Here is a 72,089-nt window from a genome sequence, read left to right on the forward strand (position 1 = left end):
CTCGCCGCTCCCTTCAAGGTGGATGGGAAGACCCGGCATAGAATGGCGTCGGGCGCGCCATGAAGCAGCATCATTGTCCGGAAGGCCTCCAGGTGGTCAACTGGGTTCGAAGTCCCGTCGTAGCTTTCAAATTGAGGGAGTTTGAAGTTCGGCGGGATTGGTTCCTGCATGATCATTAGAAAAAAGGGAGGGTCAGTGCAAATGTCCTCACCATAAGCGGGGGGAGCATGGCGGAGCTCTTCAATCCGCCTGTTCATCTCCTAGAGCCTCCGGTCCAGAAAATCCTCTCGACTATGGGTCTCGAGGGTCTTCTAGCAGAATAGAAGTAGAGATCTTCCAGGGATGGAATCATGGTCTGATTGAGGGCTCTCCACCCTTGGATTCATCTTTTCGGGAAAGATGGGGTGGCTGGCCCAAGTGGCCCGTCCCACCATCGGATTTTGGGGTTCCGATGATGCTCTTTTCAGTCGCACTGATGCCTGCGGCTGCTGCTGCTGTTGCATGGCCTGCACAGCTTCAGTGAGGCTTCTGACCTGCTGCACCAGTCGGGCGAATTGCTCTGCGCCAACCGCCATTGCCGGAGGAGGAGGGGGAGGCTGGAAAACTGGAGGTGAGGTCGGAGCCTGAGATCTGGCCGCAGAGGCCGTGGATCGCCGCGTGGATGCTTTGCGGGGAGGCATCGGGCAAAGACCTAGCGGGGAAAGGAGGAGTGAATGTCGGAAAAGATGATCGGAGGCTGTCCCGTTGAGCGCTCCTTTAAGAACAAGGGTGCTGCGAAGACACAGCCCTTCCTCTAACGCCAATCCTGTTGGTGCAAAAATCTACCTGCGTCGGAGAAGCTGGAGTCGAGGGAGTCGCGGTCGCCACCGGGACCTACAAAAAAAGTTTAAATCGGAGTTGGGGTTGCTCCGGCAAGATCCTCCGACGCTCAAGTCAGTTCTCTGCCTCAACAAGAATGGAGTGCTCGAACAGAAATTTTAGCAGAGTTTTGGGATAGAAATTAGAGTTTAGAGAATAACGTATCTGGGGTCTCCCTTTTATAGGCGGAGGGGGCAACAGACTGATAGCGATGTCTGTAACCATCTGGCAGTGGGCTGCCCAGGGTCAGGAGGAGTTTGTTGCGAAGAGTAGTGGAGTGGGATCGTGGCCATCCCCGGGACATGCCACGTGGAGTCTGTTGCGGGGAGTGGAGCGGCGTCCGTTGTCACGACTTGCCAGAGGATGGAGGAATCGCGTGGTATCCGTCGCAGGAAGTGGAGCAGAATCGTGGCCATTATTGTGGTCTGTCAGGGAGTGATGGAGCCGCGTAGAATCCATCGCAGGAAGTGGAGCAGAGTCGTGGCCGTTACTGCGGCCTGCCAGGGAGTGATGGAGCCGTGCGAGATCTGTTGCAGGAAGTGGAGCAGAGTCGTCACCGTTACTGCGGCCTGCCAGGAGGTCCAGGTCTTGGTTGGAGTTCGATCCCCGCAGAAGCCCGGATGGGGATCATTCGTCGAGAAGTCTCGGCCAAGGCCGCTCGCGATAGAAATTTGAAGTAGATCGTTTGCAGCGAGAACTCGGAGTAAGTTGTTTGCGGTAGGAGCTCGGAGTCTAGCTCCCATAGGAGTCCGGATAAAGTCTTCCTGCAGTCGAAGTCGGGGACGAGGTCCGGCTCTCGTAGGAGTCCGGGCGAAGTCTACCTGCAATTAAAGTTGGGGGCGGAGTCCGGCTCCTGTAGGAGTCCGGACGAAGTCTACCTGTAATTGAAGTCGTGGGCAAAGTCCGGCTCCCGTAGGAGTCTGGACGAAGTCTATCTACAGCCGGAGTCGGAGATGAAGTCCGGCTCCCGTAGGAGTTCGGACGAAGTCCTCTTGCGGTTGAAGTCGGGGACGAAGTTCGGCTCCCGTAGGAGTCCGAACGAAGTCTACCTGTAATTGAAGTTGGGGGCAGAGTCCGGCTCCCGTAAGAGTCCGGACGAAGTCTACCTGTAATTGAAGTAGGGGACAGAGTCCGATTCCCATAGGAGTCCGGATGAAGTCTACCTGCAAGTGAAGTCGTGGGCGAAGTCTGGCTCCCGTCGGAGTCCGGACGAAGTCTACCTGCAGCCAGAGTCGGGGACGAAGTCCGACTCCCGTAGGAGTCCGGACGAAGTCCTCTTGCGGTTGAAGTCGGGGACGAAGTCCGGCTCCCGTAGGAGTCCGGACGAAGTCTACCTGCAATTGAAGTTGGGAGCGAAGTCCAGCTCCCGTAGGAGTCTGGACGAAGTCTACCTGTAATTGAAGTAGGGGGCGGAGTCCGGTTCCCGTAGGAGTCTGGATGAAGTCTACCTGTAAGTGAAGTCGTGGGCGGAGTCCGGACGAAGTCTACCTGCAGCCGGAGTCGGGGACGAAGTCTGGCTCCCGTAGGAGTCTGGACGAAGTCCTCTTGCGGTTGAAGTCGGGGACGAAGTCCGGCTGCCGTAAGAGTCCGGACGAAGTCTACCTGCAATTGAAGTTGGGGGCGGAGTCCGGTTCCCGTAGGAGTCCGGATGAAGTCTACCTGTAATTGAAGTAGTGGGCGGAGTCTGGTTCCCGTAGGAGTCCGGATGAAGTCTACCTGCGAGTGAAGTCGTGGGCGGAGTCTGGCTCTCGTGGGAGTCCGGACGAAGTCTACCTGCAGCCAGAGTCGGGGACGAAGTCCGGCTCCCGTAGGAGTCCGGACGAAGTCCTCTTGCGGTTGAAGTCGGGGATGAAGTCCGGCTCCCATAGGAGTCCGGATGAAGTCTACCTGCAATTGTAGTTGGGGGCGGAGTCCGGTTCCCATAGGAGTCCGGATGAAGTCTACCTGTAATTGAAGTAGGGGGCGGAGTCCGGTTCCCGTAGGAGTCTGGATGAAATCTACTTGCAAGTGAAGTCGTGGGCGGAGTCCGGCTCCCGTAGGAGTCCGGACGAAATCTACCTGCAGTCGGAGTCGGGGACGAAGTCCGGCTCCCGTAGGAGTCCGGACGAAGTCCTCTTACGGTTGAAGTCGGGGACGAAGTCCGGCTTCCGTTGGAGTCCGGACGAAGTCCGGCTTCCGTTGGAGTCCGGACGAAGTCTACCTGCAATTGAAGTTGGGGGCGGTGTCCGGCTCTCGTAGGAATCCGGACGAAGTCTACCTGTAATTGAAGTAGGAGGCGGAGTCCGGTTCCCGTAGGAGTCTGGATGAAGTCTACCTGCAAGTGAAGTCGTGGGCGGAGTCCGGCTCCCGTAGGAGTCCGGACGAAGTCTACCTGCAGCCAGAGTCGGGGACGAAGTCCAGCTCCCGTAGGAGTCCGGACGAAGTCCTCTTGCGGTTGAAGTCGGGGATGAAGTCCGGCTCCCGTCGGAGTCCGGACGAAGTCTACCTGCAATTGAAGTTGGGGGCGGAGTCCGGCTCCCGTAGGAGTCCGGGCGAAATCTTCTTGCGGTTGAAGTCAGGGATGAAGTTCGGCTCCCGTAGGAGTCCGGACGAAGTCTACCTGCAATCAAAGTCGGGGGCGAAGTCCGGCTCCCGTAGGAGTCCGGGCGAAATCTTCTTGCGATTGAAGTCGGGGATGAAGTCCGGCTCCCGTAGGAGTCCGGGCGAAGTCCTGAAGATGGTCGATCACCGTGGAAACTTGGGTGGAGTCCGTCCGTCGCGAAGAATCCGATCGACGTTGGTGGGGGTTTATCCATCGGCAAAACTTGGAAATGTTGCGGAGGCCCGGCCGCCAGAGAGGTTCGACGAGATGTCGTCGGAGGCGGACGTCAGTAGAATCCCTGGAGGGTCGCTCCTATCACGGACTTCGGCTGGGAGGTATTTTATACCCAACAATCACCAAGGAGGCAGCATCTATATTTATTTAACACACGAGCACCAATGCTAAAAGCTGATTCGCTAGCCATTGTAGTGATTGATATGCTTAGTATATCATAGGCTATTCTTGATAGATTAGGAAATCGATGTTTATTATCTTTCCAATATTGTAGCACATTCAATTTTGAAAAATATTTAGATTCAAGTTTTGGCTCCTCCAAGTATAGATCCAATTGTGACTTTCCAATTGTAGAATTGTTTTGGCTCACATATGTTACATACTCCTGCATCATTTTAAACATATTGGCAACAAAGAATTATTAATCAAAGGAACAATTAAGAAAAATTATCATGCAATTGAATTTTTTAAAAAGAATATCAAATACATTCAACTTACATCAAATGCATCCAAGCCTTCTAATTGTATTTCCTCATCTTGTCCTCCTCCAACGGACGCATATGTAGATTGTAGACTAGAAGAATGAATCTGGGAATCACTTGATGCACTTGGATCACTAGAGGATTTATCTTTTTTATATTCCTCAAAAAGCATATACAACTTACATTTGATGGTTTGTAACTTCTTTTGGCAAGTAGTGGGCTCAAGTTGTGAGTAACAAAAATTTAGCAAATCAAACTTCATGCGTGGATTAAAAATAGCCTCAAGTGCAAGAACAATACTATAATCACTCCAATACTTATCAAACTTTTCTTTCATCTTAATAGCCATGTCTTTAATAATTGGATCTTCACTATTCACATTATCTTTCAATAAACACTCAATTTTTCAAACTTCCATAAAATACAAGTTTGAGGTTGGCTAAGATGAGTCGGAAACCAAGTTGGTCATCACATAGAATGGGCGCAAGAACTGAAACATTTTTTCTCCTCTTCTCCACTCTTCATTTGATGGATAAACTTAAAATTTCTATCATTCAATTGAAGACTAGCAAAAGCAAGTTGATACTTAATTGCACTTTCAAGCATAGTATAAGTAGAATTCCATCTAGTAGACACATCCAGACGCAAACCAACTGAAATATCAATACCACCAACTTGTTGAACACATTCTTGAAAATATATTTTCCTTGCCTCCGATGCCTTTACATATTTGATGCTCTCTAATTTTGTGCAAAGCCACACTAGTCACTTTCAAATACTCTTAAACTATAAGATTCAAGATATGTGCACAACATCTCATATGAAAGAATTGACCATCACATAGCAAGCTATTTTGCAAAGCAAGTTGTTCCTTCAAAATATCTTGCATATTATCATTAGCAGAGGCATTGTCCAAAGTAAGAGAGAATATTTTTCTATCTATTTTTCAATCTTTCAAACAATCAAATACCTTTCTTGCCAATTCAACCCCAGAGTGCGGAGGCTCCATTTTACAAAAAGATAAAATTTTACTATTTAGCTTCCAATTTTCATCAACAAAATGTGCAGTCAAACAAATATACCCCTCACTAGTATAAGCAGTCCAACAATCAGAGGTCAAACATATTCTACTAGGACTCTTATGCATGACTTGTTTCAATTTCTCCTTCTGAGTCATATAAAATTTCATCACATCAGACACAACAGTATTTCTACTATAATGTTTTGCATCTGAATTAAGTAAAGAGTGAAGTTCTCTAATCTGTTTATATTCAACAAATAAAAATGGAAGATCATTCTCAATGATAGCCATAGATATGACTTCACGTATACGTTTATGATCAAGTTTTCTAGATTTTAACTTTCCAGTGTGATCTAATATCATCTCACCCACATCAAAAAATTTAGGTAGAAGCTTACAACTCGACATGTGACGAGATATATAAGAAGTCCCATTAGCACCACCCGCAACAAACTCTTTTCCACACCCATTACATGTTGCCTTTTCTTTACCATTTTTCCCACCTATTTTAGTGAAACAATTCCATACCTGTGAGTTGGTAGATCTAGCTCTTTTACTTGATTTCTTTTCAAAATTATTATTTGTGCCTTCTTGTTGACTAGGAGGAATTTTAGGGGCATCCAACATTTCTAATTCATCATCATCAATATTTTTACTATGATCAATATTTCCAGAATCCATACTGCAAAATCAAATTAAAGTATCATATAATCAATCATCCAATGATTAACCCATCAATATTTTAGCATGTTTATTTTTGAATAAATCAAGAAAAAATAAAAACGTGTAGCTTGGAGATAGTACTGAGTATGGTAAAATAGTAGATAGTGAATATATATAGGAGCAACTTGAAATAAGATAGCATCATCAGCATAGGGATATTATAATTTGTAAAATAAGTATTGACTCCCTCTCTGAGTTGGTAGAAAAGGTATGAAGTAGTCGTGAAGAAACATTAAGATAATAAGCTCCATGGCAAGAATAAAAAGTGAAATCCTATGTCTAGTTTTATAATTTCTTCTGTCAGATTCTTATCAATCATGAAATAAAAAATAAAAAGAACATAATCCATCAATTTCTTTTTGCTTCCCACTATATTCCATGTCCAGATGTGTCCTTAGGAGCCAACCACGATGCATCCATATGCTCCTCTCTCCGGAAATCAGAAAGAGCTAGCAATAAAATTTAAACTTTGACAGCGATGGGTGGGTGGCACTGTGGGTGAGAGGCAACAGTGGGTCATTCCATTAGATTTGATGCTATATCTATTTGTTTGTTTAGTAATGAAACTAAAAAAAGAGATAGATGGGAAGCAAAAAGTTCTAGCAATAAAATAGTCTCTCCCTCGTGTCTTGTCCTCTCTCTCCCCTAGCATCCGCATCATCCTCTCTCTCCCCTGCTCTTTTTTTTTTTTGCATCCACATCCTCCCTTTCCTCCGATGTCCGCATTCGTGTGTGCATCCATGGTGAATCCGAAAAAAATATGAAGATAGAAAAAAAAAACCGCATTCTTCCTGTGATTCGTATGTGCATCCATAGTGAGTTCAGAAAAAATATAAAGATAGAAAAAAAAATTATATCCTTCCTGTGATTTATGTGTGCATCTATGGTGGTCCAGAAAAAAATATGAAAATCGAAAAAAAATTGCATCCTTCGCATGACTTCATTCCATGAAATCATTATAAATATTAATAAATTAAAAAAAAAAAAGATTGACAAGATTATAAGACATACCTTTGAGGGCTTAAAGAAGCAGAAATACAGAATCACAACGGATATTTGAATAAAAGAGAGAGTAATAATGATCAGATGGGTAGTGGAAAGATGAACAGGGACTAAGGCTTGGAAAAAGTGATTTGAGTTATTAGACATTAACGATGGAAGTAATGACTAATGAGGCATAGAAATGAGAAAAAAGATATTTTAGAAATAATTGATTATTTACTGATTACTTTAAGTGGTTAAGTTATTTTAAAATAATTTTTTTTAAAAAAATAGACTGGCCCGCGGGCTAGACGGGCCAGCCCTTCATGGGCCGGACCATAAACGGGTCGGGCTAAAAAGCTCTTTTGTTAAATGAGCTGCTAAAACACTGGCCCAGCCCTACTATTTTAAGGGCCTAAACGGGCCAGCCCGCGGGCCAAGGCCCATTTTGACGGCTCTAAACGGAGGTGTGCCCACGTGGTGGACGAAGGTATCTGTGTAGAGATGCCTCATTTTAATATATATATATAGAGAGAGCGCATGATTCTAGCATTGTTTATATCTTTTCTTTCATATGTGTATATATCTTTAATATTTAATTAATTTTTATGTGTAAGATTTTTGAATCATGAACAATTCAAGGTTACATGTAAATACCCTCAAAACTCAATCTATTGTATCATATAGTCTCAATTATGATTACATAAAATGAATCATAATCATATGTTCACAGTCTAAAGTTACCTCAAATTGCAGTGTACTCTACTAGAATTAATTTGAGAAAAAAAAAAGCAACACCCAATTAAGGCACTGGAGAAGAGTTTTCAATCTCTTATTTCTGCCTACATACCTCAGAGTCATATCTTTATAATCAGATGAGATAACCACCACAAGTGGTGCCCCTCTCCATGTAAATATGAAGTTCAAAAAAATAACTTTCACTACGTGAGCAATTTTTTGCTCTATAAAACTGCAAATCACATGCCTCTCTTTTTGAGGCTTGAAGTGGCAACATGGGCTTGGATACGGGCCTGATTCTTTGAGTCAATCATAGATAGCTCATTTGCTTCATCTCCTACTCACACATGATGGGATTAATTTTTATTCTCAATCACTGCAACATTCATACTAAATAAATAGATTGTGTGACCAGTGCATACTTCGAGAGCTCAAGTGCTGTACATCTGTTAAGATAATATAGCTCCTTGATTGGTGGAGTTAGAGTAGATGTAGTATGCTGTACCCTAGATTATTTATCACATTCACGTATCTTCTGATCTCATTAAATAAATTTGAGTTTATAATTATGTCATATCACTTAGATAAACATAATTGACTAGTCAATGAACACAACTAATGTGATAATACTCAATGATCTTCCTCTTCTCTCGATTCTCTTGGCCTTAATTTAACTCGCTTTTCTAGGAATGCCCCGCTAGACCATATCTAACATAGTGCTTTGGCAACACCTTAAGATAGCAAACATTAAACTAAATCTTAAGTAACAGATTGGAGTCATGAGGATACAGGTAAAGATTACTTATAATCTTTAGGGTCTCACACAATAACAAATAGAGATCTTAACTTATATTCCCCTTATTAGATACAAGTACATGTGGTATGAATCACGTGCTACGATATCATCTCCTTTCCCATGGAGCATATATCTCTATATCAGATACCGTACAGACAATGGTTCACACACACTCAATGCCTAACTTTGAGTTCCCTAGTCTACTCTATCTTTACACATCGAAACTCATATCTGATATTCAAGACAGATAATGTGACTCAATCACATAATGTGACTCTTTATTCTCGTTTCACTTGAGACGATTTTTCGTGTTACAAGTTTGAGCTCTTAATATTATCGTCTAGATAATAAAACTTATAACAGTCTCATCTTCATTTCCACTTAGGCCATGGAGGTGATTGCCTGTGTGAGAAGGCCAATCTTCTTATCTGTCCGATATACTTCTCATAATAATTGGTTTATGTACTAAACATAAATGTGTATGTATGTTTTGCAAGAAATTGCAATTAAGCGTCAATAACATTACCACAAATAATGTTATTTACATGAACATGTTGGGAAATAAATTCAAGTACAAGTACATCAATATCTACGCAAACCTAGTGACTTTACATGCCTATGGAAAACATCTTTTGTAATAGGCTTTATGAATGGATCTGCTATCTTCTTGTGCGTAGAAATGTACTTCATGTTCACTTCTTTATGTGCAATCATGTCCCTAACAAAATTATGTTTAATGTCTATGTGTTTGGTTTTTCCATGATACTTGGGGTCCTTCGTATAAGCTATTGCTGCTTGACTATCACAATTCACAATCACCAGGTCAACAGCACTGTCAGACACTCACAAGTGTATCAAAAACTGCTTTAACCAAACAACCTCTTGCACAGCAGCTGAAAACGCTACGAACTCAGCTTCCATTGTAGATAGGGCTATACATGATTGTTTCTTACTGCTCCATGATATGGCGCCATCATTCAGTAAGAAGATATATCTAGAGATAGATTTTCTCTCATCCAGATCTCCTCCCCAGTCAGCATCCGTATAACCTTTCAATTGCAGATCACCTCCTTGATAACATAATAAGTAATCAACTGTGCTCTTGAGATACCTTAGTATCCTCTTCACTGCTTTCCAATGTGCTTGCCCAGGGTCAGATTGATATCTACTTACTATGCCAACTGCATAGCAAATATCAAGTCTAGTACACATTATAGCATGCATAAGACTTCCGACTGCATTGGCATAAGGAACATTTCTCATCTGATCCTTTTCTTATGGAGTCTTAGGATATAACCTTCGGCTTAAAGCTACACCTTTGGAAATGGAAGTATCTATGGGTTTACAATCTTGCATATTGAATCGCTTTAGAACCTTGTACAACTCTTGTGAAAGAGACAATAACTTCTTTGAGCGATCCCTTGAAATCTTAACTCCAAGGATATATGCAACTTCGCCCATATCATTCATCTCAAAATTAGATGATAACCATCCTTTGATAGTGTTAATATATCCCTTATCATTTTCGGCTATCAGAATGTCATCTACATATAAAAATAAGATTACAAATTTATCTTGGGACCTTTTGATATATACGCAATGATCCTCATTGATCATAGTGAAATCATATGACATGATTGCATTATGAAATCTTATATACCATTATTTAGAAGACTGTTTGAGATCATAGATTGACTTCAAAAATGTACACACTTTGTGCTCTTGACCTTCTGTAATGAAACCTATGGGCTGTTCCACATAGATTTTTTCCTCTAATTTTTTATTGAGAAAAGCAGTCTTCACATCCATTTGATATAGTTTAAGATCCAAATTAGCTACCATAGCCAAAATTAATCTTATCAAGGTGAACTTTACAATAGGTGAAAAAGTTTCCTCATAATCTCTTCCTTTCTGTTGTATGTATTCCTTAGCCACTAAATGAGCTTTGGATCTCTCAATACTACCATCAACCTGACACTTTATTTTAAGGACCCACTTGTTTCTAATTGCTTTATGTCCAAAAGACAAATCGACCAGTTTCCAAATTTGGTTCGATTTCATAGACTCCATTTTCTCTTCCATTGCCTTATATCCATTTTTTCTTAGCAGGATATGAAAGAGTCTCATTAACGTTTCTTGGCTCCTCTTCATCAGGAGTAACAATAAATGCTTCCCTTTTGATCTCAAAACACTGACAGAGAACACTTTTACGACTCGTTCATCATAGTGACATTGACTCTTCAATGATTTGGTTACTCTCACTTAGACCAGGTATCCCAGTTTGACTCACTTCAGGGTGCAATTACGACTTCGAAGAAATAAATTTATCATTATTCAAATTACTCCCATCTCGAAAGTGTATTTGGTTAAATTTCTACCATGAAAACATCCTGGTCAAGAGTTTCGTACAGAGATAAATCTTGACCTATCTCACTCTGCCACAGGAAATCGTTCTCCAAAAATGTGACATCTCATGATTCAAATTCTGTTATACTTCCATTGTCTTGCTCACCGATGAACACATATCTTTTTGACTATTCTGAGTATTTTATAAATATACATTTCTTTCCCTTTGGACCTAATTTTTCAAAATTATGGGAAGGTTCGTGAGCAAATGCAGCATAACCCCAAGGTTTCATGAAACCTAAGTCTGGTTTGCATGTCGTCCATAACTCATATGGCGTGGAAGTAACAGATTTGGTAGGCACTCGGTTAAGTATAAATGTGGCTGTTAATAGTGCATCACCTCAATAGGTAATTGGCAAATTAGCTTGTGCCATCATTGACCTAACCATTTCTAACAAGGTTCTATTTCATCTTTTTGCAACACCATTTTGTTGCGGTATACCTGAAATAGTCAACTGTCGTTCTATTTCTCTTTCATGACATAATTCTCTGAATTGATCAGATAAGTAATCTCATCCTCAATTGATTCTTAAAATTTTTACTTTTCTATCTAATTGATTCTCAACTAAATTTAAATATGTTATGAAGCAACTTAAAGCCTTAGATTTATGAGATATCAAATAAATGTAACCGAATCAGGTAAAGTCATTTAAATGTGATGAAATAAACAGCCCCATGCCTAGCCCTTATATTCATTGGACCACATATGTCGGAATGAATTAATTGTAATGGAAATTCAGCTCTTGTTCTCTTTCCAAATGGTTTTCTACATGTTTTTCCAATTAGGCAATATTCACAAGTAGACAATTCTACCTTATTAATACTACCTAGTAAGCCCTCTTTGGCTAGTCTTTGCATACGTTGTTGACCTATATGGCCAAGTCTAGCATGCCATATATTCACATCATTCAAAGACTCATCAGAAGATATAAAAAAGAAAAAATATACATTACTGAAATCATTAACAATATCCAACACAATGAAACTATCTAGAAAATATCCAGAATCATAAAATCTTGAATCTAAAAACAAATTCATAACACATCCATAGAATTATACAGTGAAACCATATTTTAATAGTATTAAATTAGAAACCAAATTTTGATGACTTTCTGGAGCAAACAAAACATCATACAGGATTAGAGTCCGACCGCCATGCATGACTAACTTGCATGTGCTAATCTCCTTCACCTCCACTCTGAAGTTGTTTTCGACTGATAAGTCGCATATTTTTATATTTATTTTAGATATTTTTGATAATTTATGATGCTAACATCTTCTAAAAAATCTAATTTCATAAATAAATTAAATTCTTTATAAAAATAAATAATTTTAAAAAATATGAAATTAGAGCATATTTATAAAAAATAGATGTCAAGCTAATTAAGTAATTTAAGTATCAAAATAATAAAAAATTAATGAATAATTTAATGCATATTTTTTTTTATTTTCAGACATAAAATTAGAGCAAAAATCAAGCAAAATATCTCAAAAATTTATTTAAAATAGCCTTCGATGCACGGTAGATCGACCGCTCTATCCACAGATTCAAAGACGCGGTCCACAGAAACTCTCACGATCTTTGATGCAGTCTACGGGTGGGCGGATGAGCTTTGTGGGATCGAATGGTGGAGATCAATCCACGATCGAATAGTTGAGAACGCGTTATCCCATATCCAGTGGTGGTGGCCCACTTCAAATGTGCGATCTGATGGTCCAAAGTGATTTAAATCAAGATCGAATGGCTACTATTGGTTGATGATTGAAAACTAAAATGAAGAAGAAAATCTGATGTGCCATCCGATGGCTAAAAATCGATATGAAGCTTGATCCAATGGCTGATATTCATCCCGACTGAGAATAAGAGAAATAATGCATTGATCAACAGCCCAAATTCCATCCGATGATCAATCCAACGGCTGATAGCATTTTCAATCAAGAGAAAGATTTAAATGATGATTTTTGATCTGATCTGGGCAGTCCAAATGAGATCCAACAGCCAAAATTCAAGAACACGGGTTTAACATGAATTCTAGGGGTTTTAGGACTCCTTTTGCTATCAGAAAAAGATAAAAAATTCATCTATAAATAAGAAGTTCAAAAATAAGAGAAAAAAGATAAAAAAATTAATAAAAAATAAAAAAATAAAAAAAATTAGAAAAATTTAGGGATCCAAGGAGAAGAAGAAGAGAAGTCAGTTCACTCCATGAAGTATGAAAGAAAGAGAGGTCGTCAACAATCCTTTCGACGAGACTGCATTGATCAACTTCAGATCTTTGTTACAGTTTTATTTTATTTTATTATTTTTTTAAAATTTTATAATTAAATTTTAATTTTAATTAATATAAAATTTATTTTTTTATACTTTAAATTTTTATCTTTTATTTTTATTACAAGTAGATGCTAGGATCTAGTTAGTAGATCTTAGTACCAATTTATTTTATACTCTTTAAATTTTTATTATTTATTTTTATTACAAGTATAAGGCATAATCTAAATAGTAGATCTTAGTACCTGATTTATTTTTTGTACTTTTAATTTTTATTTTTTGACTTAAATTATTTTTTTTAATTTTTTTTATAAAATCAAAGATTTCAAATTAAAGTACTGTCTTCTCTATAGATTCGATTCGACTTACTATTTTTTACGTATTTTTAATATTTTTAAAATTAAAATTAATTTGATAATCACGATGTCTTAACGACAACATTGTGATCCTATTAATTTTTGGCACCGTTGTCGTAGAAAGTACCAATTTTAATATTTAATTTTTTTTATTTTCTTGTGAATATAGCTTACTAATTTTTTGATTTTTTTATCTTTTTGTAGAAAAAAAGAAGAAGAGAAGAAGGGTGAAACGCTCCAATTTGGTGAGATCAATACTAATCCTAATCCTAAACTATTTTTTTAGTATTAATTACTATTTTTTTCAAATTAATCTAAAATTCATCCACATAAATCTAACAAAAATCGTATGACAAGAGTAGAAACTTAATTGTTTAGAAGCATTCATCATCTTAGATTTACTTTTGATGATCGCTGGAGACAATGTAAGCTTTCAAGTTTGATCAATTTCATGTATCTACTATAGTTACATAAAATTTTTTGTTTGAAATTGGTTGTACATATTCATCTCAAATCAATAAAAAAGCAACACCCATAATAAGTTAAGATGGAGATTTTATCATCCTTTCTTAGTCCAAAAATAACCAACCAGCATCTCGCATTAATCCAAGTCTAATTAAAATTAAGTAGATGTTGGCTCCTAGGATCAATTGAGTTCAATTTGAGTATTGTAGTGAAGTCAAGTGCAAAGTAAGTTTGGACTCACCTCCGAAACTGGTGTTTAAGGTAAGAGGTTACAAAAGCTAAGTCTAAGTGGACTCGTGGTTATTTAATTAGTTCCATTAGCTTACCTGGTCAATCCAATTGATGTCTAAGATAAGTAATGGGGGAACCCCCACGATCCTACCTCTTACCTGACTAGTTAAAGGAAGTGAGAACAGATCCAACTTGTATCTAGGCCGAGCCACTCTACATTAAACTATTAGGTCTAAGAAATCTGTAGGTGTTTAGGTTTAATTGCTTGTTAACTTGATTACAATTAATACTTAACCATATTTAATTTTTCTCATCTATTATCTTTAGGTCTAGGGCTTTCTTAAAATTCTCACCTTTAGAACCTTTCTCTTTCTTTCTTTTCTCTTTCCTTTCTCTCTCTTAAAAAAAAAAATTTAAACCGCACACATTAGGGTTTGCGCTAGTTTATGCATAGTAAAAAATTTTTTTCTAACTTAGTTGAACCCTATTCTGAAATCGAATGATTGATCTATGTTAAACCTGATAATCAAATGGCTGAAAATCTTGGAGAATCACCTAGACAGATGAAGAAATATTTTATTTTTTTCACCTATAAACCATCAATATTTTCATCATTCTATTGGATCAAACATTCAGACTCTAGTCCTAAGGTCGATTTGAACCTGATAGCCCAAAAATTAGATAAAATCGACCTTCTTATAGACAAATTCCTAGCCCTAGATCAACAATCTTCTGCGCAATACACACCACCTCTCAATTATCAAGAGATCTATTTTATCTATGCTAGCCCAGTCTATCATGTGAGTGAATATCCCATGACTGCACAGTTTTCATCTTTCATCCAAGAACAAGTTCAAACTGCTCAAAGTTACTCCAAAGTTGTCAATGATCCATTCTTAAATACATATAGTCAAGATTAAAGGAACCATCCTAATTTTTCTTAGAGATCTTATCAGACTCAAGCTCAGACCCAAATGTCATCTATACATAACTTTCAAAATAGGCTCCAATACCAAAACTATGCTTATAATAGAGATCAGCCTAATCAGTCTACCTAGATATCCTATTATAATCAGTCTTTATATCCACCTCCTCAACAGATCTCTCTAGTCGATGATAGGTTTAGCCAATTTTAATAAATAATTATGATCCAACAGCAATCCATCACTAGACTAGAAGCATAAATAGGTCAGTTAGCTGAGTCTTTCATAAGGAGAGAACTAGATCAATTGTCGAGCCAATCAATATCAAATTTTGAAAACAACCCACCCACCCACCAACCATCTGGATCTAGTCATCAATCTAATATCTCACCTAAGAATTCTCAAATCGAAAAATAAAGTAATCTCTGAGCTTAAAAGTGATAAGATTCTTAAGAACCCATATCAAGATCAGGTGAGTAAGACTAGTACTGATGTTAGCCAAAATATGAATTTAAAAGAAGATGTTAGTACTGAGACTAACCACATGGAAGAATCTGAGCCTGAAACTGATATTGATACTGGTTTCAATTTGAGTGAAAAAGATAAAGGGAAGAAGAGAGTGGATGAGTTATCTGAGATATATACATCAAGAGTCTCATTTTTTTCAATCCTAGAAGTTAGTTTTTTTAATTTAGAATCACCATCTCCTCAAGAACTGAAGTCATCCTTGGTTACACCTAAGAATGTATGTTTAGAATCAAGTAACATCCTTTCAGTATCCATTACATCGAACTCAACTCTTAATCCAAAAACTCAATTCATGATCATTTTAGAAGAACAAATATGAAAAATTTTTAACAAATAAGGGTCTATAAATAGGTTTGTAAATTATCTTCCTAAAATTAAGAATAGGATCGTAAACTACTTTCTAGAGATTGACAATAAAATACTAAACTTTATCAATAAAAAGATTGTAGGTCATTTTTTTGAGATTGACAATCTAAAATCATTGAAATTTATCAATCTAATATTTGACACGGGGTAGGTGAGGTAAGAGTCGAATGGTCTGATTGAAGATGGTAAACTTAACACTTTCTGGGAGGTAATCTAGCTTTTATTTTTTTATATATATTTTATTTAGATTAATCAAGCTTGCTTCATATCTTTTATAGAGATTTGAAGATAATATTGGCTAAGTTGGAGAGAGAATAAATTTTGAAAAGACTTTCAGATCAGATAACATTTCTCTTTTTTCTTTCTCTTTGTATGCACTTTTTATTTTTGTTACTTCATTGAGGACAATGTCGATTAAGTTGGAGAAAAAATAAATAAAATTAAAAAAAAAAAATTTAGACATCGAGTAAGTTAGTATTTAGCATTTAAGCATCTGATTACACTTAAGAATCGAGTTAAACCAAGTATTTTTTTTTTAAATTGATGAATAGACCAGAGAGTTTGTGAGATATTGAGGGATCAAGTATTCAGAAAATCTAATAAAGAATTAAGTTTAGAACTTAAATAATTTTTTTTAAGCATTTCTAAATATTTCTACCAGTATCAAAGAAGAGTTTACCTTCTATGGGCTTGTGTAGGGTAACTATACATTTCTTCATATTAAAAAAAAAAATTACAAGTACTTCATGTTGAGTAACCAGACCTCTTTGCCTAAGCAAGTATTGAGTTTCACATCAAAAGGTATAAAAAATAAAAAAATTTTATTGTAAAGCTAGTTTTAACTCGTAGCCTATTTGATTCGAGTAAGTAAGTCTGACAGGTATTCTATACTTTGTGCCCTAAAACCATCATAAATCCATCTCACCCCATGTGGGAGTCGTCGAAAATCTACGAAGGCATTTCGATCCTTCGCTACATGATCTGAGCGTATGAGTTTACAATCCACAAAGGATTAGATTCAGTTAGCAAAATAAAACTAGAAACATTTATTGCATTTTTAAATGCTAAAGGCCGTTTACCTTTCTGGGCTCGGTATAGTCATGAGCAAAATGTCCCTTATTGCCACAGTTGAAACATTTGACCTTCGCAATGTTCTTTTTCTTCCTTTTGAGAGGACCTTTTTCCTTCTCATTCTTTGGTTTCTTGTTGGCTGCACCCTTACCCTTTCCTTGTTGGTTCCCACCTTGGTTCTTGTGCTTGCATCCCTTACCTCCCTGAAAGCTGGAATCGGCCATGTACATGTCTGTACTTGGCTTGCTGAAGTGGAGGCACTCCTCCTCCAGCTCAAGGTGATGCAGAGCATCCTCCATATTCTTAATATGGATATTGTGGGTCAGGTGCATTTTCATATGCTCCCAACTATTAGGCAAAAAGTGTATCACCATCTAGACTTGCTGTTCATCAGTTAAAATATGACCGACATCCTTCAGCTCATTCACCATGTTAGACATGACCCTCAGATATTTTTTCATGTCATGTTCACGATGCTTCTTATAAGTATCAAACTTAATAGTAAGAGCCCTAAGTTTGACGACTGATATGCCTCCAAATTTTTTCTTAAGCGCAGACCATATGTCCTTCGCAAAGTCATACTTTCTGAATTCTCGCATAATGTCATCATCCATACTGCTTAGCAACGTAATACGAGCAGTTGAATGTTTCTTTCTTCAGGTATCATACGCCTTACTATCCCTCCTATGCTGGGCCGTGTTGCCTGTTTCAGGTACTTCTATGATAAGGTTAAGAGCTTCAAAAGCCTCTTGCTCCTCTAGCACATACTGGATCTTCATGTTCCAGATTTCATAATTGTCGTCATTGAGCTTTTCACCTTTGTTAAGCTCGACCATTATGTTTTCTACTTGATGCCATTTGAATACTAATATTCTGTATATAGATATTTTTTGCATATTTATTAGCACCTAATAACATACATACATCTACCTTAATACTATCAATTATGCTAACAATTATTCTACATTAGGTTTACAATCGAAAGTTCACTATATTCCCAACCATCATCTAATATCCTAATGTATAATAAAAGTAACATAATTAATTATGTAAAGGTAATATTCTTAAATTACTTAAATTTGAGAACCTAATAAATTTATTCAATAATAAATATATTAAGTTTCCCTTAATCTATATTTAGTTTCCACAGAAAATAAATAAATAAAAAGGAAAACTAGAAATTGAACAATAATATACAAATATGTGAAAATAAAATAACATAAGATTTATAATCACAAAATATATTGTTCAACATCCTAAACAAAAAATAGCTAATAGTAGAACTAACATAGTTCAATTCATAACAAAAATAGAGAAACAATAATCAATTTCCACATAAAATCTAAGTAACTAAAATTGAGTTAACAATATCATCATAGAGGCCTGCAAAAAACTCGTAAACTACTTTCGATAGTATCGATTTTACCAAAGCTCTTCGCTTTCCATCACGAAGAGATAGTCCTAAAGAAGAATACGAATTCTTTCTAGCTATCCGGTTAACATATTCCTGGATCAAGCTCTTCACAATGCATCAATAGGATCCAAGAGCTCTCTGACTCTCCTTATGCCAAAGTGAATCTAGGATCCTTTTTTGACTAGGTGTTGGTAAAATCGTTCTTAGAGCCCTATATTTCTCCACTTCAGTTTTCAGACCACCTTCCCAAATAATTTCTTGCATTAAGCCATGTGCCCTAATGATGAGGTTCACCAGTTGAACCAATTCATTATTGGTGTCTGTAGGATTCATTTTTATACTGATCAACTCATTGATCATTCCATCCACCCTAGCCCTTTGTTGAGTAGAAAAGATTCTCTTCGAAGTTCTTATAACTCGCACCATTTTCTGTAACAAATACAGAAATAAGATCCATTGAAAAACCATTTTATTTCATAAAAAAATGATAAACAATAATTATAAAAAAATATTTCTAATGACCAATATTTTTATGTCATCAATATTTTTAATATATATATATATATATATATATATATTTGGATCTTAGTGAAATTTTTTTGATGGAAAAATCCATTCCAAAATTCTGAAAGAACCAAAATATCATAAGAAAAAAATTCCTCGTAGAAAATCATATGAAAATGGATTGGAGCGTGGTCCCTCTTTTGAATTCAAAATTCAAAGAGCCTCCTCTTTTTTTTTTATTTGTTTTTTGTGAGCCTCTCTGTTTCGTTGTAACAAAAAGGTTTATCCATGAGGGGCGCATATCTTTCTATTTCATCATAATAAAAAGGCTTATCTAGAAGGGGCGCGCTCCACCTTCGTAACAAAAATAAAGGGGCGCCCTCAAACATGGCCTGATGATCATGTTATCAAAATTTCAGAATTGAAAAAAATAAATCACAGATGTAATTTTAATTATTCTAACATACATATATCTTGTTATGCATCATATTTAGACTAAGATAAACAATAATCAGGCTTTGATACCAATGTAAGATTTTTGAACCATGAATAAATTCAAGGTTACATGCAAACACCCTTAAAACTCAACATATTGTATCATATAGTCTCAATTATGATCACATAAAACGAACCATAATCATATGTTCACAGTCTAAAGTTATCTTAAATTGTAGTGTACTCCACTGAAATTAATTTGAGAAAGAAAGAGTAGCACCCATTTAAGGCACTGGAGAAGAATTTTCAATTTCTCTTATTTCTGTCTATATACATCAGAGTCGTATCTTCACAATCAGATGAGATAACCATTATAAGTTGTGCTCCTCTCCATGTAAATATGAAGTTCAACAAAAATAACTTCTACTACGTGAGCAGTTTTTGTTTTACAAAATTACAAATCACGTGCCTCTCTTTTTTAGGCTTGAAGTGATAATATGGGCTTGGATACGAACCTGGTTCTTTGAGTCCATCATGGATGGCTCATTTGCTTCATCATGAACAAAAAAACAATACCTATTTTCTTGAATTGAAATTAACATGAATAGGAAGGATTTTTTTAATCAAAAAGCTGCGAGTAAAGGGTTCAAGCCAATTCTTGAATGCAACTTTTAGGAAATGGTTTCACATACAACTATATAATAATATTATTATAGTTTTATATTTGGAACTGATTTAATAGTGACCATCTAGAATTTTCTAGGTAGAGATAGCAATCAAGTTATTGGATGTGGTTAGAGATAAAAAACTATCAACTTGAGCTCCATCCATTTATTAAATAGATTGGCAATCCAAATCTCAATTTAATCTTTTTATTAAATATATAATTTGATCTAATCTTATAATGAGTTTAGCAAATATGTCAAATCACTTAAATAAGTTAATCATGACCCATCTCAAATATTAAGCAGATTACGATAGGCTAAGTGAGTTAAAAGCCAACTCTAAATTTGACCATTTGATAAGCCAATCTATGTCTGACCTGCACTCATTTATGCCAAACATGAAAATGCTTAAAACATCTTAGCTGCAAATCATGTGGATGGATTGAGTCATAAATTGCCGCGCTTGTCCCTAAGTTAAATTCAAATGAACTAGTTTGAACTTCAAATTCTTTTCATGCGGCATCCCGAGGCGCTTTGGTAGCTTTACACTTGGATTATGAATGGTAGTACTAGCCTGATATTGAATGCCTTGCTGGAAAAAAATAAAGTTATAATATTTTCATCTTATCTTTTATTCAATGCCATGCAAATGTCAGTGAGGAGCAAAAAGCTAAAAAGTATTTTCAATTTTTTGATTAGATTCACATTATTTAAATCTTTTGATGAAAATGCTCCATGAGAGGGGAAAACATGAGTCCCATAACTTGGAGAACATCTATCAATTCACCATTTTTAATATTAGAGGGAAATGACAAGAGCTTGCATTTAGTGGAAGAATGCATGTTCAATGTACATGCGGCAATGGAAGATTTTCATACGATGCAATTGTTAAATTAACTTGAAATATTCATTTTTTTCTTGAAGGCAAAACTTAGCTCATGTGAAATGGAGGTACGACCATATACTGTTATAGCCATATGACCAAAGCCCTGGCTTTTTCTATCCAGATAGAAAGAGTACCCCGGATGCATGATCAATAAAATGTATAAGATAATTTTATTTTAGTAGTGACTTGATCGTCGGAGGGTCTCCACCGGAGTCACCTCCAATCAGTGCAGACTTCTTTTACAGACGCTCGTTCCCGACGACCAAACGACGAGGGGATTGACCGCAACAGGTTTGACGCGCCAGGAAGGGGCACGCTTGACAGAGGTAAGATAGCAAGCTCCCTAGAGCTTCAGAGACCTCTCGAGATGACGAAAATCAGAGCTCAGCGATCGAGAGCTATCGGGTCGGTGAGGCACTCTTTCCATCGGAAAGAGTCCTATCCTTCACCCTCCATGGCAGAGCCCAGCTCTCTGCACCCGGCGGTGACCACGGAGGCGCAGATCGCGGCGATCGTGCGGCGAATGACCGTTCTGACGGATACGGTCAAAAATCTCCAGCCACAACCGACTCAGTTACCGCGACCGCCGGCAGAACAACCGGTGGCGCATCCCATGCCATCCAGAAGCGGCCACCGACGCCTGCGTCCACTTCCATCTCCTCCTCAAGAGCAGCCGTCTCACCACTCCCATCGAGAAGGGGGGAGGCGGCCACGGCGTGACATCCGCTGGTCTCGACGTCCCTCCCCTTCCCAGCTGGAGCGAGCGAGGAGGGAGAAGCGACCGCGGACGCCGTCCGCCTCACTCTCAAACTCATCGGGAGGATCGACTCCTGGAGTTTCTCAACACTGACGGTTAAACGACTACGAGTGCAAGTTTGAAAAAATCGATCATCGGCTTGCCCAGCTCCAGGCGGATGGACAGAAGTCGTCGAACAACGTCGACTTTCGGACCACCTAATCTCTCTCCCGATTCATCCTCGACGAACCGATCCCTAGTCGGTTCAAGATGCCTCACGTGGAGCCTTACGATGGCTCCACCGATCCAATTGACCATCTGGAGAGCTACAAAGCTCTCATGACAATCCAAGGGGCAACCGATGCCCTCCTTTGCATCGGCTTCCCCACCACACTCCACAAAGCTGTCAGGGCCTGGTACTCCGACCTCCATTTGGGAAGTATCTACTCCTTCGGGCAGCTCGAACATTCTTTCGTGGCCCATTTCAGCACCAACCGGAAGCCGCCGCGAACCTCAAACAGTCTTTTCTCCCTTAAGCAGGGAGAAAATGAGACTCTATGATATTTTGTGGCCCGGTTCAACGCGGCCACACATGAGGTCCGAGACCTCAACGAAGACATGGTTATCTTGGCCATGAAGCGAAAACTAAGGGGGTCTCGATTCACCTATTCCTTGGACAAGACCCTCCTCCGGACGTATGCCGAATTGCTGGAGCGTGTGTACAAATATATGTGCGCGGACGAAGGAGCTTTCGACCGGCGCCTGACCGAGGGCATGGGTCAGAAGGAGAAGCGGAAGAAAAATCGAGCTCCTGCTGAACCCAGTGAGCCCCACCGATAGACGGGTCTCGTCCCGACAACGGAGTCTGAGACCGATGCATCGCAGGTATGACTCCTACACCCCTCTCTCCACTCCTCATGCGCAGATCTTGATAGAGATCGAAGGAGTGGAGTATCTACGATGGCCTCGACCTCTGAAGGCAAAGGGCCTCGACCAACGTAATCCGATCACCGAATCTACGACGGCCTCGACCTCTGAAGGCAAAGGGCCTCGATCGAAGCAGCTCGATAGTCGATCATAGAATCTACGGCTCGATCGTCGATCGTCGAACCAACAGCTCGATCATCGATCATCAAATCAATGGCTCGATCATCGATCGCCGAATCAACGGCTCGATCATCGATCGTCGAACCGACGCCTCGGCCTCTGAAGATAAAAGGGCCTCGACCAATACGGCTCGATCGTCGATTGCTGAATCAACGGCTCGATCACCGATCGTCGAACTGACGGCCTTGGTCTCTGAAGGCAAAAGGCCCCGACCAACATGGCTTGATCGTCGATCGTCGAATCAACGGCTCGATCACCGATCGCCGAACCGACAGCCCCGGCCTCTGAAGGCAAAAGGCCCCGACCAACACGGCTCAATTGCCGATCGCCGAATCAGCGGCTCGATCATCGATCGCCGAACCGACGGCTTCGACCTCTGAAGGCAAAAGGCCCCGACCAATACGGCTCGATCGTCGATCGCCAAATCAATGGCTCGATCATCGATCGCCGAACCGATGGTCTCAACCTCTGAAGGCAAAAGGGCCGTGACCAACATGGCTCGATCGTCGATCACCGAATCAATGGCTCGATCATCGATCACCGAACCGACGGTCTCGGCTTCTGAAGGCAAAAGGGCCTTGACCAGCACGGCTCGATCACCGATCGCCGAATCAACGGCTCGATCACCGATCGCCGAACCGACGGCCTCGACCTCTGAAGGCAAAAGGCCCCGATCAACATGGCTCGATCGTCGATCGCCGAATCAATGGCTCGATCATCAATCGCCGAACCGACGGCCTCGGCCTCTGAAGGCAAAAGGGCCTCGACCAACATGGCTCGATCGTCGATCATCGAATCTATGGCTCGATCGTCGATCGCCGAACCGACAGCTCGATCGTCGATCGTCGAATCAATGGCTCGATCGTCGTTGTCGAATCAATGGCTCGATCACCGATCGTCGAACCGACGGCCTCGACCTCTGAAGGCAAAAGGACCTCGACCAACACGGCTCGATCGTCGATCGCCGAATCAATGGCTCGATCACTGATTGCAGAACCGACGGCCTCGACCTCTGAAGGCAAAAGGCCCCGACAACATAGCTCGATCGCCGATCGTCGAATCAACGGCTCGATCACCGATCATCGAACCGACGGCCTCGACCTCTGAAGGCAAAAGGGCCTCGACCAACACAGCTCGATCGCCGATCGCTGAATCAACGACTCGATCACCGATCGTCAAACCGACGGCCTCGACATCTGAAGGCAAAAGGCCCCGACCAATACGGCTCGATCGTCGATCGCCAAATCAATGGCTCGATCATCGATCGCCGAACCGATGGCCTCAACCTCTGAAGGCAAAAGGGCCTCGACCAACATGGCTCGATCGTCGATCGCCGAATCAATGGCTCGATCATCGATCACCGAACCGACGGTCTCGGCTTCTGAAGGCAAAAGGGCCTCGACCAACATGGCTCGATCGTCGAATCAATGGCTCGATCACCGATCGTCGAACCGATGGCCTCGGTCTCTGAAGGCAAAAGGCCCCGATCAACATGGCTCGATCGTCGATCGCCGAATCAATGGCTCGATCGTCGATCGCCGAACCGACGGCCTCGGCCTCTGAAAGCAAAAGGCCCCGACTAACACGGCTCGATCGCCGATCGCCGAATCAACGGCTCGATCACCGATCGTCGAACCGACGGCCTCGACCTCTGAAGGTAAAAGGCTCCGACCAATATGGCTCGATCGCCGATCGTCGAATCAATGGCTCGATCACCGATCGTCGAACCGACGGCCTCGGCCTCTGAAAGCAAAAGGCCCCGACCAACATGGCTCGATCATCGATCGCCGAATCAATGGCTCGATCACCGATCGTCGAACCGACGGCCTCGATCTCTGAAGGCAAAAGGCCCCGACCAACACGGCTCGATCGTCGATCGCCGAATCAATGGCTCGATCACCGATCACCGAATCGATGGCCTATGCCTCTGAGGGCAAAAGATCTCGACCAACGCGGCTGGCTAACTTGCCGACTTAGCTTCGACTAAGAGCGGCAAAATGCCAAGACGATCGCAGTTCGACTTGCGACATATCGATCCGGTCACGACCGGTCGAAGGATATTCGGCTTGCCATCGTCTATCATACGACTCGACATGCTACGTCAACGGATATTCGACTTGCGACATACTGATCCGATCACGATCGGTCGAAGGATATTCGGCTTGCCACCGTCTATCATATGACTCGACATGCTACGTCAACGGATATTCGATTTGCGTCATACCGACCCGGTCACGACCGATCGAAGGATATTCGGTTTGCCACCGTTTATCATACGTCCCGACGTGCACGCCCGACCCAAGGGCCGGACAATGGATATTCAACTTGCCATCGTTATCCTATCCAAATACGTCGGACGCTACTCGACTATTAGACTCTGTGGAATGATCGTGTCGACGAGCAACGTTCGGAGGTTGGCCGACCTTCGACTTGACGTGCATGCTCGACCTACTGTCGAGACGACCAACATCGGATCGTTCGTTGATGCGATCGCCAGAGTCGGGGCAAAACATGACGGAAAACCACTCCTTTCGCCCGAAGCCATCGCCCACGTGTTCACGAGAGCTAACACGACATCGGACTCAGGAGTGGGGGGCAACTGTTGGGATATACCGACTGACCCCCATACGTCGACTTACTCTCGGACCGGTCTGACCGACGGATGACTCCGACCGACGCCCGACTCTACCGACCGCACTGATCGACGACTGCCAATAGTAGCTGCCGACATTATCCGACTGAAGGAGTGTCGGCCGGGCAGATCCATTCTGTTTCCAACCAGCCGAGCGGTGGAGCCCAAATCACTGACTCATTGTCGAGGGCGACAGCCGACGTCCGACCTCAGTGAGACATTAAACCGGCCGATGGTGTCTCCGAGTCATCACCCGACGTCCCGACAGCCGAATACCGATGTATTGTCGGCCAGTCCGCCCATGGGCCATACGACCACTATAGGCTGTTGTCTTGTCAAGGACATGCTGTGCAGTCGTCCTAGGATATTGTCCTGCCGAAGACATGGGTTCGTTCTGACAACCCACGGCGATTTGACAGCTCCCGGCGATTTGACAACTCCCCAATTGTCTGCGCCATTAATGACGGCGTCATGCCGCGCTCTACTATAAAATGGAGAAGGCAACAGTGCTGGAAGAGGTCCCTTCGAAATCCTTGGACTTACTCTCTCTCTCTTGCTGAGCTCTTTGATTCTTTTCTACTATTGCCTAGTCTCCTCTCTGATTTGACCGTCGGAGGGTCTCCACCGGAGTCACCTCCGATTAGTGCGGACTTCTTTTGCAGGTGCTCGTTCCCGACGACCAGACGACGAGGAGATTGACCACAACAAGTAGTTAAGTATCACAAAATTTATTTTAATAATTAAATATTAAAAAATACATATGCGACATGCATCATTAACAGATTTTTGTCCATATGTCGATACCATTGTCAAAAATTGGAGGTGTTGATAATGATACCTTTCATGTCATCACTCATCCTAGTAATTTAATGTACATGAGTTTTTTTTTTTTTTTTTTGTTGAGCCTCAAACACCAATTAGGCTGAAGTTTGGTAGTCCCAGCCTATTTGTGCAAGGTCCAGGCTTCAAGTCTTCAAAAAACAAACTTTGACCAACATGGGCCTACACCAGCCCAAAAGGCATGCAGGGTGGAAGCGGAGACGTAAAACCGCTGGCTCAACCGAGTACAAACGATTTAAGGGAGAAATTCTTTATGCATCATATACGGTATAATAGTAATACACCATCTAATAATATTAAAATATGTAACTCATTTAGATGAGATGGACAATTAATATCATTTAATTTTTTTTTCTAATTTTCAGTGATGAAAATATTTTTTTCTTTAAACAACAAAGAAGGAATAGTATTATTATTTCCTAATATCTTATATGACTTTCGACAAATATATATAACATCCTAAACTATATATATATAATTTTTTGACATCTTGAATAATATATATTATTTCCTGATGACTTGTATGATATTTTATAAATATATATGATATCCTGAACAATATATATGATATTCTGAATAACATATATGGCTTTCTAACACCATATATAACTTCCTGTGAATATATATGATATCCTGAATAATACATGACATACTGTGAATATATATGATATCTTGAACAACATATATGACTTTCTAATGCCTTATATGACTTTCTGTGAGTATATATGATATCATGAATAATATATATGACTTTCTATAAATATATATGATGTCCTAAATAACATATATTACTTTCTAACATCTTATATGGCTTCCTATGAATATATAATATCTCGAACGATATATATGACTTTGTGTGAATATATATATGACGTCTTAAATAATGTGCGTGTATGATGTCCTGAACAATCAATATGACATAAAAAATTATATTTATTGTTCAGAATATCATATATATATTCACAGAAAGTCATATATATTGTTTGGAATATTATATATATTCACAGAAAGTCATATAAAGTATTAAAAAGCCATCTATATTGTTCAGGACGTCATATATATTCATAGAAAGTCATATATATTGATCGGTATGTCATATATATCTACAGGTTGTCATATAAGGTATTAGGAAGCTATACATATTGTTCAGAATATTATATATATTCACAGGTTGTCATATATATTATTTGAAATATTATATATATTTATAAAAAGTCATACAAGATATCAAAAAGTCTTATATATTATTAAGGATATCATAAATATATGAAAAACCATATATATGATTTAGGACGTCATATATATTCACGGAAAGTCATATAAGGCATTAGAAAATAATATTATTATTTCTTTTTTATTATTTAAAAAAAATATTTTTATTATTAAAAATTAAAAAAAAAATTATGTGATATTAAATATATATCTCATTGTTAAGTATACTACGTATTTTTAAAGTAATTGGATAATATGCTCTACATCAAATTTATTACACCGGTGCACAAAGACTTTCTCAGCGGTTTAGAATACGTCAAGCCCAACTTATCGTAAACACGTGCACCACCGAATGATGGTAAACACGTCTTTCCTCAGTGCGAGCATGCATGGTTCGAATCTTCGAGGCTTGGGTACAATTTTTTTGAGCCAAACCAAGACGAGAATAATGCCCAGGCTCAAACCAACCTGACCCCGGGGGTTTTTCCCTGTAAACACTTGTGTCTCATACCTTGAGGTGTTGGCTGGCTAAGGGAGTTAGCGCCATCACGGAAGTAATTTTGGAAGCTGAAAATTGCCCCGTGATAGCAGCCATCTATGTTTAAGATGGTTTGCATTCTAGATCAAACATCTAACGGAATGGGAGGGAGAAGAGAAATTATATCCCACATCAAATGCACTAGGTGGGACCGCGAGCCAAACCAAGATGAATAATGCCCAGGCTCAAACCAACCTGACCCCATATATGGCAGCCTTGTACGTTTAAGATGCTTTGCATTCTAAATCTATAAAGTTAAACATCTAACGGAATGGAAGGTTAAGATGCTTTGCATTCTAAATCCATAAAGTTAAACATCTAACGGAATGGGAGGGTAAAAAGAAATTATATCCTACGCCATATGTGCTAGGTGGTATTGAACGAGTACTTATAATTGGCACAATGCACCATCACATGATGCACACGGTGTACTATATAATTTCTCGGTGGCCATCACACAATGTCTCTTGATTTGGAAAGATGGGGCTTATTTAGTTCCTAAATTTTGGTGGACAAGATAAATCATCGCTAAGGAGTCTATTATTCTTGAAATTTGATGATTGAAGGATATCCACTTGCCACCCATCAATGATGTTCTCTTTTGTACTTGCTTTATTCATTCTCACCATCTATCAACGATGTTCTCTTCCGACGTTGCTTCATTCATTCTCACCATTTGTGAACAGCAAATGCATTAGCATTCAAAAACCCCAAGAAAACCATGTTGTTGCATAAAGTTACAAGGAGAAAACTTATTGTTGCAACCACAAGCTAATTGCCTCGCATGTAAGATATTGCCGGTTCTGACTATAAAATTCACGATTTTGCTTTTTAAAAACAATCTTATGTGGGATGGTAAGTCCCTTCTTATATAAATTAAAGTTTTTCTTTATTCACAATCAATATCAGACTAATGATACCCTCTATTTTATACTACAACACTTATGTAGTGAGCAATTTGGATCAAAGAGATATAAATCACAACTAAGATTCAGTTAGCTAAATAGCATATAATTTTAGTTAGCTAAAAAACGAAAAAGTTAAGTAATAGGCTTCCTCTATTTATACTGTTAGTCACATATAGGATCCATTCTTTTGTAGATAAAATATTTATCTAAGAATTCATATTTTTTTGGATAAATATTTTTCAGGTAATATTTAGATAGAAAAATAATTTATCTATGTTCTTTTACACATAGGAAAGTAGCTCGAAATTTGTTACTCATGTTCTTTTACATTACTACTTTCTTGAATAAGTTGGTAAAATTTATCCATATTTCCTATGATATTCCTTATGTTTTTTAGATTTGATTAAATTATTAAGCATTGAATGATGGAGACATTGGAAATGAAGATGGGTATTTTAGGTACAGCATTAAATGTCTATTTTATTGGCTGATGGAAAAATAATTTAGCCACCTTCTGGATGGATAAAATTTTTTCTTATTTTATGGGTAAATATTACTCATAGTAAAGTAACTTATCCATCTTAAAAAATATGAGAACATGAATAAATTGATCAATAAAAAAATTGATTAATTTTTTCATAATATTTATTTATAAAAAAAAAATATCATATTAATAAGTTAACTTCTAGCATATTATGTACGTATAAATTTAGCCACACATACTCAGTTATTTTGATTTTGTCATCTGTGTGGTCGATGCCAATCACCGCAACAACCCGCAAAATCAAATACATTTGAAAAAATTCTGAACATTTTAATTTCATGCTGGGATGAAAATTTATTAATTTAGGCCTCAACAAGTTACATTTAACAACCGGTAGCTGGTATGCAGACTCTGATATGGATAGAACAGGATTCCGCCAGATCTGAATCAAGAATCTTTAACTGCTTCTTCTTCCAACCAAGCATTCTTTAACTGCTCAACCATCTAATGGAAGACGGGTGTAGTCGTTAATGGAGTTGCTGGCTTGGCATCTGGGATGGAGACTTGCCCGCTAAGCGATTGGGCTAGGTTGTCCTAAAATATGGATGATGGATGCACAAAGTGTTGGTTGATGACGTTGGATACAGTTTTAAATGAATGAAATCACATGGATCATCATCCCTTTGCCTGGAACTTTTTTTTTTTTTAATAAAGCGACATTTAACAGCTGTGACCCATATTATTTTATGGACTCATTTGGTTAGGGGGACAGCATGGTCAACCCAAAACATAAAAATAAAAAAAAAAACCCTAATATTCAGAGATTTTAAAGAAAAAAAGAAAAAATATCTTTTTTTGAAAATAAAATTTTCATATTTCATAAAAAATTATATAGAATATGAAAAAATTCAATTTCTACTAAATGAAAATTAAAATTTTTTATTTAAAAATATTATTAGACATAATGGGATAAGATTTTTTTCGATCAGGATATGATAGTTATTTTATAGAATTTTTTTAAAAAAAATATAATCAATCAAATATAAATTTATTCTGAAATGTGTCATTTTTACATCATCAATCAAATATATAAAAATTATATTTTTTTAGACACTATATATTAGATTTTTAAAAAAAAATTATAGGCAAAAAAATTATTTTTTATAAATCAAATGAGTTTTATATATTTTTTGTTTTTAATATAAAGATGGTGACGATAGATATGGAAAAAGACTATGCATAAATGATGAAGTGAGAAGAACACCTCTCAAATCTCTTCTTCCAAGTAAATTTATTTATTGCTGCTTTTTTAAATCTTAAGTAAAGAATGCATTACAGGTCAATACTTCTCTCCTGATCTCTCCCTCAGGCTCCCAAGGCAAGAGGAGATGTTTCCTTTTCTTCTTGTCTCTTTTTATTTTTTTCAAATAAAAAGCTAAAAAAAAAAAGATAAGAGATGCCCGACCAACCAAAACTAAATGAGATTGTAAATTAGGGTAAAGGCAGGACCTGAACCTAAAGCTTGCTCATGTAGATCAAAGGGGAAACACCCTCAAGTTTATATTTGAATTTAAAAGTGTATGCAATTTTTCAGACATAGATAGAGAAGCAAAATAAAGTCTTAATGGGTGTAGAGCAAGAGTTTCTTTTTCACATCTTGTCATATTTTAGACCAAATTTGAAATGATGTCCAACTGTCTAATCGCAATTCAGTGATTGATAGTTCGACCAAACTGAACCATTTTTTTCACAAATAAATAGCACCAAGAAATTTGAGCTTTTACATTGTAATAGAATATGCAATCCGAAATTCCAAGTGTACTTGAAGTTTTCTTTCAGACATCTATTAGAAATTCTATAGGCAGAGTGTAAGTTGAGAGCATAAATATATCAAATATTCCCTCAAAACTTTGACTAGCTTTTTGCTCCTTTTTTTTTTTCAAAAAAAAAAAAAGAAAGATATATATGCAATACATATCAAAAATAAATTAGTAAAAAAATTAAAAATAGATGAAACATGGAATTAGAGAAAGGGTATCAATATTTTTATTTACTTTTAATTTTTAAAAATATTATTGGTTGAGGATATGGATGTGGATAATAGATGAATAGAGATTTTTTTGATAAAGTCTAATTTATTTGGAATAGCTAGAAGATACCATGTAGATGAGAGACAGGATATATAAAAATTTTAATTAAATTTTTAATATATATATATATACACACATGCACACGCTTTTTTCTTATCATAACAAAAAATTTATAAATAAAATATAGTAAGAAATATATCCCTTCTAATAATACAGTATAAATAAAATAAAAGTCTTAGTGAGAATATTGGAAAGACCCTATGTTCTTGCTCAAACAAAGCTTAGTATTCATCTTTAACCAATTTCATCTCATTTGAACTCTATTCAACCAAATTTGTTGTCGCCAACTCCCTTTCATCTGTCGTCGGTGATAAGCACCTACAAAAACAGCATCTTTACATACCAGAGTTGTATCCGACGAAAACCCTCCGATGCTTAAGTTAGAGAGAAAATTGTTGAATAGTAGATTTGAAAGTTGAAAGTAGTAGAGCTCTAGTTCAAAAGTGTCATTTCTTTTCGTTCACTTATCCCTCCTTTTTATAGATAATTCTGATGTAACCGTCGAACACGTGATCCTATTTTTTATGGCACTGAATTATCGGGTCACAAATATGGAGTTAGTGGGATGTTAATTCCTCTGAATAGCCGTGACACGTAGTCAATAATCGTTCACAATGATTATGGTATGTAGAGCAAATTAACCGACTATATGTCAGTAGAATTTATAAGCGACCGTCGGTTAGTAGTTCAATTATGTCGATGGTTCAAATCATCCACTGTTGATCGATAGTAGTTGAACATTTGTTGATCAGTCGATCATAAGTCGGTGCGATTTACTCAGTTGGTCGATGAAGAGTCAGAACTGCATGTTTTAATCGATGCACAGTTGGAGTCGTGGTGATCAAAGTCGGAGGTTGATTGATTTACCCCAACAGTTACCCCTCACTCTCAAATCCAAGGTAAACTAACGTATATATTGCCATGTGGTTTGTCACATTGGACGAAGAGAGTTATTTCTTGTCATATCGAACCCCGATTCCGCAATCACTTTTTTTGAGGTATGGGCGATTGGTCTCTTTGTCATTTTGGTGGATACAGAGTCATCTTTAAATTATCATGTTGGCAGGATGATTTAGTATTAGATGTCAGTATTAGACATCATTTCAGAAAGGTGATTTGGCGTCGGACGATATGATTTTGACAAGTAGATTTTTGCCACGTGTGCGAATATTATTGGATCGGAACTGTTCACGTGGATAAGGGTGACGTGGCTTAATCTGGAGCAAGTGCGCCAAACCGTCCGATCAATGATCGGTCCAGATGTTGCCATGTGTCGTCATCTGGTAAGTCTTCGATTCAATCGCCTTCATCTCGACCGTTGGGGGATCCTATATATATAGGGTCGGTTCCAACCAAACTTTTACTTTTCATTTCATCTTTTCTGGTGTTGAGAATCTATCGGAAGATCGTCCAGTGTCTGAGGACTTTGTTATTCCATCTTTTTCAGGTCAAGTTTGTCTTTTCTTGAGTTCTTTCTTCTCTAGTCTTCATTTCTTATGGCTAGGACCTCTCCTTTTCGAGATGGTCGATCAGAGAATCCGACGGACGAGTCCCAGTCAGATCCAGAGGTGCAGACTTCTTCACTTTCAGAGCCGAATGTCGAGCGGCTTCGGGAGCAGTATTGTATCCCGGAGCAATATTAGCTTTTCGCCCCTAGAGTCGACGGTCAGATGAATACCCCTCCTTCGGGCCAGGTGGCCTTTTATGTCGAAGATCTTCGGATGGATCTTCGATTTTTGATTCTAGAGTTTGTCCAAAATATTTTGAATTATTATGTCTTTGCACTGTTCAGCTGGCATCGAACTCGGTCCAACTGATAATCAGTTTTATCTTGCTATGTCGGATGTTGCTGACTGAACCTCGTCCTTTCTTTTTTTGTACTTTCTTTGTCCTTCGACCTCATTCAAAGGCCAGAGGGTGGTGGTTCTTTAACCCTCGAAAAGATCTTTCTTTTATTATCGATCTTCCATCGTCCATTCATGGATAAAAGAACTAGTTCTTTTTTGCTTCTTCCTCTCTTCCTTGGAGTTTTTCTTCCCGTTGGGACGATCCACGAATCGATCCCAATGATAATAGCCGAGTAGAGGTCGACAATCGGGAGGACTTCCATCGATTGAAAGACATGACGGTCCCGCTGCAGAAGGAGCTTGTGACCGAACAGACCCTTTACGACATCGGTCTTAGTTCGGTTACCCATCTAGGTATAGTGTACTCGGTCATTTCTTACTTTATTCTTCTTTTGCTTGTTAAGTCATGCTAACTTTTGTTGTAATTGCAGCCATGCAGTCGAGGGTGTGAGTGTCGAGTGCCGACATTCGTTAGCATGCTACCAGGAAGAAGATAGCATATGAGATTGGGCCTTCCCTGCCATTGAAGAGGAATCAAGCTGCTGCTTCGATGCAGACTTAGGCTGCTTCAACGCCAGCTTCAGTCGTTGCTTCAACACTGACTGGGGAATCCGATGCACCATCTGCGTTGGTTTTCGAGTTGGTTCTGACACTGTCAGCCCCGACAGTGCTTCCTACCGTACCGTCTGAAGAAAGGGTGGTAAGGAGAACTACCGAGGCAACATCGATAGTTCCACCAACTGAGGAGATTCATGTCGAGGCGGGAGGACCCAAACAATCTACAGTTGCGCCAGTTGCTCCTTCAGCTGGGGCTTCTTTGGTGCAGTCGAGTTCAAGTTTTCCCTCACTTTCGAATGTGGGGTTGCCGACAAGAGATCGGGGGAAAGCTTCGGTGACTTTGGTGGAAGACGTAGCATCGGAGGGCCACACGGTACACTTTGACATTCAAGTACTTGGAGATGAGTCTGCCCTGGCTAATCTGATATTGGCCAAGCAATTGTTCCAAGCCATCCTTCCAGTTGATCGGGAGAATCAGAGGAACCGAATGGTGGTCGAGATATTCTTGTCCTTTTATTCGACGATACTCAGGATAATTTTTTTTTTTAAACTGACTTATCTTCTGTCTGCAGTTGATCCATGACATGTTCGATTTGGAAGTCGACTACATAACTTTTGGTGACTTTCGCCAGTCGTGGATGAATAAGGTGGCAGCCGCTGATGCTGAGAAGGCGGCTGCTCTCGAACAACTCAGGTCGGCAACTGAGCAGGAAGCCAAGCTTCAAGAGAAGATTTTTCGATTAACTAATAATCTAGCATCTTCTGGAGCCGAACTTGAGTTGGCTCGTAAGAATATTTTGACTCTTGAGTCACCGGTCAAGAGCAAGAAACACTCGATCTATCGGCTTCGATGGAAGCGAGACGGATGCATTATAGAACTCAAAGTCGAATGTGAATGACATCGAGCCAGCCTGGAAAGGTTGGCACTAGCCGAAGAGGAGTCGTCTTCCACACGAGTCGATGCTGACTTGGTGAAGGCGGAAGCGGAGTCGGCAAGGGAGGCATTGAGTCGGGCAATCGAGGACTTCAGGGGTTTGGAAGAATTCAAGGAGGAGATCGTTGAAGGCGGCTTCGCTTCGTACTGCGTCGGGTATGAAGACGGTCGGGATGTGGTTGAAAAATTATATCCGAATCTTGACTTGAGTAATATCGTCCCTCCAAGGTCGAAAGATGAGATTGCTGAAGACGAAGCAGCACCGACTCAAGATGAAACACTGACCATACCTGAAGTTGTTCAAGTCGTCGACTCTACACCAGAGCAAAGGAATAGGAATAGCTACGAGCCTTGATCAGTGTATTTTGCTTTCTCTTTTTGTAATCAAATATCTGTAATCGGACTTCGGTCCAATTTTGTAATCTCTTTTTGAGAATGAATGTAAAGAATTTTTCTTCTAAGTCCAATTTTTTAGTTTCGCTCGTTTGTAATGTTAAGTCTGCAATATCTACAATGTAAAGCCGCCACCAAACATTGATCGGTGATTCGAATGTTTGGTAGGACTTGTTGAATCATCCGTTAGTCGCGTAATCTTTTTTACGTATTTAATGGTAAGTCGAATATCCTATACCCGACTCTAGGTCGGATTTATGCGTCAAATTATCTGATAATCGATGGTAAGCCGAATATCCTTCGATTGGCTGTAGCCAAGTCAGTATATTTTCAATCCAATCTTGATCGTATTGGTATTTTTGCTTAGTGAGGAATAAGTCAGTATATTAGTCTTTCGACTATGATCGGCTTTTACAGTGAAAAATCGATATTGAATACCGAGATATAGTCAGTACTCTGGCTTTTGCAGTGAAAGCCAGTATACTTGATGTCAACTTTTACAGTGGAAAATCACAGTCGGTATGATACAGTCGATATTGAGACAGTTAATTCTCTAGCTTTTACAGTGAAAGCTGACATACAGTCGATAGTTGATAGAAAACTTACCAAGGCTTGTGATTCTGAAATTTTGTATTGCATTCCAAACAATATATACATGAACAACTTCATTGGTAATACACCTTTAGATTGTCGGCTTTCCATGTTCAAAAAATTGCCGACCCTTCAAGAGTTTCTAGCCGATATGAGCTCGGTCTAAATATTTCAGATATTCTATAAGATCTTTCTCAATTCGGAGACAGCTTTTCTTGATCCAAAGACTTTGAGATTTTTGCTTTTCTTAGGACTAAATTTCCTGGTCGAAAGACCTTCGGCTTGACTTTTATATTATAATACCGGACTATCCTTTGTCGATATGCAGCCATCCGAACTTGAGCTTTCTGTTAGAGTTCTGAAAGGAGATCTAAGTCAGCTTTTCGACATTCAAAATTGCTCGACTCACTGTATTGTTCCACCCTTGCTGATGGTAGTCTAATTTCAAGTGGGATTATTGCTTCCATCTCATAAGCTAAATTAAAGAAGAATTCTCCAATTAGTATGTAAGTAGTTGTTCGGTATGCTCATAAGACTGAATATAACTTTTTCACCCAGAGGCCTTTAGCTTCATTCAATCAGATTTTGAGCCCGTGCAGGATTGTTCTGTTGGTTACCTCCACCTCTCCATTTAATTGTGAATGACCGACTGATGTGAGTTTATACGTAATATGAAATTTTACACAGAACTCTCTAAAATTTTGATTGTCAAATTATTGATCATTGTTGGTGATGATGGTGTGTGGTAAACTAAATCTGCAGATGATAGATTTATGAATGAAGTCTTCCATCTTACTTGTAGTGATTTGTGTCAGAGGTTCAGCTTCTATCCATTTGATGAAATAGTCGATGGCGATCACTGTGAACTTTTTCTGATCAAATATCAGGAGAAAAGGATCAAGTATGTCAATTCTCCATTGTGCGAAAGGTCATGGTGTCACAATCGATGTCAGCTGACTAACCGATTGATACTGTATATTTGTATATTTTTGACATAGTTTACATATTCGGACAAGTTCAGCCGCATCTTTCTTCATGATAGGCCAATAGTATCCTTGTCGCGGGACTTTATAAGCTAAAGACCTACCCCCCAAGTGATTTTCATAAATCTTTTTATGCACTTCTCTAAGTGCATAGTCGATATCTGTTGGTTTCAAGTATTTTAGTAAAGGAAGAGAGAATGACCTTTTGTAGAGATGATCATTCATTATTACATATTTAGAGACCATACATCGGAGTCATTTGACTTTTGAAGAATCTTCAGAGAGAATCCCATCGGTCAAGTACTAGATGATCGGATTTATCCTGCTTGGTTCAATAGTAAGCTGTAATACCTCTTCAACTTTATCAATACTCGATTGTTCAAGATATTCAACTAATATCCGATCCAATAAGTTGAAAGTAATAGTAGCCAGTCGGAAGAGTATGTCGGTCAAGCATTTTCGGTTCTCGAAATGTGAAAGATCCCAAAATATTTTAAGGTTGATATGAAATATTTCACCTTCTGAAGGTACTTCATTATAATGGGGTCTCAGGCCTCAAATTTATCTTTGACCTATCTAGCAATCAATTGTGAGTCGTTAAAGACCTTCAGATTGTCGATCTCAAATTCTTTGGCTATCTTGAAACCTGCTAAGAGCATTTCATATTCAGTTTGATTATTTGAGGCTTTGAAGTTGAACCGAAGGACATATTTAGTAACTATCCCCTCAAAATTTGTGAGGATGAGGTCGGCTCCACTACCTTGCGCATTAGATGCTCCGTCAATGTGCAGCACCCATACCGACCTTTGGTCGGGCTCAGGAGTCGTAGCCTGCCTTATTGTGCTGTTATCTGTATCCACTGATTTATTATCGGTATTATATAATTGACGATGAAGTCAGCTAAAACTTGCGCCTTCATGGACGATCGTGGGTGATATTGTATGTCAAATTTGTCAAGCTTTACTGTCCACTTCGCCATCCGATCTGACATATCAGGTCGATGTAAGATCGTCTTCAGTGGTTGATCTGTCAAGACTATAATCAGATGTCCTTGGAAGTACAGACGAAATCGTTGTGCCGATATGATTAAAGTATAGATCATTTTCTCCGCTCTTGAATATCATACTTCAGTATTGTAAAGTACTTTACTGATGTAGTAGATTGATCGATGAATTTGATTTTCATCTTCCTAGATAAGTACCGAACTAACTGTTTCTGTGGAAGTCGCCAAATCGAGATACAGCATCTCTCCGATCTTCGATTTTGTAAGCAAAGATGGAGAAGCGAGGTACTTTTTCAACTCTTTGAAGGACTGTCGGCATTCATCCAACCATGAAAATTTTTTTATCTGTCGTAAGATTTTGAAGAATGACAAACATCTCTCGACCGACCTAGAAATGAATCGGCTAAGTGCGGCGATCCTTCCGTTGAGTTGCTGTATCTTTTTCTTTGAGTTCGGATGCTTCATATTGATGAAGGTCTTTATCTTTTTAGGATTAGCTTCGATTCCTCATTGTGAGAAAAAAAAATCTAAGTAATTTTCTAGAGGTTACTCCAAATGCACACTTAGTCGGGTTCAACTTTATCTGATATCGTCGAAGTGTGGCAAAGGCTTCCTTCAGGTTTCGAACATGATCTGTAGTTTGGAGACTTTTCACCAACATGTCATCCATATATACTTTCATATTTTGTCCAATCTGCACCTTGAAGATCTTATTGACAAGCTGTGGGTAGGTGGCTCCAGTGTTTTTTAAACTGAAAGGCATTACTTTGTAGCAGTATATGTCTTTATCAGTTACGAAGACTGTGTACTCCTCATCTTCTGATGCTATCCAAATTTGATTATACCCAGCGAAGGCATCTATGAAACTCAGAAGTCGATGGTCTGAAGTCACATCAACCAGTTGATTAATCTTCAACAATGAAAAACTATCCTTTGGACAGATCTCATTCAAATCTGTGTAGTCGATGCAGATTCTCCACTTTTCATTGGTCTTTCTTACCATCACTACATTGACAAGCCAATTGGGGTATGTGGCTTCTCGGATGAAACCCACCATGAGGAGCTTGTCGACTTCTTCATCAATGACCTTCTGTCCTTCAGGGGCAAAAGGCCATTTCTTCTGTCTCACCGGTATAATGTTCGAGTTGATGTTAAGTCGGTGAGTTATTACTTTCAAAAAAATTTCGGACATGTCGGTGGCTGACCAAGCAAAAATATCGGTGTTTGCTCTGAGTAAATTTACTAACTGCTGTCGCTCTGGATCAGACAGTTACGATCCAATTTGGATCGTTTTCTCAGGATCTTCTTCTTTTAACGGGATAGAGACCAGTTTTTCAGCTGGTTTACCCATCTCCTGATTCTCTCTTTGATCCAATTTGTCGACGGATAAAGAGTCTTTAAATTTATTATTTTGGATGGAGACAAGGAAGCAACGTCGGACAAGCTGTTGATCTTCACGCATCTCTCCGACTTCATTTTTCATCAAAAATCGGACTAGTAAATGGTATGTCGAAACCACTGCTTTCAGAGTGTTAAGTCCAGATCATCCGAGTATGGCGTTATAAGCCGAAAGAACTCAAACTATCGTAAACATTATGAAGACTGTGCTCTGTTGTGGTTCAGTTCCAGCGATTAAGGAGAGAGATTTTTTTTTTACTATGACAGCATCTCTTGTGGAGCCGACCAATGACGTCGAGACTCTTCTAAGTCGATCAATCGGTAGTCGCATTTGAAAGAAAATCGAGTAAAAGAGAACATCAATCGAACTTTCATTATCTACAAGAATTTTTTTTATATCATAATTAGCTATTGTTGCTGAAACAACAACAGCATCATCATGAAAAGTCTGAATCCTCCAAATATCTTCTTCTAAAAAAGTTATTATATTATTGAGTCATCGTCTTTTCGCCGACTCTTCTTCGAAAGTTGCCCCCCAGTTCGATCGTCCGAAGATCATGTTGATCACCCCTGCAGTTGGCTAATTATTTATAACTTCCTCCGTTTGCGGCTGAGGTCATCAATCGACAGGAGGTTGAGTCGGTGGATCTCTCCGATACTTCCCAAAGTAGCCTCATCAAATCAGAATTTCTATTTCGTCCCTGAGTTGGATACATTGTTCGGTATCGTGACCATGATCACGATGGAACTGATAGTATTTCTTTCGATCCCGGCTCTTCGATGGTGCTTTCATCAGTAAAGGGTGTCATAAATATTCTGCTCCTTCAATCTCCATGAGAATCTACGCACGAGGAGCAGAAAGAGGAGTATAGAAGTCATATCTGTCGTAACTCGATCTTGGAATCTGTCATTGTGGTGAAGCTCGCTTATTGGAAGGTGGCTGACTTGATTCGACCGGAGCTCCTCCTTTCTTCTGTTTCTTCTTCTTCTAACTCTTATCTTCTGTTTGGCGTCGGTCAGAAGCTCCTTCGTCCATGTGTATATATTTGTATGCATGCTCCAGAAGTTCAGCATAAGTCCGGAGAAGAGTTTTGTCCAATGAATATGTGAGCCGAGATCTCCTCAGATGTCTTTTTATGGCCGATATAGCCATGTCTTCATTGAGGTCCCTGACCTCAAGTGTGGCCGCATTAAAATGAGCCACAAAATCTTTTAATGTTTCAATCTCTCCCTGCTTAATTGAGAAGAGACTGTCCGAGATTCGTGGTGGCCTTCGGCTAGTGCTGAAGTGAGCCATGAAGGAGTGTTCGAACTGTCCGAAGGAATATATGCTTTTCGACTGAAGCTCAGAGTATCTGGCTCGAGCAGCTTTTTGAAGGGTTGCTGAAAAATCAATGCATAAGAGGGCATCGGTTGTCTCTTGAATTATCATGAGAGCCTTGGAGTTCTCAAGGTGGTCGATCAGGTCTGTAGAGCCATCATATGGCTCTACTTGCGGCATCTTGAATCGAGATAGGATCGGCTCGTCCAAGATGTATTGAGAAAGAGGTAGGGTGGTGTGGAAGTCATAGTTATTGGAAGACTTCCGATCTTTCACTTAGAGCTGAGCGAGTGCGTGGTTGATTTTCTGAAACTTGCGTTCGTAGTCATCGAATTGTCGTTGTTGAAAAATTCCAGGGGTGGAATCTCTCGACGAGTCTGAAAGAGAAGCAGAAGGCGTTCGCGGCCGTTTTCCCTTCCTAATACTGTTGAGATGGGAAGGAGAGGGGGGATGTTGCGAGCGATGGGTGGCACGACGAGAGTACCGAGAATGTCATTGTTCGTCTCGACGGGAGAGCCGAGATGGTCGCTCCGAAAAAAAAGAAGGTGATCGCCGCAGATGACGGCGGCTGTGCCTGGACGGCACCGACTGTGCCACCGATTGCTCCGCCGGCGGCTGCTGCTGCTGGGTTTGCTGCTGTTGGAGGCTTTTGACTGTCTCTGTCAAAATGTTCATCTGCTACACAAGTGCAATGATTTGAATGTCCATGGTGACCACGGGACGTGAGGAACTGGGCTCTGCTATCGGAGGAGGGGGAGAAACCTCTTTCTGACGGGAAGAGTGCCTCGTCGATTCAGTTACAGTGGGCTCTGATTTTTGCTAGTGTGCCAATCTGTTACGGCCAACTCCCTATCACCGGTAATGAGCACTTGCAAAAACAGCATCCTCACAGACCGGAGTTGTGTCCGACGGAGACTCTCCGATGTTTAAATCAGAAAGAAAATTGATGAACAGTAGATTTGAGAGTTAAAAGTAGAGAGCTCTGACTCAAAAGTGTCCTCCCTTTTCATTCACTAACCCCTCATTTTTATAGATAATTCTGATGTTACCGTCGAGCATGTGGTCCCACTTTTATGATTCTAATTTATCGACCATAAATGTAGAGTTAGTGGGTCGTTAATTCTCCTGAATAACCATGACACGTAGTCAATAATCGTTCACAACGGTTATAGTATGTAGAACAGATTAACCGACCATATGTCGGTAGAATCGATCATTTGTCGTTAGAATTTATGAGCGACCGTCGGTTAGTAGTTCAGTTATGCCAAGGTTCAAGTCGTCTGTTGTTGATCGGTAGTAGTTGAACATTCATCGGTCAGTCGATTATAAGTCGATATGATTTGCTCAATCGATTGAAGAAGAGTTGGAACTGCATATTCAGTCGATACACAGTCGGAGTCGTAATGATCAAAATGGAAGGTTGATTGGTTTACCCTGATAAAATTCATATGAATTATTAACCAAATTTGAATCCAATCGCACAACTGCCTACACGTGCTTAGTTTTTAACTGAAAGGTCAATAGAAAATAAGATAAATATGCTTTTGTAAAAGAAACTAACCTCTTAACTCTCTCCACCTCTGCCCACATATAACTTTGCCAAGTGGGACCAAGCGAGCCCAAGTTTGTCCATAGCAAGAGGTAGATTCAAAATTGAAGTGCAAGACCCACCGAACTCAGCCTTATCGCTCACCACAGACATGGGCGGCGGGGAATCAAATGGCAGCCTAGCACACCACCGGGCACCTATGGCTGACAACACTCCATGTGACCAAACCGGTGCTCCATAAATGCAAAGTGTGAGAGGATGTAACACCGAAGCGGGTCAGGTCCGTATTGCTAACGAAGGGCTCACCACCGTCCGGACCAGATCTGGTCGACCGATGCCTGGTCAAATCAGTCCTCCACGCCCCGTACGGCGCTGCCGAGTGCTGACCCTTCACATGCGCGACTGCCCGGTGGCTCTAGGATTGCCCGACACTGCCGCATGAATCCAGCAGGAGCACTGCTTCGGGGCCCAACCTTGGTACCAACTAAGATCTTCTTGGATGCCTGCGAAAAAATTGCGTACATGTTCTACTGCATGTCGCACAAATGTTTCTTTGCGGCGGTGTCTCCTCTACGCATCGCGGTAATTTATTAAATATTAATTAATCGGAGATCCACACATTACACAAGATTAAATATATCAAAATAAATTCTTTAGATATTGTTATTTTATTTTTAATTATTTAGATACAATAATAAATAAAAAATAATAATTTTATATCTTATATACGAGAAGAAAACATCATGCATCTATTAAATAAAAATTAATATATATTTTTAGTAGATTATAAATTTTAATAAATAAATAAATTTTAAATTTTGATTAAAAAAATAATTTAAAATTAATGATAATAAATATAAAAAAATACAACAACTTCAGTTGGTACAACAAAATTTATTTGAGAAATTGAATTGATAATATTTTAATATTTTTTTATAAAATATTATTTTATATATATAATATATATGAATATGCCTATTTTGTAAAAATGTTATCGGCCAACTCGGCATGTAAATTTGTACGTATAAATGTTAGAGATCATCAGTTTAGTTCACCGTTCACGCGCAAGTCGGTGATTGGTTGGCTAATGCACTAGATTTTTTTTTTTTTTTAATTTTTTTCGGGGTTTGTCCGGGTCAACTAGATAACCATGCAGACTCTCTGGACAAAGATAGACAGATGCAACATAAAAGCAATACGGTATACATATACGTAAAGGTTTGAACATCTAAAACAATCCCACCTATAATACTTAAAACATCAACATAGTAAAAAAAAAAAAAAAAGCTAGGAGTATCTTCGATAGGAAATCTTAGAAACATCAAACATAGTTAGAAGTACATTTGGATTGCTGATGACACGACATATATATACTGCAAAAATATATACTGCAAAAAACACAAACAGAATCTGATCAAAGAAGATGGTGTTGTTTGTTGCTGTTAAAATACTCTCATGTTTCTATCATTTCAAATAAACCAACGTACATCGACAGTAACTGTCTGAGCTCACTTCTCTATCAAGAAATTTGCTAAATAAACAAGCAAATCCGGCAAAGATTTAGACTGGAAACCAATTAATATATTGGCCCGAGACCAACCCTGGATAGCAAAATTGCAGCTGATGATAGAATGCTAATTATCCTCCACTCGGCCTGTGTAAATATCATAATTAATTGATGAGCTGGGTAACATACCTCTTCTGACCAAAAGGGGTTTGCAAGATAGCCTCAAGCCAGAAGCTTCCGGTAGAAGTATTTCATCCACGTTGGCACGGTCAACCTTCAAAGAGTAATGCACTGGATATTGATCGACCCTATTTGCTCTACATGTGTCACACTAGTCTCCAACTCCTTTATTGGATCCGTGAACGCGCAGTGATATGGTAGGCGATCGATGGCCACTCACTGGATACAAAAAGTGGTCTTGTCAATTCGACATAGAATTGGTGTAATGGTTGATGGGTGGTTCCAGCTCATATGGAGCAAGTCTATTTATGCTGTATGCCCACCAATCTTCGTCAAATTTATTAGTTTGTACATGAAGGGATTAAAAAAAAAGAAAAGAAACGTGAAAATATCCTATTCTAGATGGTGGTCTGATTTCCAATCTAATTCACTGTATAAAAATTAATATCATAGATCACCCATTCATGGTCTTGTACCGCACGGCTGTATCAGCTGTGGGCGAAAACATGTTCGCTAACAGTTTTTTTTTTAAAATATTATTTTTTAAATATTTATTTTTTAATTTATTTTTTTAATTTATTTTTTAAAATATGATAGTTTGGATTAGGTGGTATGAATAAGATGAAATCGTATGTTGAACGTACGGCTTCAAATGATGTGGGTAAAAATTTAAAATTTAAATTTAACATTAAATTTAAAATTGAAACTGCACGTTGAAAATGCGATTCCAGTAAAAATGCATCTTCAACATACGGTTTCTTCTCTTTTTCTTTTCTTTTTTTTCCTTCTCTCCTATGCAGGCTTTTTTTTTTTTTGCCGCTCCGCTCTACCGAGGTGCGTGGATAGAGGGGCAGGGATAGTCACCGATGCTCGCACGGAGCCACAAAGGCTCGGATTCGTCGGAGCTAGAAAAGGAAAGGGGAGGGGACGGCGATGGGATAGGGCCACGGAGGATGCGGGAGGCGGTTGCATAGGGTGCAGAGATGCTCAGGGTCGGGGAGGGGAGGTGGTTTGGTGGCCGCACGGAGCCGGGTGCAGTACGGATGGTAGGGGGTCGGGTCATGGTGGGTATGGTGGACGGTCGCAACCTCGATCTCATCTGCCAGCCGTAGATCGGCGAGGGCGGTTGGGGGGGGTTCACCGTAGGAGGAAGGGAAGGGAAGGGGATCGGCGGGAGTAAGGAATGAAAAGAGAAAAGAAAAAAAAGATAAGAAGAAAAAAATATTAATAATGTTGGTGCAAAAATTCGCTCGCGCCGGAGAAGCTGGAGTCGAGGAAGTCGCGGTCGCCGCCGAGACCTGCAAAGAAAGTCTAAACCGGAGGTGGAGTTGCTCCGGCAAGACCCTCCGACGCTCAAGTCAGTTCTCTGCCTCAACAAGAATGGAGTGCTCGAACGGAGAATTTAGCAGAGTTTTTAGATGAAAGATGAGAGCTTATTGAATAACGTATCTGGAGCCCCCTTTTATAGGCGAGGGGGCAGTAGCCTGACAGCGACATCCGTAACCATTTGGCAGTGGGCTGCCCAGGCGGAGTTTGCTGCGAAGAGTAGTAGAGTGGACCCGTGGCTATCACCAGGGTGTGCCACGTGGAGTCTGTCGCGGGGAGTGGAGCGGCGTCTGTTGTCGCGACTTGCCAGCGGATGGGAGAATCGCGCGGTATCCGTCGCAGGAAGTGGAGCAGGATCGTGGCCGTTATTGTGGCCTGCCAGGGAGTAGTGGAGCTGCGCGAGATCCGTCGTAGGAAATGGAGCAGTGCTGTGACCGTGACTGCGGCCTGTCAGGGAGTGATGGAGCTGCGCGGAATCCGTCGTAGGAAGTGGAGCAGTGCTGTTACCGTTACTGCGGTCTGTCAGGGAGTGATGGAGCTGCGCGGAATCCGCCGCAGGAAGTGGAGCAGGATCGTGGCCGTTATTGTGGCCTGCCAGGGAGTGCAGATCCGTCGGCTGAAGTTCGGCAGCGGTAAGAGCTGATGATGGAGTCTGGCTCCCGTAGGAGTCCGGGCGGAGTCTTCCTTGCGGTTGGAGTCGTGGGCGGAGCCCGGCTCCCGTGGGAGTCCGGGCAGAGTCCTCTCGGAATTGAAGTCGCGGGCGGAGCCCGGCTCCTGTAGGAATCCGGGCGGAGTCCCCTGCAATCAAAATCAGGTGCGAAGTCCGGCTCCCGTAGGAGTCCGGACGGATCTTACCGGCAGTCGAAGTTGGCGACGGAGCCCGGCTCCCGTGGGAGTTCGGGCGGGGTCCCCCTTGAGGTCGGAGTCGTGGGCGGAGCCCGGCTCCTGTAGGAGTCCGGGCGGAGTCCCCTGCAATCAAAATCAGGTGCGAAGTCCGGCTCCCGTAGGAGTCCGGACGGATCTTACCGGCAGTCGAAGTTGGCGAGGGAGCCCGGCTCCTGTGGGAGTCCGGGCGGGGTCCCCCTTGAGGTCGGAGTCGTGGGCGGAGTCCGGCTCCCGTGGGAGTCCGGGCGGAGTCCCCTGCAATCAAAATCAGGTGCGAATTCCGGCTCCCGTAGGAGTCCGGACGGATCTTACCGGCAGTCGAAGTTGAGGACGGAGCCCGGCTCCCGTAGGAGTTCGGACGGAGTCTACTTGCGGTTGAAGTTGCCGGCGGAGTCCGGCTCCCGTAGGAGTCCGGACGAAGTCTGTCTGCAGCCGTTGGAGTCGAGGACGAAGCCCGGCTCCCGTAGGAGTCCGGGCGGAGTTTTCCTGCAATTAAAGTCAAAGGCGAAGTCCGGCTCCCGTAGGGGTCCGAACAAGGCTTACCGGCAGTTGATGTTGAGGACGGAGCCCGGCTCCCGTAGGAGTTCGGGCGAAGTCTACTTGCGGTTGAAGTTGTTGGCGGAGTCCGGCTCCCGTAGGAGTCCGGACGAAGTCTGTTTGCAGCCGTTGGAGTCGAGGATGAAGCCCGGCTCCCGTAGGAGTCCGGGCGGAGTTTTCCTGCAATTAAAGTCAAAGGCGAAGTCCGGCTCCCGTAGGGGTCCGGACAAGGCTCACCAGCAGTTGATATTGAGGACGGAGCCCAGCTCCCGTAGGAGTTCGGGCGGAGTCTACTTGCGGTTGAAGTTGTCGGCGGAGTCCGACTCCCGTAGGAGTCCGAACGAAGTCTGTCTGCAGCCGTTGGAGTCGAGGACGAAGCCCGGCTCCCGTAGGAGTCCGGGCGGAGTTTTCCTGCAATTAAAGTCAAAGGCGAAGTCCGGCTCCCGTAGGGGTCCGGATGAGGCTTACCGGCAGTTGATGTTGAGGACGGAGCCCGGCTCCCGTAGGAGTTCGGGCGGAGTCTACTTGCGGTTGAAGTTGTCGGCGGAGTCCGGCTCCCGTAGGAGTCCGGACGAAGTCTGTCTGCAGCCGTTGGAGTCGAGGACGAAGCCCGGCTCCCGTAGGAGTCCGGGCGGAGTTTTCCTGCAATTAAAGTCAAAGGCGAAGTCCGGCTCTCGTAGGGGTCCGGACAAGGCTTACCGGCAGTTGATGTTGCGATCGGAGCCCGGTTCCCGTAGGAGTTCGGGCGGAGTCTATTTGCGATTGAAATTGTCGGCGGAGTCTGGCTCCCGTAGGAGTCCGGACGAAGTCTGTCTGCAGCCGTTGGAGTCGAGGACGAAGCCCGGCTCCCGTAGGAGTCCGGGCGGAGTTTTTCTGCAATTAAAGTCAAAGGCGAAGTCCGGCTCCCGTAGGGGTCCGGACAAGGCTTACCGACAGTTGATGTTGAGGACGGAGCCCGGCTCCCGTAGGAGTTCGGGCGGAGTCTACTTGCGGTTGAAGTTGTCGGCGGAGTCCGGCTCCCGTAGGAGTCCGGACGAAGTCTATCTGCAGCCGTTGGAGTCGAGGACGAAGTCCGGCTCCCGTAGGAGTCCGGTCGGAGTCCTCCTGGAGTTGATGTTGCGATCGGAGCCCGGTTCCCGTAGGAGTCCGGGCGGAGTCCTCCTTGAGCTGATTCTGCTGAGGGCTTCGGCTATGGGTATTTTATACCCAACAAATAATATTTGAAGCTACAGAAGAATAAAAAATATTAATTAAATAATAATATTATTATTATTTTTTTTTTAAAATAAAATTTTTATTATTAATTTAAAAATACTATTTGTGTAATAACATATTATTTTAAAAATTTATTTCAAAAAACTAATAATAAAATATTATTTAAAAATATTATTTTTTAAATAATAATAAAAATATTATTATAAATTATTATTATTTTATTAATCATAAAATATTATTATTTTTTGATTAATAATAAAATATTATTTTAGTAGTAATAATATATTATTATTTCATTAATAATAAAATATTATTATTTTTTGATTAATAATAAAATATTATTATTTAATTAACAATAAAATATTATTTTAGTGATAAAATAATAAAATTAGTATTATTATATGATTAATAATAAAATATTATTATTATAAAAAAAAGTAAAAAAGAAAAAAAGAAAAAAATAATATTATTATTTAAGTTATTATTATTAATAAAATAATAATATTTTTTTTCTTTTCCTCCACTTTTTTCGGCGCCAGCGAACGCATGCCTTCTATCCTCTGCCCGTGCCCCCTCTGTCCTCCGTCCGTGCTTGTGCCAACGATTAGTGCTCCCTCGTTTGGTTCCGTCGCTCGTTCCTTGCTTGTCCACAGTGACCCCGCCACTATCCTTCCGACCGAGGGAGATAGAAAAATTCGTGGATCCTCCGCTTATACATTATCTTTTTTATATATTATTTTATTTTTTAAATAATATTTTTTATTATTATTTTCATCTCTTTCCCTTCCCCTTCCGTACTTTTATTTTTTAAAAATACTACTTTATTATTTAAAAATAATATTTTTATTATTATTTTAAAATAATATTTTTAAAAATAATATTTTTAAAAATAATATTTTATTATTAATTTTTAAAATAAATTTTTATTTTGAAATAATATTTTATTATTATTAATAAAATAATAATATTTTTTTTCTCTTTCCAAATATTTTTTTTTTATCTTTTTCCCCTTCCTCCCGCTGCGACACACCCCCCCTCGCCGATCTCCCTTTCCTTCCTCCTGCTGCGACCCCCCTATCGCCCTCGTCGATCTACGGTCACCTGATGAGGCCTAAGTTGCGGCTGTCTGCACCGCACCCACTGCAGTCCCACTCTATTATCGTCCATATCGCATTCAGCTCCGTGTGACTAACAAACTTCCTCCCCTCCTCTTTCTATTTCGGATGTCTCCTGCACCTTTCGCACCTCGCACGGCCGCTCCCCACGTGCGAAAAAAAATATATATATATTGAAAATATAATTTTATTAAAACCGCATCTTCATTTTAATTTTAAATTTAATATTAAATTTAAATTTTATTTTTTTATCTATATTATTTGAAGTCGAACGTTGATTTTTGGTTTCAAGGAAGAACTGCATGTTCAACCTGCGGTTTTGCCATATCTATGCTCCCACATCTAAATTACTATATTTTGAGAAACAAGTTAGAAATAAGGGTAAATAGAAGAATAAGTATTTAAAAAATAATATTTAAAAAAAAAAAATCCTTCCCTAACTAGCTTGGGTATCATAGCCATCTTGGCGCAGCGAAACCGTCCTCCGCACTCAGGTTGGTGCTGCTCTCTCGCAGCCAGACCCGTGACGACGCGGGACTGAGGACGGGCCCATGCCATCATAAATGCCGTCATTAATTCCCTCACCGAACCCCGACTTCTGAAGAAAGCACAAGGTGGCTCGGGAACCGCACCCCGCGCAATAACACCCGTTATTTAAAACCCCGAGAAAAGTACACTCCCAACGAATCCACATTAAAATCCAGGGGCCTTTTCGTAACTCCTCATCTCTACCGCTCCAATTAAATGTCCCAGCACCGATGGGGCGAAATCCCTAGAATCATAGAAGATTGTGGTGGTGGTGGTGGTGGAGAGAAAGAAGGGAGTATAGGAATGTCGGCGATGCAGGCGATCGAGAGGCGGAGTGAGGGCGCGGAGGTTTTCCATGGGGCGGAGATGTGCAAGAAGAAATCGAAGGAGCTTTTGGAGGAGCTGCATCTGCCCAAGGGTTTGCTGCCGCTAAGCGGGCTGGACGAGGTGGGGTACAACCGGGGGACGGGCTTCGTGTGGATGAAGCAGAAGAAGGGGAGCCAGCACGTCTTCAAGAAGATCGGGAAGACGGTGTCCTACGCGACGGAGGTGACGGCCTTCGTGGAGGACCGCCGGATGAAGCGGATGACCGGGGTCAAGAGCAAGGAGTTCCTCATCTGGGTCTCCCTCTCCGACATGTCCATCGATGAACGCGACCCCACCAAGATCACCTTCAAGACCCCCGCCGGCATCGGCAGATCATTCCCTGTCTCCGCCTTCGAGGAGGAGGAGGAGGAGGAGGAGAAGAAGAAGGCTGAGGAGGAGAACAAGTGAGGATCATAAGGGTTATTTCAGGGGTAAATTATGGACGTTGCACTATGAACTTATGAATGCTTTTTATCTTTTTTTTTTTTTTTAACTATAATAATGTTACTAGGGTTCTTGGTATTACTATGTTTGGTAGTATGGATCAATGGTAAGGGACGAAGGATGTCTTCCATCTTCTAAACTATCTATAAATCGATCCCTTTTCTTTAGTGGGAAGGGAATAAACGCAACTTGAAAAAGCGGTGACGAATCCAGCTACAGGTGGATGTATTGGTAAACGGACGGCTTCTTGGCGAATATCTTTATCTCGCCTCCTCGTGTTTGGCACCTGGACGCAACTTTCTCTGTCTGCGAGATGGGTATGGTGGGAAGTACGGAGGGATGATGGAAGGGGGTAAAGGAAGTTGCGGCTGCGTTTTATTCTAAAGGAAAGATTAATTATTTTTTATCTCATCTACAGTATTCAATTTCTTATTCATCTGACGGTGAATGTAAAATTAAATATGCCCATGCTTGATGACCAGATAAGACTATACGAAGTAAATGTTGCTATGGTCGGAATTTTCGTTAAGATGTCATAATTACAGCATTTGACCATCTAATGATGAGAAATGTTTTAAACTAGGTGATACAAAAAAGACACATCAAATGGTTGTGGCTTTTCTGTACTTTAATTTTATTTGAAAAGGAAACGAGCTACCAGATTTTCTAACTTTAAAAAAAATGTTTTTCGTTATAAGTTACAGAAATATTTGTATTAAGTAACACGAAAAACGTCAAAAAGGTTGCGATACAAGGGGGCAAAATTTAAAAAAAAAGCTCCAGCTGTTGGGGGTCGAGAACCAGCCCTGACTCTAAAAGCCTCGTTGCTGGTGGAGATGAATGGGTTGGTTCTGAACCTAGAACGATGTGAAAATTTGAACGATGTGCTGTAGGATTCCAGAAGAGAAATCACTATTAAATACATGAGTCGGAGAATTAATGATTCATTCGATACTGTTTCTGCCATTTCCAATTGTTTTCCAAGATCAATCTTTTTCCTTCCAAATGTATTAACTTACTGGATTCATGTAACTTATAAGGAACGAAGGTGTCCTAACTATACATTCATATTTTTTTATCGAGCTTTAGATGGTAAAGTGCTAGAATAGATTGATTGCAACTTGTGATAATTAATTTATTTTATCATCATCGTCGTTATCATTACAGATAAAAATATCCAAACGACAAATAAAGTCAAAAGCAGAAAGATGCAGTAATCCTGCCAGTGGATTGACATCTAAAATTGCATTGTATATTCAAAGAAATTAACAAATAATCTCCCCTTTCAATCTCGCACTTTATATTTACTAATTAATCGAGCCCGAATTTGCTAGGGAGAGAAGACTCCCTCACTTAAAGTTGCATTGTATATTCAAAAAAATTAACAAATAATCTCCTCTTTCAATCTCCCATTTTTTATTTACTAGATCAAATTCGAATTTGCTAGGGAGAGAAGACTCCCTCCTCCCTTCCACTTACAAAATCATCGAGGGCTAGTTCTTTTATAGATAAATATTATTAAAAAATTGATCAAGTTTTTTATTGATCAATTTATCTATATTTTTATATTTTTTAAGATAAATAATTTATTTTTTTATAAATAATATTTATTCATAAAATAAAAAAATCTTATTCATCTACAAGATGATTAAATCATTTTTTTCATTAATTAATAAAATAAATATTTAATTTTATTTTTAAATATATTTTTTCAATTTATTTTAAATTTTCAGCGTTCAATGTTTAATAACTCAATTATCTATCTTTTTCAAACTTAAACATATAAAAAATATTATTAAAAATATAAAAAATTTTAATAATTTATTTAAAAAATAATAATATAAAAAAATATAGACAATAAATTTTGAAGTCATTTTTATATAAAAAATATAAATAAATTATTTTTTATTTAAATATTATTTAAAAAATAATTATTTAGATAAATATAAATTTTTAGATAAATTTTTTATTTATAAAAAAATGGCCCTAAAGGTTTTTATCTTACATTTTTGTGGGCGTGAGGGCTAGATCCCATTTTGAGGTTTCACGTAAAGAAGTACTGAACATTAATGAGTCTTTTCAAACAACGAAGTACAGAATGCTGATAGAGGTCTAACCATGTTCTGCTAGCCAAGGGGGAGCGCCATGCACCAAAAAGGATGGACATGGGTTAAAGCCAATAATATAAAAAATCCTGACTCATACTCGACACTTCCGAACCTTATCGAGGCCTCTTTACTTGTACCTGTCCAAAAAAAAATAAAAAAAATAAGAAAAACGTTTACCAAAAAAAAAAAAAGGTTTCATGAAGGACGTGAGGAATGTGTTTGATGAAATGCCCGATAGGAACTTGATCCCCTTGAATTCAATGTTTTGAGGGGGGCATTGATGCAATTGATGTGAAAGGCGCAGAGCCAAATTAAGGGGGAGGGTGCAGAGAACTCATCATCTTTGAACTCAAGGAGTTAGGAGTGTAATCCCAAATGGTGGCAAGGAGATGCTTTTGCTACGTGATTTGAAAGGAGTGGCATAATAGCTTTAATATCATCTTGCCATGATTGAAACAAGAATTCCATAATTGTATAATAGGAATACTTTTATAAGCAACAGAGGAGAGAGCTATTTATTATGATATCTTAATTCTATCATAAAGAAGAAAATAGTCTGAGGAGGACCGGCCACCAGTAAGAGGCTAGATTCAAGATTGGAGTTGGTAGGGGTGGATTGGAGGTGGCATTATTGTAACCACAAGAGCCACTAGCAATAAAGATGGCGAGAGAGTACGTGGGCATATATAAACGGGGACGATGAAGATGGCGCCGACAAAAGCGACCTTGGCAACCAATGGGAGGCTAAAGTTTAAGGTGGTCGTCGCCTTCGGGGAGCCATTAGAATCGAAAATATGTCCCTTTTTTCTTTTAATTATCTCTTTTCAGATGCCAATGCCAAAGGTAATTTGGATTTCTTAACAAAATTTAAGACTCGCATGATGGTGACATACCTTCTTATTGAAGGCTGGGAGATGGATGGGAGGGTCATTAGAATGAAATATTAATTTAGTAGGCCACACTAAGACTTTTAAGGTATGGAAAACTTGAAATGGTTTTACTGTATTTTTCTCTTACATTGAAATAGTGAAAATATGAGTTGTAATGCGAAGCCTCTAGATTTCAGCATCAAAAAAACCAAAAAAATCAACAATATCTGAAACATGGTGTTATGGTATAATTATTATGAAATTAAAAATATTTGGACTATAACGGTTGGGTTGGACCGAAATGGTAGGAATTTTCATGGCGCAGAATACTAACACATGAATGACAAATTATTAATTTGACCAGGTCCTATCTTAGACCCGTCCAATCAGTTCAACCAGAAAGCAACACCTATAACGATAATCTCTCTCTTTTTTAAAAAAAAATATAACAAGTACAGGTTCTAGGATGAATCCACTAGTGATCCACGGTGACGGTAGATCTGATTCGACGGTCATGCAGGCCCACTCACTCACCTCGGAACCTCTATAAAATGCCGCCTCGATCTAAGGAAAAGCTGGTTTCAAAGTGATTTGAAGAAATTTTTGTTGTTTCGTCCATCTTCCAAAGAAAAATGTCTTGCTGCGGAGGGAATTGCGGGTGTGGATCTGGCTGCAAGTGCGGCAGCGGATGTACAGGGTATATAGAAAATATTATGCTTTAAAATGCTATCTCTTTTGATGTGATGATGTGTTTTTGTTCCACGTTTCCGTTCTCATCTATTCATTATAATATGATTTGTGGTTTTTATTGGTTGGGATCTTGGGTTTGGATCATCCGATTTTCTTCTCGTTTGTTCTTCTTCTTTTTTAACATATATACAGCCACTGCTTTGAGATGGTGGTGAACTTCCATATTATATATGTTCCTGTCTTGTTTCTCTTTAGAATTTCTTAGTTTTGGTTATTGCTGTCTTGAAATTGATTCCATTTTAATGCATATTTTTGTATACATTTTTCATTTTAGTTGTGCCTAATATTGACGTTTTCCTTGATCCATCGAGAAAATTCAAAAGTATTTAAAGATTATTATTATTTTATACAAATAAAAAATATTTACCATCTCTAAAAATATATTTGGAGTAGGATTTATAATATCAACCACTAGATCGTGCAATAGCCACTTTAAAATTTATACAGATGCATGGAACAAAAAGATTTAGATACTTTGAAAGCTGTACAAGATGTAATCCAATGGTTGATATAGTGAAAAGAGATCAATCATTTTTTTGCATGAAAGATGTAATTTGAACCTTCAACACCAACTCTCTTTTAGCATTTAATATTGTAGATATATATCGCTTTCTTAACATGTAATGATGAAGTCATACGTCGTCCTCAAATTAAAATGCTATCTAGATGTGTGATTTTCCATCATAATTATTTTTCCCAAAATGCTCCAAAAATATCTTGTTGTTTTCCTTAAAAATAAAAAGTTATAATTCTCATAAATTTTCTAGCTACTGATTACTGAATTAACAATTTCATAGCCATCGATGTTTATGAAAATTGTACCCACCAGACTATAAATGTTGCTGAGCTCTAAGTTGAGAGAATCCCGTAGTCTAGCGTAAAGTTTTCCTTGACCATGCCTCTGCCATTCTATAATTAATTTTGCTTAATGTCCTCATCTTTTTCTTGATGGTTGGGCGCAGATGCAAGATATATCCTGACATGGCTGAGGAGACGAACGCCACCACTCAAACCGTGATCATGGGTGTCGCACCTCCTAAGGGGTCTGCCTCTACCCACCCCTTGTTAAAATGATCTTTGGCAATAAAAAAGAATCACACATCTTATCCTGGTATTAGTAGTACACCTTTCGTGCATTTGTCCTGGGAGACACAACGTTAATAGTATCAAATGGAAAAAAGAAAAAAAAAAAATCCAAGAAATTTCTTCTAGGATTGCCCCTTCATATGGAATTCCCTTCCAATTCTGATGATGTTTTGTTGATTTGGGCTGGTGGCTTCTGTTTGCAGAAACTTTGAAGGCTCTGACGTGGCTGCTGCATCAGAGAACGGAGGCTGCAAGTGCGGACCCAACTGCACCTGCAACCCCTGTAACTGTAATTAAATGAGGTAAGTTTCGAGGGTGGAGAGAGAGAGTCTTAATGTCGTTTCAATGTCTGGCATTTGATTCTGGACTCTGGTAGTCCTTGTGTTAGAAATAAAGAGGCCATGGCTACCATCCACCCTCTTTTGTTAGAGTAGTTCACATGGCCGGGGAATTGAAGATCCCTCTCTCTCTTCTCCTTGTTCAAGTTGTTGCACCGTTGGTGTCTCTCTCTATTGTATTTGTTCTGTTGCTACTATGCTTTTTTGCTCTATATTTGGTATCAGATTGACAGCAAAGCCTCCTTTCAGCACGGCTCCCACCTCTGTTGTTAACATGAGCATTATGACTATTGATCTTTCTGTCATGGTATTGGATCTGGGCTTGGCCTCGTTTTCTTTTTGCGGACCCATCAATCGTTCACAACCAGTGATGACTTAATTTTGATAATTTATTTATTTGAGAAGTCACGTTCCACGCATATTTTTATAATCTCCATGATGAGTTGATAAAATAGCATCATCATTTTATTTTATTTATTTATTTATTTATTTGGCAAAGAGCACCATTATATTATTTTACTGTCCATTGTCCATGAGAACTCTAGAACTGGAAATGCAAACACGAGTGTTGGAGTCCTCAAAAATAAACTTCCTTTTATATTACCGCGTGGGGAAAGAGTGTATTATTTTACTCCCGAGATTTTCATGCTTATTATATGACTCGTCTGCAAAAGAGACGACAAATATCACTAACTGTTAATAACTGTACAATGCCAAGCTTTAGTTCGAGCTCTGGTGAAGGAGATGGAAATATACAGTCAAGAAAAAGGAGAAAGAACTATAGTTACTGGGTAATTACTTTTCCCCATGCATATAGATCATAAGAAGATGCAGTAGCCATTAGATCGTAGTTGGATGATGAGGCCTTTGTTTACTTGCTTGATAGGTCATGTGAGTGAACATTGCTAAAACCAATCTTAACATATGTACAACTGAAAAGAAACAAGCAAATCAAAAGCATCGTCTATGGTACAAGCTAATCAATTATTTAATTAGTTAAGATGGCTATTATTGAGTAGGGACAATGTGTGAAATAGGAAGCTATATTATACACTCTGTGGACATGGCTCAATCACAGGCCGGCATCGTGCAATACATAGCAATCATGAGTTGGAGACTAGACTTCTCCATTTGATTCTCCCATGCCCATGGCCCAACAGTCCTGAATCACGCTGATTCCATTGATGGCATCAATTCCCTGCTGCCACGTTTGATAGAGATCGAATATTGAGTAGATAAAGAAGAGGTCCCGTAGAGCACTACTCTTCTTTCCTTTCTTTTTCTCTTTATTCTTTTGAGAGGGAAACTATCATCGCAATTAATCCCTGAAAAAGATGTGCTGGCTAAGCATATACCCAGTGGCAATCGGTATTATAAGATGATAGTTATCTTCATTATTGTAGTTCCAGAGCTTCGAAGCAATGCACGCAAGAGGTAAAAGTATGTGCCACTCAGTACGTTGATAATAATAGAACATTTTCCATTGTTCACGAGGTTGTGCCACCAAGATTGCTGTTGGATGGATGTCTGGCCAAGACACCACCTCTCAAGATTCTTTCAGTACCACGCGATGCAGCAGGAAGAAAGAAGAAACAAAACAAAAGAAAAAATAATCAAAATACGTGGATCAGCCACAAAAGGACTCGTCTCCACGGGGCATGCAAACTTCACTATGAAAAGAAAATTTTACAAGAGGAGACCTCACCCTCAACCCTTGTACACCCAATTCTTTCTCATCTGAAGTTCCCCTCACAAAAGCTCTCTCTCTCTCGGAGACCCCCCTGAACCCCTGAAGAGCCTGGCGACCGCTGTCCAGGAGCCTCCTGCTCCTTCTCTCTCAGCACTCTCGCCTCTCTCTCTCTCCTCGGGTTCGTACGGCGGTGAGAAAACGAACCACACTCCTCTGTTTCATCACAGGCCTTTTTAAAGGCTTAAACAGAGTTTAAACCTAATCTAATTAGGTTTAAGAGTCCTAAACAAGCCAAATCAGCATCCCAAGCCGTCGGATCAAGACCGGGAGCCATCTGGGCCGTTGGATCGCGCTCCGATCCAAGGAATAGTGCCGTGGACCGTGAGAAATGCGTGGGAAACACCCACGCGATCCACAGGCCGCGCCGTGGACCGCCCGGTCCATGGTGGATCGGGGCAAGGGGGCCAGCAGGCCGCTGGCCTGGGCCGGCCCGCGCGCGCGGGCCTGGGCCGCGCCTGCGTGCGGGCCTGCGCGCGCCTGCACCGCACGCCCGCCTGGGCCGTAGGCCTGGGTCGCGCGTCCCGTGCGGGCCTGGGTCGAGCGTCCCGCGCGCCGCCGCCTGCGGCCGCGCCGCTGCCACCCGCCGCCGATCGCCGGCGGTCCTCCGTCGCCTCGATTCTCATGCCGACTTCAAAAGCTCGTATCTCCTCCATCCGAGCTCCGATTTAGGTGATCTTGATCTCGTTGGACTCCGTTTTTCGCCGCGAACTTCGCTGTGGGCTCAATGTGGGCTGAATCTTGAGGTGTCAAATCCAAACAATCTCCACCTCGACTCGATATTCGGCCTCCTCCAAACTCTGAGAGCTTCTGGATCTCCACGCCCCCATGCCCTAGGGCAATCGCCTGCTGATCATGGATGGACAAACATGGAAGTCGAGCCAGGCTGCTCGATCCCATCTCCGTCGTATGCTGTGCTCCTCCTGACCTGAGACCTGCTCGGGGCATCATCCTGCGGCAATAGGAATCTTACCTTGCGACGTCGCCTCTCGTCCTCTCGAGTCTCTTGTCTCGTGCCCGATCCGCCTCCTGGAGCTCCACCTCGTTCTGGGCTCCACCTGGCTCTCGAAGCTCCACCTCGCACTGGGCTCCCTGCCAGGTAATAATATCCTCTGCTCCCCTTCTTCCCCTCCAGCACAATCCTATCGCCGCGTAGCACCCTCTAGATTCCTCCACCAGCTACCGTCCTGTAGCCTCTCGAATCCAGTCTGCTAAGTGAGATAAGATTCCGCCTGAAATCCGGTATGTATCGGACCTCCCCCAATCTCCTCACTGCACCATCATGTATCCTCCAGCTGACCGTCCCAATGCCTCTGATCGCACAGCTCGATCCATCCGGCAGATATACAGTGCTCTCACTGTTCTCCAGGGAGTCAAATTGCTCATCTCTGCAACACACATGATAAGGGCATGCAGAATCTAATATCCACTACTGAGAAGAAGTAGATACCTCATCAGATATCTCCAGGACATCTCCATCTGAATCGCTGCCGACCGTCGCTACAGCAGCCACCGTCCGATTTTTAAGTTGAGGGCAATCTCTGGCTAGATGCCCCAACTCCTCACACCGGTAACACTTGGTTTTGCTCAAGTCCCTCCTGGACTTAGACCGCCCTCGTTGCGATCTCCTGTCGCTCCGTCTACCGCCTCCTGCTCCTCCAGAAGCCACCAAAGCTGAGCTACTGCCACCTGAGCTCGAAGCTGGGTTCTCCCTCCTGAGAACCTCGTTCTGGAGTATCGCCGCGGTGACCTCGTCCATCTTGATAGTGCTCTTCCCCACTAGAAGAGCAGTCACCAAGGACTCATACGAAGAGGGAAGCGACGCCAGCAAAACCAGCACCCTGGTCTTCTCCTCAACGTTCTTGCCAACGCTGAGAAGGTCGGTGAGGATCTTCTGGAAGTGGCTCAAATGCTCCTGCACGCTCTGTCCCTCAGTCATCTGCAGTTGGTAAAACTACCTCCAGAGGAAAAGTGTGTTGGTGAGAGACTTCGCCATGTACAACTCCTCGAGCTTCGACCACAGCACCGTCGGAGAAGTCTCGCTCAGCACATAAATCACCACCTCATCCGTCAGGTACATGCGGATGGTACTTACCGCCTGCATCTGTAACCGTTTCCAATCCCGCACCTCCATAGTGGTCGGCTTCTCATCGCACAAGAGAGCATCGATCAACCCCTGTTGGATGAGCACGTCCTTCACCCTTGCCTGCCACAAAGAGAAATTACTCTTACCATCGAACTTGTTGATCTCCATCTTGATTGTTCCTGTTTTCTCCATCTTCAGTCTTGCTCACCACCACTGCAATCTGCGTCCTTGTACCGCCTTGCTCTGATACCACTGGTTGGGTGGATGTCTGGCCAGGACACCACCTCCCAAGATTTTTTCAGTACCACGCGATGCAGCAGGAAGAAAGAAGAAACAAAACAAAAGAAAAAACAATCAAAATACGTGGATCAGCCACAAAAGGGCTCGCCTCCACGGGGCATGCAAACTTCACTATGAAAAGAAAATTTTACAAGAGGAGACCTCACCCTCAACTCTTGTACACCCAATTCTTTCTCATCTGAAGTTCCCCTCACAAAAGCTCTCTCTCTCTTGGAGACCCCCCTGAACCCCTGAAGAGCCTGGCGACCGCTGTCCAGGAGCCTCCTGCTCCTCTCTCAGCACTCTCGCCTCTCTCTCTCTCCTCGGGTTCGTACGACGGCGAGAAAACGAACCACACTCCTCTGTTTCGTCACAGGCCTTTTTAAAGGCATAAACAGAGTTTAAACCTAATCTAATTAGGTTTAAGAGTCTTAAACAAGCCAAATCAGCATCCCAGACCGTCGGATCAAGACCGGGAGCCACCTGGGCCGTTGGATCGCGCTCCGGTCCACGGAATAGTGCCGTGGACCGTGAGAAACGCGTGGGAAACGCCCACGCGGTCCACAGGCCGCGCCGTGGACCGTCCGGTCCACGGTGGATCGGGGCAAGGGGGCCAGCAGGCCGCTGGCCTGGGCCGGCCCGCGCGCGCGGGCCTGGGCCGCGCCTGCGTGCGGGCCTGCGCGCGCCCCGCTGGGCAGCGCGCCTGGGCCGCGCGCCCCGCTGGGCAGCACGCCCGCCTGGGCCGCAGGCCTGGGTCGCGCGTCCCGCGCGCCGCCGCCTGCGGCTGCGCCGCCGGTCGCCGGTGGTCCTCCGCTGCCTCGATTCTCGTGCCGACTTCAAAAGCTCGTATCTCCTCCATCTGAGCTCCGATTCAGGTGATCTTGGTCTCGTTGGACTCCGTTTTTCGCCGCGAACCTTGCTGTGGGCTCAATGTGGGCTGAATCTCGAGGCATCAAATCCTAACAATTGCCATATTGTGAGGGATTGCACAAATCCAAAATATCTGCACGAATCTCAATGCAAGGCAGAACAAAAAAGGGAAAAAAAAAGAAATCTCATGTGACTGGCACATGAGGTAGAAGAGAGGACTCTTAATGGAAATCCGATGCCTTCACCAATCTCATCAGAAGAAGGATTTCTAGGGCACGCTGGATTTTGGTGAAATCTTCTGATTTTATCTATAAAAAAAATCCTTTTTTTCTTGTAGGCATCTCGTTCCTCATCTCTAATTCAGCTATATTGTAAGGATCTAATTCATTGACTGGCCAAGAAATTGCACAAGCATGAGATATCTATATGAATCTCAATGCAAGGTGGAATAAAAAAAAATCAAAATTTCATGTGATTGGCATGTGAGTTGGAAGAGAGGACTCTTGAAAGAAGTCCAAAACCTTCATTAAACCCATCGAAAGAAGAATTTCTAAGGTATGCTAGACTCTGGTGAGATCCTAAGATTTTATCTATACAAAGAAGCCCTTTCTTCCTCTAAGCATCTCCCCCCTCATCTCGATTCACTGCCAGCAAAACCCCTTGGAAATTCTCTTGATCTTCTATGGAATGTGTGTGGTAAGCCATCATCGATTCATCACCAAGGTAATCTACCCTATCCATTCTTCTATACCTATTCTCGAGTCTTTTAGCCATCAATAATGACTTCATCAACTCAATTTGAGCCGCTGGAATCAATTGAAAACCTTATGCCCTCTCTTTTCTTTATTTTTCTTTTATTTTCTTCTTTTATCGAGCCTGCCACTGTCATTGGACATAGCTGTGTTTGAGCTATCAAGGGCCAAAGTTGTTATCACTATCTTCGATGGTCATCGCCATTAGGTGGTCAGCCCTAGAGCCCTCCTCGTTCTGTTTTGAGAAGAGACCACCTTGGATCTCTCTCTTCTCTACTCTTTCTCTCTCTTGCTCTCTCTCCTATCTTTCTCTCTCATTGTCACTCTTTTTCTCCTACTTTCTCTTCTTCTCTCTCTAGATGTCTTATGAGTCAATATGAAAAATTTAGATATCTATGTCAACATAGGTTGATTGGCTGATCCTTGGAAGGGTCCCAAGCTAACATTATGTGACCAAGGGCTTCACACTATTATTGCGTAACCCGCGGTCTTAGGCCGACTTTGTTACAATCATATACCAAGTCCTTCTATAATCTTTCATTGTTAATGATAGTTTATAATTATTTTAATATTAAGTTCTACCTCTATAGGTGAGCGACCATCTAGGTAAGAAGGTATCGAACGTGATATTTTGTTCCCAAGTTTATAGATTGAAAGGTGGATTGATATTCGTTGTATTTGGTAGAGGTATAGATCCCTTCACACGATCATTTGTATATACATGTGTGTGTGTATGTTTGTTTTTCTATCATATATGTATAGTAATTTTTGATTTTTTTTCACTGACTGATTATTGTTTATCACATGATTTGCTAATATGAATATATAAATATATAATTCTTTACTATATATATGTATGATATAATGATTACTTAAAATAAGATAACAACTATTTTGAAATTGGGCAATTAATATAGCATGGATTATATTTTATTTGACAATGATAAAATTAAATGATTTGATTGAATAAGTAAAAAGATTTAGACTAGCTATTATATGAATTGTCAGTCATAGATCAGATTATGATATTTTAGATTGTCAATTATGAGTCAAATTATAATATTTTGAAATGCTAACATAGATCAAAATAATTATAATTTGTCATGAACCAAAGTGCAAATATTATAATTTGCCACCATATATCGAAATGCTGAAATTATGGTTTGCTGATCATGAGTTGAGTGTGACGTAATTAATCCAAAATCCAAAAATAATTATTATAAAAATTATAAAAATAATATTGTTTAGCAAGTGAAAATGAAAATGCACAAACTAGGTAGTCATAATCTATACTTGGGTAAATTCTTGCATTATTCCATCGTAAACAAATACCTCTCGAGCTCAGGAGGTAATGGGGCTCGATTCCCTCCGGATTACAGACAAGAGGTGTTTCAAGGTTCTCCTTGTCTTTTCCCCTTCTCCCTCTCTTCCTCTCCATAGTACACTCTCTCTCCTCCGATGATTATTTAGCTTTAAAGGTAATAGTGAATATTATTTAGCAACTCCTTTCCCCTCGGTGCGCCACCTTACGGTGCACGTGGTACGGAATATAATTTCTAGGATGTTGAAAACTCCATGCACAGAAAAAGAAGACAAAACCCCAAATTCAATACCATGCAAGAATTGAGTGCTTTTCTTTTCGTACTCCTCATGGTAGTGATTTAACTTAGTTTAATTTTTTATAAAATATAAAAGTACTGACCCGAATGGAACCGGTAACATTGGGATGATAATTAATTATACGAGAGATATTGGTGGTTTTGGGTAGCACTGAAAAGATTTTGGTGCCTTCCACTTAGCCAAAAAAAAAAAAAAAAAGAGACAGAGAGAGAGCCTTCCCTCGTTCTACCGGAACTGGGGACGGCTGGGACAAGCGGTGCTGGTGGCCGCCATGAACTCTTCGCATGGGCCGCGAGAGACACATCGCATGAGCTTAAAGCATTAAAATAAAATTAAAAAAAATAAAGGCAACACCCTTCAAGAGCACGCGGCTTTGAAGGGGAAAACAGGGCCTGCCCGTTTTAGATATTAAATTATTTCGGCTCCCATGCTTCTACGTCTGTAAAAGAATTTTTTAACCAAAAAAATATGGGTATGATATTGTTTTTCCAAAGGGTATAGACAAAGTCCTTACCAATATATATATATATATATATATATATATATATATATATATATATATATTATTAAGAAATATCCACCGACCGACTGACCGACTTACGATCGGAGGGACCGACCGACCGACCGACGGCCGGAGGGGACCGACCGACCGACCGACGGCCGGAGCGACCGACTGACGGGCGCCATCACCGGCCAATTGACGGCCCATCACCGACTGATGACATGTCGGGCATACCCTTTCCGATCGACTGAACCCGGAGATCTGATGGCCGACTCGCGTAAGACTCACCGACCAACGGAGGAGTCCGACGCCATTCAGCTGGCCACCGACCTAGGGTCGGTTGACTCCTTCGATCGCCGTACAGCCGCCAGAGCTTGTCAGTCCTGACAGCCGCGTGCGGCGCGGCCATCTAGGGACATTGTCCCGCCGAGAGCATTGTCAACCTTGACGATTTGACAGTCCCACGGCGATATGACACTTTCACGGCGACTCTGACAGTCTACAGTGAGTTGACAGTTCCTCACTTGTCTGCGCCATTAATGACGGCGCCATACCGTGCTCCACTATATAAATCGGGGAAGGCAACAGTGCAAGAGATCCGCTCCCCCCACTTCTCGACTTCAAAACCACAGACTCGCTCCCTCTCTCTCTCTCCCTCGATCGAGCTCTCTGTCTTCATTTCACTGTTGCCCAGTCACCTCTCTGACTTGACCGTCGGAGGGTTCCCCGCCGGAGCCGCCTCCGGTCAGTGTGGACTTCTCGTTTTTGCAGGTGCACGTTGCCCGGCGATCGAACGACGAGGCGATTGGCCGCAATATATATATATAATAGAGGGTATAGACAAGGTCTTACTTAAACAACGCCTCTTGCCGTGGTTCCCCGTTAAATCCATTTTAGGCCATTATAATGATTCCACTGATTGTTTATTTGCTTCTAGAATAATATTTAGAATTTTTTGTATTAAAATTGTTATTAGTATGGTGGCTATTATAATGAAAATTTATAGACAATAATAAAAAATAATGGTATTATTTTTTCATTCATTTTCATTGAATTTAAAAAAATATATATTTGTTCGGACAGTATTATTATTTTTTTAGAAAAATCTGATAAAAATTTAAAATTCTAATAACAGTATTTTACATATAAAAATGTATAAATAAAAATGATGGATATTATTCACTACAAGAAAAATATAGTTTTAAATATGGTTCATCTGAGACGGCTAAAAAATAGTATTAAGAATTTATTTTTGCCGACAGTATTGAAACAGTGTAAAGACCGTGCTCTCCTACGACGGTCAATTGAGACGGTGATTAAATTTTTTATTTTAATTGAGTACTAGAGACAGCATAGAAATGGATTGAAGACAGTTGGATTTTCAGAAACAGCATAGCGATAATGGATTTAAAAAATAAATAAATTTTTGAAGACGGTATGATGATAATTTATTAAAAAATTAATTTATACTCTTCTATGATGATTTTTTCCATGTTGTTTCTTCTCTACACTGACACCCTACGATAGCTAAATTAAAAATTAATTAACATCTTTTAGAGGTGGCTTACCATCTCCAATAAGAAACTATTTATGACACCTGAGCCGTCTCCAATAGATCTCAAATAGTCAACCTCACTATATAAACACCCTATGCCCCATCCTACAGAAAATCATGACCTCAATCCTAGCTTGACAGTAGTGATCAATGGTCCCAATCGAGCCCAAGGCACTGCTCCAAGAAGGATGGTACAGCATGGAGATTGGCACGATGACCAGTAGCTGCTCCAAGAGGGATAGCAGAGTGTCGAAATGGGTGTGGTGGTCAGTGGATGGGGGAGGAGCATGTCGTCGGAGGTGGCATCAATAGCAACCAGTGAGCGTAATGCCCTGACGGTTGCGGTGCTGGGCATTTGTCGGCCTCCATCATAGGGCTTGAGGGCTTAGTCCCAATTGAGCCCGGGGCACTACTCTGAGAGAGAGCACAGAGCATGGAGATGGGCACGATGGCCAATGGAGGGAGGAGGAGCACGTCGTTGAAGGTGGCATCGACGGCAATCGACGAGCGTGATGCCCCGACAATTGTAGAGCTGGATGGAAGGTGGCAGCAAGGAGAATGGGGGGAGGGTGGCGAGGGCTCAGCAAGATTCGAAGCAAAAAAAAAGAAAAAAAAAAAAAGAAAACACCTGAAGGAGATTGTAGAAGGAAGGGCGACGTCGGTGACGATGGTGGAGATTGATAGGAGGTGGCGGCGAGGAGAATGGAGAGGAGGTGGGTGACTCGAGAGGGTTCAAAGCAAAAAAAGAAAAAAAAAGTATGTGCATCGACTGGGTTAATAAAATCTTATTTAAAGATTTATTTGCATTTAAAAAATTTATATGATTAATTAGTAATTTAAAAATAATTTTTATTTAATTATAGTTAATAATTAGTTGATCTATAAAAAAATTGATTTAGTTATAATTAATATAAATATAATATATAGAGTATTATTTAAATTAATTAAATAATTTTAAGATTAGAGATGGAATAGAGATGGCTTTAATAGAGATGGCATGGCAACAGTAGCCATTAGAGATGGTTTGGAGAGGATGATTAAAAAATTTAAAAAATAATAATATTAGAGATAACTATCTTTAGAAATGGTGTGATGATGGGATAGTTATTTCTGAAAAAGCCGTCCCAATAGGTCCGTCTCTGAATTTTTTTAACGACAAGATTTGCAAAGACGGCTATTAGAGATGGCTCTTTCCGTCTTATATGCTTTTCAGAGGTGGATTCTCCTCTTTTGGAGATAGATTTTGCTGTCTGTATTGATCCAATTTTTTTAGTGATTTATACCATAACAAACCATTTTAATGCTAAAAATATGTCATAATATTTATCATTTTTTTCCTTTTTCAACCATACTATTACTTTCTGAATATATGCTGGCTGGTGTGAATCAATCACCAAGTGGACTTCTACTAAAAAAAAAAATCACCAAGTGCAAGAAAGAGCAGCCCTTTATTTGGATTTTTTTTTTTTTTATTGAATTATGATTACATTTATCTTTTTCATGTGAAAGTGCATGATTATTTATTACGTACGTTCCAATACAATTAGAAAAGATGAAATAGAAAATGATGAATTTTCACATTGAAGAGTTTTGATGCTTACAAAGCTTGAAGATTACAGGAAATTGCTATAGACTTCATCTAATGGATACTCAGTTTCCAAGTGTTATAGGTTCCGAATACATGGAGGAGTTACCTCTCATTTTAGTAAAATTATTTGGAAGCTCCCAATTTCGGAGAAGTGCAAAATATTCAACTGGCTTTGCTACAATAATCAGATCCTAATCTGGGATGTTTTGAATAAAAAAGGAATGAAGGGACCAAGCAGATATCCTTATGTGGGAACCATAGTAGAACTTCAAGACACCTTTTCTCAACACGCTCCGACACCAAGAAAATGTGGAGCTGCCTACTCTCCAACTTATTACTTCTGAATGAAGTTCAAGATTGCTGGCACTCATGGAGGCAACTGCATCCAGACAAAAAAATAGTGAAAGCTGTAGACACACGAGTAGCAATCTCTCTTTGGTGTTTTTGGATTGAATGCAACAATTGGAGGCCTTTTGTCAGACTGTTTTGGCAAAAAAGATCATCATTCTTTTAGGTGACTGGACGAGAGGCATAAAAGATGAGGAGGTTATACACCTTCACTCCAGACTTTCTTTGATAATGGGAATTGACTTCCTCTCTACTTGGAGTGGCAATGACTGAAACTGAGATATGAGAGGTAAGGTTGTGGTAACAAAGTGGTGATTTAAGTCATATTCATAACCTAGATATAACAAAGTTGTTAATCCTGTCCCTCTGAACTCCCATCTGTCGTTCTTCCCTCAACCCAATCTAACTTATCCACTCCCTCCAAAAATACCCCCTCCCAACATCCCTTACCTAGGTCTTATCATTTTATAATTTCTAAGTTATTACAATATATATAAATATATTAATGGGGAAGTGTCTCAGTAACCTCATTTTTCATCAGAAAAAAAGAGCTTTGATGCTTTTCTATGTAAAGAACTTCATGGAAGTACTCAAATGCTTCTCTTTGCAATGAACCTTTCAAATAGAATGAGACTCCCAACTCCCAAGCCTACTAAAGTACTGATTATGACACTCTCTTTTTAGAGGACTGATAATGAGAAAATTATATAATGAAATTTAGTGAGCAACACCAATTAAATATTATAATGACAGATAATGAGAAATTTGTAAGCAGAATTGAATAGATCCATTGTTTGCGCACGTGAGGTTTAATCAAAACCAATTATGGGTTCAAATAAGCTCATTGTTTGCACACAGGAACTTTGTCATGAGATTGACCTTATGTTCTTTTGTCTTTATTTTTCTATTTTTATTTTATTATTTATTTATTTTTTTTTTTTTTGTAGATGATGGGAAATCCAAAGGGGACTGTTGCCACCAAAATCCAATTCGAAAGTCTGAGGAATGACGATCAATCTATGCGGGAGGAGAAAGCACTAATCTGCACACATAGAAGATAGAAGGTCATTTGAGTTGATTCGGCAAGGATTCTCTCATGCTTAAGTCGACAAAAGGATGGCAAACGACAGAGAAGAATAAGACCCAAAATAAAAATAGTAAAGAATATTGTATTAAGTAGTGTATGGTCTGTGTACCCAATACATCAAGTCTTTTTTATAGATGAAGAGTCTTGGTCTGCTGAACTCGTGTCTTAATTCAAATGAAAAGCAAACTCTAGATCTTTTGACTTAGCAAAACTACTACCACTAAAGAAAGTTCTTTTTTTCCCATAGTGCTAACGTATCAGCTCATAATTGGCAGGTTGAATTCAGGCTACATCAACGATAGCAAAAAAAGCAAAAGCCTTGTTGCCCCAAAAAAAAGGAAGCCTGGTTAGCCTCTCTCAAGCAACACTCCTTTAGCATCACATCATTTTGTTTTTTGCTATTTTTATCCGGGTCTAAATTCGGTTCACCATCCATCCCTGCATGTAAATCCATGGCAATGATGATTTCCATTTTATTGCACCTGGTCCTTCATCCTCTTTTACTTTCCTTTTAGTTATATAATTGAGACAAGGTCTTCTAGTTGGCCATCATTTAATAGTTAATCTCGAAAGTTAAATTATGTCTAATGATGCCTAAGCTATTTAATTGAAATCCTTGCATATCATGACTAAAAAAAAAAAAAAAACTCTGTATATATACAAATATAAGGGTGTGGAGAACGGTATAACTGTGTAAAAAATAGTATAAATGTGTACAATATTAGTACAAGTATGTACAAAACTTAATATAAATATATGTTAAAATTAAAAAATAAATGCTAATGATTGAAGGGGCGTGCGTAAAAAGGTAAACAGAAATTACTTGATTTGAAGTTTCCTTTTTTTTTTTCTTCTTCCGTTCGCGTTCGTCCCCTCCTCTAATAGCCTCGCAACATCACATACGTTGTATTTATAGGCTTAAGATCGAGGTAAGAGTTGTGAACATGGCCACCGGTCTCCCAAACTGGCTGCCTTCTTCTATCCTTCCATTTCTCCTCCTCCTCATCTTTGTTCTCCCATGGCCATCGGCTGCATATCGGAAGGTAACTCAAGGGATTTTTCCTCCAACTTGTGCCCGTGTCGAATGCCCAACGTTTGACGTGATCGACAAAGGAAATGCGTACGAGATCCGCCGATACAATTCAACAGTTTGGATGTCGACAGCTTCCATGGAGGGAATCTCCTTTGTGAACACCACAAGAACGGGATTTTTACAGTGAGAATACTCCAAACTCTCTTATCATCGTCATTATTTTGAATGTGAAGAGGTAGAAGGTAGGGATTAGCCCTCTATTTTATTGAAAAAAAGGGAAGAATATTGATAACATTTATACACGTTTTTAGCCTATAGACCCTTTCATTTGGTTATTATGTGCAAACACATTAAGTTGGTGCTTTTGTTGATTGTTATTATTTTTTTCAAGGATTTTTTTTTTAATTAATAAATGTTCAGAACAATATTGATCTATTTTTATCTTTCTGCTTAGCAAGTAGATCTTGCATGTTTTGATGTGTAAACCTCCTCCATTAAGAGGGGCACATGGGATATAACCTACTTATATTCCTTCAATATGCATCAAAACACAGTATCTTAGTTCATCTTGGTTGATCTTTGCCACCAAGTTGGTCCAAATGAAATCGGTACTCATTAACCAGTATGCACTCCTTTCCATGTAGGAGAAGTAACAAATTGAAATACGGGTGGTGGCATCTCGCCCATATTTCTCAAAAAAAATGTAGATATATGTACATTAATTTCTTTAGAAAGAACTTGAATTAACGCATATATTTTTCTATTTAATATATCCATGAATTTGTTCATAACATGGCATGTATTTCTCTTTCTTTGTGATCCTGTCACAGGTTATTTGACTACGTCAAAGGAAAGAATGAGAATGGGACCAAAATGGAGATGACAGCTCCTGTTACGACTGAAGTCTCAACAAGCAAAGTGCCCCCCAAGGAATCATTTGTTACGAGCTTCTACATTGGGAAAAGGTATCAGGCCAATCCACCGAGTGCCCGGGGCCTCCATCCACAGAAATGGAGTCTCAAATATGCAGCCGTGAGGCAATTCGGGGGATACGCCACGGATGCTGGCGTCCCACTGGAAGCCGCAGCTCTGGACGCCAGTCTCAAAGGTTCCAAATGGGCCCCTTCCGTGGACAAAAGCCGGAAGGCCAACCCCACGGTGCTCTATACCGTTGCACAGTACAGTGCACCATTTAGAACCAGTGGTAGAGTGAATGAGATCTGGATGCTGTTTGATGACACTGCCACTGCATAGATCGTGGGTGATTGGTGCAAACTTTGTAGAAGTGGCTCGAGAGAATAACAGCAGCAGGTTTTATTTTATGGTGGAAATAAAAGAGAAATTAGTACTGTAGCTGAACTTACCTAATTTCACTTTTTTTCTGAAACCGCATTGTTGGCTGTTGCTTTCACTTTATCGTATTGGAAGATGATGAACAGGGAGAGTGGTATATGTATCATGTCAATCCAATGGCAAGCAGCTAGCGGAAGACAGGCCAACGGCCCAAAATTGGCCTATTGAGAGGCAAAACAAATAGGCTAATGCGAAATTCTGTGTACACCGCCTGTCCTGTATATAAAATCTGATGAGGAGCGCATCGTCTTGTCTGATTGGGCCACGCAGCCATTGTTTTCTAATGAATATTTAATATCCATAATTATATTTTTTTGTTTAAAATTTTGAATGATGAAAATATTTCTTTTCTTCTGAAATAATTACGACATCCTGTGCTGATGTTATGATATTCTGCATTAAAATTATGATTTTTTACATAAAATATTATAATTTTTTTACAGAATATTATAAAAAGAAAAAAATATTTTGGTTATTAAAAATTTTATAAAATTTTTAAATAATGAAAATATCTTTATCAAAATTATAACGTCCTATACAAAAAATTATATTTTAATATTTTTATTATTTAAAATTTTAAATAATAAATTAAAATATTAAATATTAAATATTTATTGAAAAATAATAACTATGTAATTCAATGAGATGATATACTCTGCATCGAACTTTTTACACCGCTGGTGGTGTACAAAGAATCACTCATAGGCTAATTAAGCGTGGTGAGACATTAAAGTGGTCACGAAACAGTCCTCTGAACCTGGGCCATCATCCACCATCCACTCGAGTACCCTTCAAATTTTGTCATCCCTTCTTCCTTTCTGGTTTTCGATGTTCCAACGTTCACCTCAAGTTGAAGCGAGATTGATGAATTTCTTATTAATGCAAAATAAGTAATTTACTCAAGGCTGTTCTAATTAGATGGCCTTTGGTATGGTATAACATGGTTCGCTACGGGCTTGGTTGGTTCACGTGGAGAAAATTTTTTTATTAAAATATTTTTTTTCAAAAATTAATTGCTAAAGTGATACTTAAAAAAATAATTTTATCATATTTGATTGATCATAAAAAAAAATATATATTACAAAATGACTTATATTTGATTATCTTCATTCTCAACATCTGATCTTAGAAAGTATACCAAACTTCACTCCAAAACCATTAGATTATTTGCCAGATTAGATCTATATCTACAAGTATCTAAGATTACCTTTTAAGTAGGCCGGTCCGAATATCAAACTAAACTTCATTCTGTAATTGATTGATTTTTTTTTTTTCTAAATGTAGACCAATCCACTTAAAAAATAATTTTGAGTATTTATAAATATAAACTTAATCCAGTCTATTGGATATAATCCAATACTTTTGATGATTATCCTGATCTAATCCATAAATTCTATAAAATTTTGGGTCCAATCATCCAAATAGGTTCTTTTATCTTTGTTTTAGTCAGCTTTTCTTGTAACATTAGCACATGACTCATTTCACAGATTATTGAACTATATTGATGGGAAATATTAAAGTATGGGGAAAAGATGGAGATGACGGCTCCGATAATCATCAGTCTCACCTAGAGACGGGCCCTTCTGCCTACCTTCTTTCATCGTAGGCTTCTATGTGCCGAAGAAGGACCAGGCTAATCCGCCTCCAGCTAAGGGCATCCATTTACGGAAGTGGAGGCTCAAACATGCAGCTGTAAGGCAGCTTTGGAGAATTTGTGCAAGTCTGTAATGTTGGAGAGGAAGCAGCGGCCCTGCACCCCAGGCCCAAATGCCCGCAGTTGAGAAAGGCCGGACAGTAGTAGATCAAGTATCCCGCCAACAGAGTTTTTCTTTTCTCTTTTTTTCCTTTTTTTTTCTTTTTGACTAGTGTAGTATCCGCTTACAGAATTTCTCAATACA

The 72,089-nt window shown here is 40.2% G+C and overlaps 3 protein-coding genes across 3 annotated transcripts; all 3 read left to right on the plus strand.

Moving 5' to 3' along the window:
- The first annotated feature begins 49,647 nt into the window (after positions 1-49,647).
- On the plus strand, positions 49,648-50,408 carry LOC105040638 (uncharacterized). The gene has a single exon (XM_010917258.4). It carries the CDS (start codon positions 49,714-49,716, stop codon positions 50,182-50,184), a length of 471 nt encoding a protein of 156 aa, XP_010915560.1. The 5' UTR covers positions 49,648-49,713; the 3' UTR covers positions 50,185-50,408.
- Positions 50,409-53,674: 3,266 nt separating this feature from the next.
- LOC105040637 (metallothionein-like protein 2) lies at positions 53,675-55,629 on the plus strand. The gene is made up of 3 exons (XM_010917257.4): positions 53,675-53,894; positions 54,910-54,990; positions 55,237-55,629. The coding sequence occupies exons 1-3, from the start codon at positions 53,830-53,832 to the stop codon at positions 55,328-55,330; spliced, it is 240 nt and encodes a 79-aa protein (XP_010915559.1). The 5' UTR covers positions 53,675-53,829; the 3' UTR covers positions 55,331-55,629.
- Positions 55,630-68,715: 13,086 nt separating this feature from the next.
- LOC105041477 (uncharacterized) lies at positions 68,716-70,394 on the plus strand. The gene is made up of 2 exons (XM_010918447.3): positions 68,716-69,021; positions 69,669-70,394. The coding sequence occupies exons 1-2, from the start codon at positions 68,750-68,752 to the stop codon at positions 70,090-70,092; spliced, it is 696 nt and encodes a 231-aa protein (XP_010916749.1). The 5' UTR covers positions 68,716-68,749; the 3' UTR covers positions 70,093-70,394.
- The last annotated feature ends 1,695 nt before the right edge of the window (positions 70,395-72,089 follow it).

Source organism: Elaeis guineensis, chromosome 3 (genome assembly GCF_000442705.2).
Source record: "Elaeis guineensis isolate ETL-2024a chromosome 3, EG11, whole genome shotgun sequence".
In the NCBI taxonomy this organism is placed as follows: domain Eukaryota; kingdom Viridiplantae; phylum Streptophyta; class Magnoliopsida; order Arecales; family Arecaceae; genus Elaeis; species Elaeis guineensis.

Excerpts from the sequence above, each read along its gene's own strand:
- LOC105040638 (XM_010917258.4), top strand. The coding sequence starts at position 49,714 with ATGTCGGCGATGCAGGCGATCGAGAGGCGGAGTGAGGGCGCGGAGGTT.
- LOC105040637 (XM_010917257.4), top strand. The coding sequence starts at position 53,830 with ATGTCTTGCTGCGGAGGGAATTGCGGGTGTGGATCTGGCTGCAAGTGC. Across the intron at positions 53,895-54,909 it reads TGCGGCAGCGGATGTACAGG|ATGCAAGATATATCCTGACA; the intron begins GTATATAGAAAA and ends GGTTGGGCGCAG. Across the intron at positions 54,991-55,236 it reads GGTGTCGCACCTCCTAAGGG|AAACTTTGAAGGCTCTGACG; the intron begins GTCTGCCTCTAC and ends TTCTGTTTGCAG.
- LOC105041477 (XM_010918447.3), top strand. The coding sequence starts at position 68,750 with ATGGCCACCGGTCTCCCAAACTGGCTGCCTTCTTCTATCCTTCCATTT. Across the intron at positions 69,022-69,668 it reads ACAAGAACGGGATTTTTACA|GTTATTTGACTACGTCAAAG; the intron begins GTGAGAATACTC and ends ATCCTGTCACAG.